At 38.6% G+C, this 72089-nt stretch overlaps 1 protein-coding gene and 1 pseudogene across 1 annotated transcript; both read left to right on the top strand.

The window, feature by feature from the left end:
* The first annotated feature begins 5183 nt into the window (after window positions 1-5183).
* Window positions 5184-6058, top strand: LOC123832666 (annotated as a pseudogene).
* A 7937-nt stretch (window positions 6059-13995) lies between these two features.
* LOC123832790 (transmembrane protein 47) lies at window positions 13996-43746 on the top strand. Its single transcript, XM_045860607.1, has 3 exons — window positions 13996-14367; window positions 30781-30921; window positions 40637-43746. Exons 1-3 carry the CDS (start codon window positions 14142-14144, stop codon window positions 40813-40815), a joined length of 546 nt encoding a protein of 181 aa, XP_045716563.1. The 5' UTR covers window positions 13996-14141; the 3' UTR covers window positions 40816-43746.
* Window positions 43747-72089: the final 28343 nt, after the last annotated feature.

The following is a 72089-nucleotide window of genomic DNA, read 5'->3' as shown; positions in this document are numbered from 1 at the left end:
GGGTTTGGACTGCATCCAGATTTTTGTGTGATTATTTCCCATTTTTTTACCATTGCTTTTCCTACATTTATTTGACAATTATCAGAATATGTTCAAGCACTTTAAACAGGTACCACAACAAACACAAATAGTTCTTGGTGGGACACGGAAGTAGGCCTATAGTTGAATAGCCTACTGGCCCTGAGTTGGCCTGCTTTATACACACAGTACAAAGTGTTAGTTAAATTGGTTAGTTGATTGAATTAACATAGGTTTCTTACATGAGATGATGATATGTTAAAATGACATATAAAATATGATGGTACAGCCCTGGCTGGTGTGGCTCAGTGGATTGAGCACCGGCCAGTGAACCAAAGGGTTGCCAGTTCAATTCCCAGTCAGGGGACATGTCTGGGTTGCGGGCCAGGTCCCCAGTGAGGGGTGAATGAGAGGCAACCACACATTGATGATTGTCTCCCTCTCTTGCTCCCTCCCTTCCCCTCTCTAAAAATAAATAAATAAAATATTTTAAAAATATGAGGGTACAAAGAAATCTGAACTAGGAGACAGAGGTGTCCGTATGTTTACTATCTTTCAGTTAAGATGCCTTCACTCATCCCTGGTTAATACAGTAGCCTTACAAATTTTTGGTTTGTATTACTATGTAGATTGTGCTCTACACAAAGTAAGCTTGGTGTTGGGGGGGGGGTTATAAATAATGCTTAGTCTGAAACACTAAGTCTCCAGGTGGAGAGAAAGGCAATTAGCAATGCAGGGGTGGTGTGAGGAATGGTGAATGGGGGATCAGTCCTGGGTTGAAGTCTACTAGGAGGAATAAAACAAAAGGCACTTAGCTGTGCTTGTCATCTGAGTATAACACAGCTTTAGACCCTCTTGTGAAAAACACATTAGTTGGCAACAATAAAATGATCTTGATGCTGTATCAGTTTCAGGTGGCATAAGACAGAAATCTCAGCCCTTTTACTTAATTGTGTGGCCTTAGGTAAGTGACTCAAACTTCACACAACTCAGTTACCTCACCTGGAAAGCAGTGCTGGCACCTACCTCTTTTGTGTGGTTGTATTCATTTAATAAATTTTAAAAGCATGTGTTAAACACTTAGGAACAGCTAGCAGTTGGTAGGCACTCAATAAATTATAACTAATAAAAACATGAAGAAAATTATGTGCAATAAAATTTGATTTAGAGCTACTTACATCTCCCTCACACTCGGTCATTAATACACGTGTTTCACAACAGTTAAGTCTCAGACAGGCCTTGACCAGTCATCTGAGTGATGGCCACAGGATTCTCTCTTTCCCAACCTTCTGGCCATACTTGATGGCACATTGTAACATGGTCTTATAACAAGAGTCCTTGTCTCAAATTTAAATAAAGTACCAAATTAGGACAGATATGGGGATGCTAGAGTGAGGGTGACAGAGTCTCCCTCTTCCAATTACTACATTTTTAAAGAATACAAAGTAGGACCAGTTCAGTATCTCTTGACCCCTCTGCCTGATCAACAACAGAAATAGAGACCTGCAATGGAAGCACTACCTTTAAAAAAAGAGCGATTTTATATGTCCAACCTGAATCAAGCCTGAGCTACAAAGAGGTTTTAATGCTAAGTGAAATTTGGAGATTTAATATATTGCATCCAGGCATTCTAATCGCTGAATTGAGCTTGTATTTGCCACCTAAAGTGACCATGGGAATGCCTATTACCTGAAAGTGAATGAACAGATACCCATGACCTCTGTAAGAGATTTCAGTGAAGAGTGGAGGAAGTTTACCCCCATACTAAAAATGATTAAAGGGACCCTGGGGGAAAGACAAAATATTAAGTGGTCTTTTCTTTCTTCCATTTTTATTGTGGTAAAATGCACATGAAATTTATCATTTTAACCATTTCTAAGTGAACGTTTCAGAGGAATTAAATGCCTTCGTAATACTGGCTACCATCACCCACTATCAATTACCAGAACTCTCTCATCTTGTAAAACTGAAACTCTAAACCTGTTAAACAGCAATTCTCCATTCCCCTCTTCCTCCAAGCTCCTGAAAATCACCATTCTACTTTCCATAAGTTGCCTTTTGAATACGTTATTTTTTTCAAATAGATAGATTACCCATAAATGGTGGCATCATTTCCAACTCTTCACTCTTTAGTATCCACACATCTTGGTTGTTTCCAAACAGGTTTTGCATTTTTTTCTATATAATGCTTTTTCCAAACTTTTTTCTTCTTACAAAGTCACTGTCAAATAAATTATTCAGAATGTAATCAACTCTAACTTAATCTAGACCAATTTCTCTACTTCTGATCTCTTTCAAGATCAAGCAAAAAAGGTGAAAAAATGAAGAGAAGGAACTGAGGGACGTGGACAGCAGCGTAGTAATTAAGAAGGGAGCAGGGAGTGGGTGGAGGTGGAAGAGGGTATGGGGAGATAAATGGTGATGGGAAAAATGAAATAAAATAACAAATAAACTACTATTAATGATTACCACCAAAGTATCCTCACTTATGTACATAATCTACTGTTTCTACATTTGTTCTGACACTTTGGAGAAGGGATGATCACAAGGCAAGAAACACCATACAAAATAAATATTGCAGCATTAGCAGATATACTGAGAAACTCAGACATGGTTGGAAAAGCCTTTTGGAAGAGTGAAAGAACAAAGCCACTTAAACACTTAGCTTCAATAGTAAAGAAGCCTGGCTGAGAACAGAGATCAAAGACAGAGGGAAAGGTTTTCACTACAGATTCAGGAATGTCATGTCTGAATTTTGCAGGACACTCCAGAGTTTTAATAATTGATCTAGTTGTTCCCTTAGTACACTAGGTTGGTCAGAAGTTGTGTCCTAAATTTGGGGTTGATGACATGCTGGTTGGCATGGACCTGGCTTGGTAATGGCAAAACCAACCTCACATTCAGTAAAATGACAGTGGGGACATTGTCTCAAAATATACAGAGACTTTTCGGTCTGGTGAAATTGCTCACATCCAGGGAAAAATATTTCCACATATTTCTTAAGGAGAGACCAGGATATTCATGAAGACTGTATGCTACACAAAAAATACAGTATGAGCTCCGCGTGTGTCTGTGTGTGTTTTCAGACAATTTGATCCACTGCTCGCTTATTCAAAAAAATAAAAAGTCAGAATGTGGATCATGTGAGAGAATGAATATGACAACAGCATAAAAGGAACAAAAATAGGATTTCTTTTAAAAATGGGCAAATGTATATACATACTTTAGAAATGCCTTTTAATTGTTTTTATCTCTGTCTGTCTCTGTTTCTCTCCCTGGAACTAGGGAACAGGAGTAAACATTGAAAATCATCAGGAATAGACCAAGACTTTAAAAGAATTTGATAAATGACAGTTGAGTTAAGAAGCATGGAATAACTGAAAGTATTTTGCAGCAGGTCTATCAATAATTAAAACCAAACCCTTTAAGATAATTTCTATTTTAATTTTGCTGATTGCAAAGCACAAATTTAATGTGTGTATTTTTCTTAATTATTTCATCCTGCACTCAGAAACTTGAGCAAAGAATGAAAACCATATTTAGTTTTTGTCCCGAAAAGGAAGCTTGTCTTTAAGAGAGAAACGTACTACAGGAAAAGGCATGAGCAACAGCAGTGCACATCCACTCAGGCAATGAAAAGTATATTAAGACCACAGAAAGACCCAAAGCACACAACATACACACAAAATATGTGCTCTCCACCATGGGTACACACAGAGTATTAAGATGCATGACCAAAGAAGTGTCCAGAGATCACAATGAAAGTGATAGTGAATGGTAATATGATTTGAAACATTTTGAGAAAATTGCAATATTAAATATAAGGCTCTGTTGGAAAAAAAGGTACTTCTCTGAATGTGTTTGGGAATCTGCTTTATCTGTCTTCCTTTATCAAAACTGGTGATTTCTTGTTAAGAAATAATAAAGAGTTTTCAGAAAACACAGCTTCACTCGGTGCACTGTAGGGCTATGGTGTCAAAACACAGAATGGTGGTGTCAGTCACCCTGATTCTATGCCAGCTATGAAAAATTGGGCACTGCAAGGGTGACAAGCATGTTCTTGGGTCTTAATTGTCAACTGTAGTAATCAATAACTTTTATTTATCTGTCATTTTTGTCCTGACCTGCCAAGTATTCATATATAATTGAGCTTTCATAATTTTAATTAAATATTTTATTCTATTACAGCTGTCCCAATTTTTCCCCTTTGTCCTCCTCTGCCCAGCCCCACCCCACTCCCACAGCCAATCCCCACACCATTGTCCATGTCTATGGGTCATTCATACATTTCCTTCTCATAATTTTAAAGTAAATTTTAGTTGTCTTCCTCTTTAGTTTTTTTCTTCATCATATGGAAGATTCTGCCTATACTTTGTCTATACATCATGTCCCTTGGATCAACTTTCTCAAATGCCATATTTAGCTGTCTTTTTGCTTCCACAGGCAGTTTCTGTTCTCAGCACTGTTCACTGGCACACCACTTGTTGGCTCAAGATAAGGAATTTGTAAAGAGTCCATAGAGTAAATGTCAAAGTGGCCAGAGTTTGAAACCACAATAATGCAGCTTCATCATCTTACTTTATCTAGAGATATCATTTCCAGGCGTGTGACTCTTGGTATTTAATGCTCTGTATCAGTGGGGATTCGCTGCCCTTTTGTGCTTTGCTCCATGGTGCTCTTTCAGATGGCTTGGATAATTAAACTTCTTTCTGCCTTTTACTTCTAGATCCCTAGTAGTTTATTTATGTATTCTGAAGCTGAATAAAATGTCTCAGAGTTAATTTTCGAGAAGCCAGGGGTCACTCTTAGTGTTCCTCAGTCTTAAAGGTTGGTTTATAAGGTGCACTTGGAGAGGCATCATCATTTACCTTCATCAGTCAATTAACACATTGTCAGAATCTTCATACTGCACTGAGATTCATAGCCCTCGTAGTGGAAGCCAAACAAAACAAGGTGATTTAGAACTATTGTGTCAAGAATATACCGATGCTGGTGAGGCCAGGCAGAGTGGAGCCAAGAGGTCCGGAGCAGTGTAAAGGTCATTGGAGTCACTTGCCCATATGCAGCTCCTTCTTTGTTAGAGCCGGCCCCACCCACCCCAGCATGCTCTTGCCCTCACCAGGTTGGCTCCCCTGTGCTCAGCTTCAGCACCTTGGCCCAGAACAATGCTAAAAGTAACTGGGCCCTGGGCTTCTGGAGTGATTGGGCAGCCCCTTTCACGTCTCCTGAAGAACAGCTCTATGGTGAGCCACCTGATCCTCTACGATATTGCTCATATACCCTGAGTGGCTACAGATCTGAGCCACGTTCAGACCAGAGTGACTGTGAAAGGCTATCCGAGACATGAGCAGCCACCAGACTTCCTGAAAGGTTGTGATTTGGTGGGTATCCCGACAAAACCAGGCAGGACACAGGATGACCTGCTCAACAGCAATGCCACAGTCGTGGCCACCCTGACTGCTGCTGAGTGCAGCATTGCTCTGAGACCATGATCTGCATCATTTCAAATCCTGTTAACTCCACCATCCTGATCACAGCTGAAGTTTTCAAGAAACATGACATCTACGACCCCAATAAGATCTCTGGGGTGACAACCCTGGACGTTGTCAGCATCAACACCATTGTCGCAGAACTGAAGGGTTTGGATGCAGCTGGAGTCAATGTTTCTGTCACTGGCAGCTGTGCTGGGAAGACCATCATTCCCCTGATTTCTCAGTGCACTCCCAACGTGGACTTTCCCCAGGATCCGATGGCAACCCTCCCTGGGGAAAACCAGGAGGCCAGCACAGAGGTGGTCAAGGCTAAAGCTGGAGAAGGCTCTGCCACCCTGTCCATGGCATATGCTAGGGCCCAGTTTGTCTTTTCCCTTGTGCAAGCAATCGACAGAAAGGAAGGAGTTGTTGAGTACTCCTTTAAGTCCCAAGAAATGGACTGTCCCTACTTCTCCACACCATTGCTGATGGAGGAAAGGGGCATCAAGAAGAATGTAGGCATTGGCAAATTGCCCCTTTCAGGCAAGATGATCGCTGAGGCCATTTAAGAGCTGAAAGCCTCAATCAAGAAAGAAGACTGTAAAAAGAACATGAAATGAGAAAGCAGTTACTGAGCAATCCTTTTCCTTAACTTACGAACACATCATGTCACTATCAAGTCATTTCAGATATGTTTGTATTTCAGTTTGCTTTGATGATGAGTGTTGTATTCACATTACCATCCCTTCCAAATCGTAGGTCAGTCTACCGGTGCCTCAATAAGAAACAGGCTTTGATATTCTTTAAAAAAAAAAAAGAATACGCTGATACCAGTTAAGGTAGACAATGCTGACTAATCATTGCTAATGGGACCAAAACTAGTGACAACTCGAGCCTGATGTGACAACTTGAGTGGACATGAAAGAAACACCATTTTCTTGGACACCATGTAATGTGCTTAAGGATAAGGAAGAAACTTGGGATTTTCAAAAATCTCTCAGCAGCTGCTTTGATACAGCTACTTGCAGTAGGGGTGAGTCCTGAGAGGCCTGAGAAGATGCAGATGCAATGCTTCCTCAACTTTAACTTATACATGAATCACTATGGGTCCATTAAATGAAGATTCTGATTCAATAGGTCTGGATGAGAGAGGCCAGTGGTCTGCACTTCTAGAGAACCCTCAGGTAAATCCAGTGCTGCTGGCATCCTTGGACCACACTTCGTGTAACAAGAATTGAGAGCACTAGGGGTGGAATCTACTGAATGGGCAGGTGGGGAGAGGAGGGAGGGATGGGGCTGGCAGAGAATAGGGGGTAAATATGGTTCTGATGAGGCAAGCAAGATCTGGAAGGCTTTACTCTTCATCGTGCTGCACCCCTTCCTCATGACTTCTCAAGTACTTAGAAAGTTTAGTAATCCAAACTATATAGTGCTATTTGATGTTTTTTTTTCCTGAAAATTGGTGAAGGGGCTGACATTTGTACCTAGGGTGTTTAAGGGTAGAATTGAGCATTTGACTTGTTGTGGAACCACTTAAAGAGAAGAACAGAAGAAGCAAGGGTTTGGGAAAGGAATTTAGACTCCGAAGAATCATGAAATTAGATTCAAATGAAGTTTACCTTAAACTCCCAGGGACGAGAAGGCCCTAGATGACATCTGCATTATAATGATATAATAATTATAATGAGTGCTTACCACATGCCAGACATTACACATTATATAAATTACCTCATTAATGCTCACAACTCGAAGATGTAGGTATCACCCCATTTTATAAAGAAAGGAATGGAGGCTAATGGCATGCCCAAATCCATACAGTCAGTAGGTTCCAGAGTGAGTATCTTAACCTTGGTCTGGCTGAACCGAAACCAATTCCTAACTTTGTTCACCAAAGAGTGCTTAACAACAAAACTTTCTCAAGTAATAAACCAGGCAAAACCAAGTATAACTTCTTTTAAGATCTTCATGATGATTTTCTTTCAATGTCCCCTAAGATTTTCAAGTTCTCTAGATTGATTTTTACAAAGGACATTTTAACTTGTGAGCAGATATAGTTTCTATTTTGTCCACATTTATAGAATTATTGTAATCTCCATGGGAGGGGCAGGGGATGTGAAACAGTAGGTTATGGAAAAGTTGAAAAAAAGATTCAGGGAATGACAAAAAGCACTGGTCTTCATATCATCCTGATAGTTCTACCTATATTTGTTTGGATCTGAATTAGCTGACATTTGAATTGTGACAGACTGCTGACAAATCATGCTGCACTACTAACTCACTTTACAGACACATTTTAGAGGTGAAATATAGAGGTGAGAGCTACACTGAAATACAATTCCTAAGAGGAACATTTCTCCACTAGCCCCAGTTCCCTAGCATTGCTGACATTTAAGACCTCCTTTTGGAAATTCCAGAGAGAAATCGCTTAACTGCACTCTTGTACTTGGAAGTGCAAGTATAAATTGCTCCACAGACCCTTTCTACTTAATCCTTTTTTAATTTCAGCCTTTCCTTCAATTAACTTTGAGCCACCACTATACTTGAGATGTATACATTTGGGGTTCACTCCTTTTCCCATTAATAATGTGAATCCTTCAGACCACAAAGGAGAGGAGGGACCCACACTTTCTAACGAAAACTGCCTTATACCACAGATATAGTCCCTATGAGGAGAGCACTTGAGAAGGGCTTCCAGCCACAACTCTGAGACTGTGAATACTACAAAACATGAACCCATGGGAGAGAATACAACAGTGCCAATCATCATGGATGAAACTGGTTTTCAGAAGAGAAACTGACCCTGTTGCTGTCTAATTTGGGAAGAGGGCGTGTTCTAGGCAGGCATTTCTTTGAATTTTTCTACCTAGTCACAAGTGTTTTCATTCAAATATCCAAGGATTAAAGATCTCATTGAAAACTCACCAAGGAGTGAGCACAGATGGCTATAGGGTAAAATCTAAAGTCACATAGGAGGCTTAGCTAATGAACTCCAAAGAGCAATGGAAAGGGTGAACGATTGCCCACTGTAATTCCTGATAATGATGATTTCATCTCTGCTCTAACTTCCCTTGGCTTGTGTTGAAGTCAAGGGCTAAGTGATGGTTCAACACTAATCCCCTACACGCTCCATCAAGCATAAGCTAAACCTGTTCATCCCACCAAAGTACTCAGCTATTTGGGGTAGCCATTTCTCAGGCTTCCAGCGGTCTATTTCAGTTCAGTCCTCAACCATGGTGCACACCAGGAGAGGTGGAGAAGTGATGTGTCAGGCTGATGGTGGCCAAGCATTATCGAAATGCTACCAGGATGATAATATGTTGGTAGGTGAGCACCTGCTTCAGAGTAACCAAAAACTTCAATTTATTGTTGTAGCAACAAGAAGACAAAAAAGTTTTAAAACGCAGTCGTGAGGTGCTTAAAGTGCTTATACCTGGTCATTTCTCCACAAAGCTGTGACTACAACAAATAAAATATAGATATGAAGGAAGATCTGTGCCGATAAGTGCTTGTTATTAAGGAAAGAGAGGCTTGAAAACATGGAGAAAACATTTAGATTTAGTCCCACTAGAAATGTTAGAATTTTCCCTGTATTCCTACCTCCTGGGCATCCAATTCACACTTCTTTCATTACAATAAACATATTTATTTAAAACTAATCACCCTTCAACTCCAGTGGCCTCCTGTGTTTCTGCTTTCAGGATTTATTTCCTTTCTTTGTGGGTGAGTAAATTATTATGGCCATAGTTACTACTGCAAAACAATTAACTTGAAATCAAAACATCAACGCATAGTGTGAGTGTGCTGTTACTGACTTAAATTAAACTGATTTAACAATATACATTTTCAATTGGAAAAGACATTAGAAAATGATGGAATTGCATTTTCTGAAGGTGGAATTTATGTTCTTATTTTTTTTAAAAAAGAATAGCAATTATTACTCACAATATTTGTGATAACTATAAGCCAAGAACAATGCAACAAGCAATCTCATAATGCAATACAGAACATACTATGACCTGGAATTCTCTTGGACATAATTAATTATCACAAATAACATGCAAGTCTCAGGATATAATGGTTTTATTCCCATCAGAATCCTAGCAAGGACCTCAAGGACAAAATATAGTATAGAGAGTAAACGACTGAAGTATTCTTTGTTTCTAATTTCTAATGTATTTTGCCAACATTATCTGTTATACTGAAAAAAAAAGTTGGTGGATATTTCTAATCTTTTTAATGATTGGTTCATTGTTTCCCCCTTCATTCTATTTCTTCCTTTCTGAGAGCAAACAGGTCTAACCAGTGCATGCCTGGATGTGATCCCAGTGCTGAAAGTCCACGGTGTAGTAAGACCTTTCTAGGATCTGGGAAGAAGAACACGACTCAAAGAGCTGAGCAAAACAGCTTGTTCCTGATGGGTGGAGCCTACTCCATTCGGATGGTGATCTGGATTCAGAATAACTGGAGGACACCTGTCCACTGCCTGCCTAAAGAAGGAGTAGAAGAGGCTGCTGTGACAATGACAAGACTGGTTGGTGACTTGAACCATGTATGACATTCTTGGGCTCATTTCTGAAAACAGTCAATTATTTCTGCTTAGTCCCTAATGGATTAAGTCCCCTCTGGTTTATCCCAAACCACGAACTTTAGTAGGTGGACATTTCAACTGCTAAGCAAATGTAGAGAGGGTGCCCTTGCTGACAGACTACGAACAGACAACATGACATTTACTCCTCTTTATTTTCTTAGGATACGTTCAAAGTCTGGAAAATGCTCCCCCTCCCCATCTCCTCCACACCCTCTACCTCCGGCCAGGATACATTTCTACTTTTCTGATGAATTTCCCAATCTATGCATCCAACCTCACCCCTCACACTGTTGCCCCATTTTTCTGGCCTGACTGATTCGAGCATGGGGCTGATCTCTTCCTTTACTTCAGGGTCTACAGAATGACTCCTTTCTGCCTTCCCCTGGCTGCACAGCTCAGACAGAGTCATGCATCAGAGTTCTGTGACTCCAATTTTCAACAAGCTCCTTTAAAAAAATGTCATCTCTTTATTTTTAGAGAGGGTAAGGGAGAGAGATAGAGAGGGAAAGAAACATCAGTGTGTGGTTGCCCCTTGAGCGCCCCCTACTGGGGACCTGGCCCACAGCCCAGGCATGTGCCCTGACTGGGAATTGAATCAGTGACCCTCTGGTTCTCAGGCTGGCACTCAATCCACTGAGTCACACCAGCCAGGGCAATTTTGATGGACCTCTTACACTGCAAGAGAGAGCTAAGGCCCTTAGACTTTGGCCCATTGAGGTCCAGGGATAAGGGTGACTATTGTGACATGGTGTCCTAGGTTAAGCTCACATGAAAGAGGGGGCATCTGGCCTTCGTGTGACACTATAGTGCAGGGTCAACAAAGTCAGTGCTTCTAAGAGGTCTCCAGCAAATTCTCTTGAGCTAAAGACTTTTTTTCATATACTTCTCAGATTCCACTTATTTATTATTTTACTCATACTTCACTTATTTCTCAGATAAGGTTCTATTTCAGTCCTTGTTTCTACCTTTCTCTCTCTCTCACACACACAGACACACACACACCCCTTAGTATCACCTCTGATTCCACTTCTACCCAGGTAACTTTTTTTGTAGGTTTCATTCCATGTTTACTAATTGCTGAAATCCCCCACTCTACTTTTTCCATCTTTAGGGTAAATGCAGGTCCACCATCTCTCATTTGAAACCTTTGGGGCTAGTTGTATTAAGGAATTCAGACTTGTCCAGATTTTCGAAGGATACTATGGTGCACATTCTGTGAACTAGACAATACCCAACAGGGAATGTGGCTACCTATCTATTCACACTAAGTGGGACAAATAAAAAATAAATAGCCTCAGATCAATTGGAAACTATGTTTCCAAACAAATAATTTTCCAACAAACTTACAAAAAAATAAAACCCTTTGTCTTGAGAGCTTTTCATTTTTTTGAAAGTCGAGATTAAGGATGGTTGATCTGTATTATGTAGTACACATTCTACAAATGATTAACAGAAAAAATGGAGCATTTTAGGAGAATTGGCTTTTTGTTGTTAAAATGGCTTATTTTCCTAATTTTGGAGACAGTGCAGAGACAAGTTTGTAGGTAGTACAAAGAAGGATGGAGTCACTCCAGTAAGCAGTTGAGAACAAGCCAGAAAAATTAAGCAAAAGGAGGGTGGGGGTGGCAAGAGTCAGGGTGGAGGAGGAAGAAAGCCAAATTTAGAAGGAGTAAAGATGAAGAAAAAATATCAGCTGACTAGAAATGGAACTTATTAAAGGGCAGGTGATAGAACTTGAAGAAAAAACATTTCTTTATAACTTCAAGGGCATGGTCAAGAAATTTTCTTAAATATTATTTTTAAAAGTACATTACAAGCCCATGAACATAAAACCAGGTAATAGAAATCTATCACAAGCCTGGCCGTCCCTATTAATCATCCTGGTTTTTAACTTTTCAGTGTTCCATTAGGAACCATTTTCAAGGAGAAGCACTTAGGCTTCTTCCTCCTTGGGAGGTTGGGAGGCCAAGAAGCCTGTTAGAGGTTAGAGGTTAAGGAGCTCAGAGGGCTCGAGGTATTCTTTATTAATGGCAATAAATACTGTAATTGAGGGGAAAGTTACCAGTTCTCTAATTTCCAAATACAAGAAAACTATCGTTTTAATGTCACATTGGATTGGTTCTTCTTCTCAAGTCATTTGGCACTAACTGATTGTTTCTTACATTCAAAATGCTGCCTGGGGCCCTGGCCAGGTGCCTGGGTTGGTTGGAACATGATCCTATACACCAAAAGGTTGTGGGTTCGATTCCACATACATAGGTTGCCAATTTAATCCCTGGTTAGGGCAGTCCAGGAGGTCACAATCTGTTTCTTTCTCACATGGATGTCTCTCTCTCTGTCTCTGTCTTTCTCAACCCCTCTCCTTTCTTTTCTCTCTAAAATCAATAAGCATATCCTCTGGCGAGGATTAAAAAAAATGTTGCTTGGGTCAAAATGTCCTCAGCCCCAAGGAAAGATGTGGTTAGAAAGAAAGAAATGGTTATTAACAAATCTATGAAATCCTGAAGTGTCAAGGACCATGCTTTCATTAAAAGAGAGGAGGCATTTCTTCCATTCTTCTGATCTTAACCACTACTTTGAGTTTCTCATCAAATTTTTCAGATGATCCACCAATCACAAGCTGACCTAGTTAATCAAAAAACTGCAAATTCAATTTCAAGGGGTGTTTATTTCCCAGGTATAGATTTTAAAAAATAGAGCGTCTCCTTAAGAACAGGAGCAAGGTCATATTTGGTTGAATCTTTAGCCCCCAGCGTACTATAGGTTTTCAATGCACATGTGTAGATTGATTACTTAAAGATATGCCACTTTTCCTATGCCAGGCCCTGGGCTAGGTCTTGCGGAGCACAGGAAGAGGTTAATGCCCACGGAGGAATTCAGATCCAACTTGGCATAAGGCAAAGCAAAAGAATAACGGTTTTAGTCAACACCCAATCAAAGAAGAGAGCAGCGGGGAAGCAAGTAAGGGTTACCTCACGTTTTGCAGGAGCTTTCAATACCATTTTAGCGCCTGCATTCCCCCGAGTAATCGCCTTTCGCAGGGGGCGTGAAAGGAGGCAAATCCAGAGAATAGAAGCAGTTTCAGAGGGAAAGTTAGGAAATAGGGAAAACTGAGGGATTCTTGGGTCCGAGACTGGGTCCATCCTGGGTTTGAAAAGAGAGGACAAAATACCTATTGTCACGTTTCTTCTCCTTTCTCCAAATCCGCCAGCGTAAGAAACTAACGGGGCGGTAGTGCGGGGCGGATGGTGTTACATCACTTCTTACTCCAATGGCTACAGCCCTGGAAACCTAGGAATCCACAGCTGACGCCTTCTAGACAAGGACCCACTCTAGCTTGCTAAGAAAACGAAACCCACGTGATGGCTGGGCGTGGGGATGGAAAGCCAGAAGACCCCAAGTCCGCGCTGCCAGGGGCGGGGTCGGGGACCCGGCAGTTTCGAGGAATTGCCCCGTGCGGCCGGTCCTGGGCGCAGGGCTTGCACTGGGTTCCTCGCGCGCGCGCTGAGCAACGGGGAAGAGGACTCGCTCTGCGCGCGGCGCGCGAGGGGCACAGAGTGAGACCTAAGTGGCGCGCACCGGACAGGGGCGGGGCGGGGCGGGGCGGGGCGGGGCGAGGTGGGGCGGGGCGGGCGCGAGCTTGGAGCGCTGGGAGTCGTGAGCTGAAGTCTGACGCCGCTTGGGCGGGGACCGCCGCCCCGCCCCTTTCGGCACGGCCTCCCGCTGCCCCGGGAGGGGTCGGGGCGGAGCGAGCCGGGCTGCGCTGGGGCGGAGCGGGCGCCGGCGCGGGCTGATCGCGGCGCGGGATCAGTGGCGAAGGTCCGTGGTGGGATCGGCAGCGCTGCGGCTACCGACGACCTCGCCCCGGCCGGATACCTCCCTCGCCCCGGCCGGATACCTCTGCAGACCAATTTTACAGCGGCGGGAGGCGCGGAGCCCGGAGGGAGCGATCCCCGCGTGCGGCGCCGCGGCTGCTTCCCTTCGAGGGAGGTCGGGCTCCCAGCTCTCCGGATTCGTCTGGCGTCCTCGCCTCCCGCGGGCCGGCCGACTGCGGCGCCCCGGGCATGGCTTCGGCGGGCAGCGGCATGGAGGAGGTGCGCGTGTCGGTGCTGACCCCGCTGAAGCTGGTCGGGCTGGTGTGCATCTTCCTGGCGCTGTGTCTGGACCTGGGTGCCGTGCTGAGCCCGGCTTGGGTCACGGCCGACCACCAGTACTACCTGTCCCTGTGGGAGTCCTGCCGGAAACCCGCCAGCTGGGACATCTGGCACTGCGAGTCCACGCTCAGCAGCGGTGAGGGCCCGGCGCGCCGCGACCCCTGCCTCCCGCCCGGGACTGCCCCGCGCCCCACTGTCAGGACCACCACTACCTCTTCCCCGAACCTTCTGTGTCCCCTACCCTTGTCTGCCCCGCTCCGTCCTGGCCTTTCGGGGATCCTCGGGCTCCAGCCACCTCCCTGATGCCCACCTCTCCCCTCTCCCCGGTTCTAGTCCCCAACCAAACCCAATGCGACGTCCCGCACCCTCCCCCCCCTCCTCCCGTGGCCTTTCCTCGGGCTCAAGAGTAACACGAATGCTCTTTGGGGGTAATTGTTATCATTTAAGGTGAGAACCATGTGGCTGTGTTAAAAATGCAACGGCTTCCCCATCTCCTTTAAAGGAGAAAGCAAAAACGCCCCAACTCCACCAGGATGCCAGGGGCTCTCGGTCTTCCGCGCCTTCTTCTCCCTCATCTCTCCGCGGGAATCCGCCCGAGTTTACCTCTTAGTGCCCGCGTTCCTGCCTCTTCTGCTCCACTTTACCTGGCTTCCCCCGCAATGAGTTTAGGCTCGGACTTTATTTTCTAACATTTTTGAGAGATATGGAGAGTTGGGAGAGGGACAGGCTTAATTTCTTTCCCCCTTTTTTGGTGACACCATCGTTGCTTGTGAGTTGCCTTTCTCTCCCAGCACAAGTACCTTCTCTGTCCTTCAGACCTTTCTCTTCACGAACTAACAGAAGCCTGGAACCTCGTACCTTTTTCAGCCAGCACTGAAAGCTGCAAATGGGTAGGGTGGGGGTGGAGAAGAAGGTAGTCACTGAGGCCACCAGATTGCCTTACTCTCCTTGAACCCCATTTGCTTTCCCCTGCGCCCGAGTTATGCCCATAGCAGAAATGCCTACTTCCGATTTCCTGCTGCAAAGCCTTGCTAATATTGATTCTTTAGCTGCTGTCAGTACAGAGAAAGGGGAATAAAGGGAGAGGAGCTACCCGTGATTTTACACACTTACACACACCCCTGAGAAACTCATTAAATTCCTTCGTGCAGTTTCGTGGCCTTGGGACTATTTATAAAGCTTTACCAGAATGTTTCCAATTCCAGGAAAGTTGAAATAGCATAAAATTCACAAGAGTCTAATTGACTTTTGTCTTTGGTTTCTTGTATAAGAGAGATTAGTTCACTTGCTTAAGTTTCTTCCATAAATTTGATTTTTCTGTTTACAAAAGGCTTTTTCTTTGATATTTCCTCAAAATTCCCATTGAAGGGTTTCGGCTTTGTTGCTTAATTCACTGTGGAGGGTACTGGTTGGCAGCAGGAGGTCAACATTTAGGTCTTTTAATTCTTTAAGGGTTGCTTGTTTACAACTAAAGATGAAATAAATTCGGTAAAATGCCTTTCTTCAGTAACCAGGGAATCCAAATAAACTTTGGGGAAAATATCTTTTCTTTCCCCCGTCCAATAGAAATGGAAATTTATGTAGGAATGCCAGCTTCAGCATGTCTCCTTAGCAACGTGAGTCTTTTGCCCCTTTCCCACTGCCTCCTGAAATAATAGCCCCTGATTGCATAAAGACTTTCCAGCTAGGTTAGAGAAACCAGCTTCAACTCCCAGTTTCTTTTCAGGCCTGGATCCTGTTCTCTTGGCCAGGAATGTGGGGTATGGGGATAAGCCAGCTTGGGTTTGTTGAGCAGTATGCAGCGCTTGCTAATCTCTCCTTAATTGCCTCCATACCCAATTATCTCGGCTCCCCCCCCCCCCCCCATCTTCTCTAGGCCAGGAAGTAGGGAGACACCGAGCTTAATGCAAAAGTGTTGGTAATGGGACTGGGCAAGGTACAAATCTGAGGCAAGCACAGTTGCTGATGTTTCCCTCAACCTGTTATTCTGCCCTCTTGCTGAAACTCGTACCCCTGCATTGACTTCTATTTGGGTTCTTGAAAATCAGCTTTAGTTTCCTTTTGCTTCCAAAATAGTTTATATGCTAGAAAAAGTATACTTCATAAACACATGGGGGTGGGGTGGGGAGTAGACATGGTATTTTTTAGGGTATCTGGGACAAGTTGTTGGCTTTCTTAATGTAGCAGCAGTTCACTTTTGCCTCCCCAGGGTGGTATGTGGTGGGGTTGGGAGGGGAACGCTATGGGAAATTGCTAACGCTCCCCACTTTCAAAATCAGTTTTCTTCAAATGCTCTGTGGACTTGAGGCTTCTGGCCACCAGTGTTTTGAAACGAAAGGGTCAGCTTGAATTGAAAACAAGTGGTGCTTTTCTAGCCTGTTCCAAAGGGCCAGCAGCTTTTCTCAGTCTGTTTGCTGTGTGTAGTAGCAGAAAGCAGGGAAAGAAATGTATTCTTGCAGATTTTAAGAGACCCACTTCATTGTTTCTCAAAACAAATTATCTCTGGAGGAACCAGCAAGGACAGTTTTACAGAAGGCCATTCACCAGGATTTTCAGGGCTTAATTAAAAACCTTTGTCTTAATTAGAATTAAACTGCCCAGAAGCGGCCAGCTTGTATTTACAGAAAGGAAATTTCAGGAATGTTTCTACTGATGCGGACGACAGTCTGTCCTACTTAGGCCCAGTTCCTACAGAAACTTTCCCCATAGCCATTATTTTTAAAGCTGCATTTTAATGTTGGTAGCACACATGCATCGTGCGCTGCTTATAACCTGCTTTATGCTTCTAAACCAAAGCAGAACCATGGCTTTTGTGTCCTGGTGCACTGAAGGTTGCGTCAGCACTTCTAGTAGGAACCAGTAATCCGGGTGTCAGTCAGCCTTAATGCTTTCTCCCATGTCCCAATTCAGTATATGCAGGGGCGGGCAGTCCAGGCATTTATCTTAAAATTTTAGTTTTCCAAATGAGACAAATGAGAAAATGACTGACTGACTGCCATTTGCAGTGGAAACAAACAAACAAAAACTAAGAATATGCTTGTTAGGAAGTTTAGAAGCCATACTACTTGTATGGCTGCTGGCCATAGATTTTCTAAGGATAGTTTTCCCCACTACTGACTCTGGCTTTTAATAAATCCTTTTAATTCATGTTCAGTCTTATTTTTTAAATGATAGTAATGTTTTAGACTTCTGCTTAGTGACATTTAGTTGTGATAACTTTTTAAAAGAATATGTTTGTTAGGGTTTCACGGCCATAGCAATTACAGGAGAACCCTTTGTGCAAATAGGATTATTCAAGTGTATACAGTCTGCTGCCCTGAACTTGACATCAAATGTGCTGTATAACCTCTAGGGTGATTTTACATTTATTCTTTAAGATTTATAAATATGGAGCTATTTCATATAAAACAGATTGCTTTTTTAATGTTTGTGTGACTTATTGACTAAGCAGAAAGCAAGGGCATGCAGATGGCCAAATGAAACAAATTTTACTGAGTAATTTTGGGTTGGGATGTAACAAGTGTGTTTTATCCAGTTTTCCATCCACAAAATACTTGATCAAGTAGTTAGTGCCTTTTCAAGGAATATTGTTAACATCATCCCTGCACTGTCCTAAAAATAGCTGCATTTGTAACATGAGTCACTGGCAGTTTTGAAATGGCAGTGTGCCGTATGCTAATAACAGGTGAATATTATTATTTTCAGTTGACAAGAGATTATTTTAAGAGTGATTTATATGTAGCTCCTTTTTTAAGTGGTAGTATAAAAATCCACTTTAAGAGGCATTATAAGAAAACCTGTCTTGGGTGGTAGTTTAAAATAAACCTAACTGCCTAAACACCTGAAAATCTTAGGAAATCTGAGATACAGTACTTCTGAGTTCATCTGTGCATATTTTAAACCCATACCTTAATTGAGAAATGGCATTTAATTGGGAAAGCTCACAGCGCAATTTGCTCCAGGGACGGTTCAGCTTGTTGCTTAAAATGAGTTGATACTGATGCAAGTTTACAAATAGCTCAGCAAGCCTGGAAGTCACAACACTTATACCCTCTTCTGGCTTCCTGTGAAAGAACACAAGTAGAACAAATGCTGTATGTGTTTTTTTAACCTACACAGTTTAGATGGGTGGGAAAATTACACAAAGAGTAGCACTTAGCACCAAAACTTTCTCAAGTAATAAACCAGAGAAAACCAAGTATAACTTAGTTCAAGATCTTCATGATGATTTTCTTTTCACAGCTTCTTAGATTGTCAGGTTCCCTAAAATGACTTTTACAAAGGATATTTTAATTTGTGGGCAGATAGGATTCCTCTTTAGCTCCCATTTATAGAATGATTGTAATCTCCAGGGCGCCATTTAGATCAATCTTTGTCAGCTAAGGGATTTGAAGGGTGTGTGAGAAGCCGGGCCTTTCGTAAAACATTTCAAAACAAACAAAAACATGTCTTAAGCAACAGATTTTGCCTGCTGTCAGGAATACATTTTAGGAATTTCTTTCAAGTTTCTGTTTAACAGTAAGGCCACTTAGCAAGACCGTAGATACACATCTGGTGCTACTAGATATATAAGTGAAAAGGATTATCGTGCTTCAAAATAAATCCCTGGAGTACATTACCTAAACAGCGCAGTAAACTTCTTTGTGAACTATGCTAAATTATAACATATAGTCCTCTAGGAGGGTAGAGGAGTCTTGTAAATGCATCAGGCTTTGGATTCAAAATGCCCTGAAACTGGCCACTTATACCAATCATGTGAGCTCACACAACTTAACTCTTCAAATGGTTTCTTTTTTTTTTTTAGATTTTATTTATCTTTTAGAGAGGGAAGGGAGGGAGAAAGAGAAACATCAATTCCAAATGGTTTCTTATGAAGATTAAATATACAAAAGTACATGCTCATTAAGGTTGTATCTCTTCCTCATTATATATTCAGAAAACAAACCCAAAGTAATTTTTTTTTCAATAAATGAGGACTCTTTCCCCCTTAAATGGCACACTTTCTTTGCATTGTACACTGTTAGTTTCAAATTCAACTTTTGATATGCGTTACTTAGCATTTAACAGTGCTCTTGGCATTGACAGATCATGACCACAGATAAAAGCTACCTGTTATTCACTACTGTATGGGCCAGGCATGTCGAGTATTCCCAATGTCACAATAAAGTTGCGAAGTAGCAACTGTTATCCCTACATACTTTGGAAGAGACCAGGGGTTTTTATAAGTTTACTAAGATCTTGATCAGTGGTAAAGACAGGATTTATCCAACAGTTCCGGTTATTAATGCTGGGAAACAAACCACCGCAAAAGTTAGTAGCATAAAATAACCATTATTTCATTGTGCTCATGTCTTCTGTGGGTCAGGAATTCAGAGAGGGCATAAGGGCTTGTCTCTGCTCCAGGACTTGTGGGGCCATAGCCAAGGGTGACTTGAATGTCTAGCAACTGGAACATCTGGAAGTACAGGCTCCTCTTCCAAATGGTTTGACTGGGTTTGGCACCTTGGTAGGAATGGCTGGGAGACTGGATAAGCTGGGACTGGCCCTTCTAGCATGGTGGTCTCAGGGTAGTTGGATTTCTTACAGGATGAGTGGTTTTGTCCAGAGCCAGGGTCCTAAGAGAAACAGGCTGTGTCTGAACTAGCCTGGAAAATCACAGAGGAGCCGTATAGCCAACCCTGATTCCAGAGGACAGACAGTTGGACTCCACCTCTTGATGGATCAGTGACACTGCCACATTGTAGATGAGCATGCATGATAGGAGATGCTTTTGGGCCACGTTTACAGCATATATTTTGACACTGGAACCTCACTGCAAGTCTGCTTTCTTACCCTGTTGCCTCCAAAGAACAAAGACAACTAACTACATAGCTTCTTTCTTTAAGGGCTTTGAATAGATTATATAAATAATGTTTGGCTAGGGCAAAAACTACCCTCAGCCAACACATGGCTTTGATGATTGCTCACTTATAAGCAGTTACTTTGGATTTGGAATCAAATAAACTCAAAAATCTAACCTGTCCACAAATAACTTTCTTCTCATCCTTGACTGACAGACTCAAATGACCAAGGACCAAACTGATTAAGAATCTGGACTGTAATCTGCTGCTTCATATTGCCTGATAAAATTTTAGTATTTTTTTAAAGTTTTGTGAGCCTGGTGAGATGCTTTGTACACAAATACTGAAACATTAAAATTCTAGATAGGAGCCAAGTCTTGTAGCTCTAGAGAGAATTGGAGTTACAGAGTAGTTTTTTGTTCTCTTAAAAAAAAAAAACATAATTCTTCACCTGATAACTGCCCATATGCTGAATTGCAGACGCATAGCACATTTGGAATAGGAAAGATTTTAAAAATCAGCCTGCCCTATCTAATTTGTTGCATGGATTAAGAAAACTGAGGCAAGGCACAATGTTGGTAGATTGTATTTAGCCACAGTATTTTTGCAGGGCAGGTTTTCAAAAATTTCCTGTAATATTTCAGAAAATTATCTCTTAGTGTTTGAAGGATTGTTGAATACTGTCATATATGCAATTTTAGATAAAGAGGTTAAGGCCTACACATGAAATAGATGTCCACTTTTTATAACATTATCATCCAAAATTTGACTTCACATACAATTGTGAGTCTTCAAATAGACTCATATGTGGATAAGCTAGTTAAATTTTAGATGTTTATTATCATCAAATATACCTTGTTACCATCGCTGGTCCTTAAAAGTCAGCAAAGATTTTTTTTCTTTAGGTTTCTCCATGGTAGAGTATTCAAAGCAACTACTTAATTTTAAGTTGAAAAATAATCCCAAAAGTATGTGGGAGCCAGCCATGTAAGCTTCTCACATGGATTAAATGAATATAAGTTTCACTAGGTCAACTTATTACTGCATTTTGGTTTTATTTTTAAAAAGATATTTATCAAAAGAGACTGATTTTTCCCTAAGCAGAATTTCATCCTCACATGTCAAAACCACTGACATTTAAATCTTGACCAGTCTTGACAAAGTACTGGATCATCTCCCGTGAGTATTAGACAAGGACACTTTTTCTTACCTCTATTGTTCCTATATTTGTGTGGGATTTTGAAATACTTGTAGATGATCAAATTTTTCTTCTATTACAATCTTGCCTTTGGCACCAAAGACTCCCGTTAAGAAAACAAAACAAAACATCCTACAAAAATGTGGCATCATGGTTCCCACAGAACAAGGGAAATTACCCAGAAGACTATTTTTGTTTCTACCAGGTTATTAACTTATGAGGTTTAAAATGATCGTTTAATGAGCCATGTTTCAAGATGATGTCACAAATACTGATTCTGTCTTTTCAAAATATATGTTTTTTAGGAAAAAAATGTTAAAAATGAAGTTGGGGCCTCTGGGTCCTATCTATGCACAGAAAGGAACACCCAGAAAAGAACTTAAATTTCCATCAAAGAAGATGTTATTGCTATCATGTTTTAAGGTCCCTAAACCAAATGTTCATCAAAATGCTGCCATGCTGCATTGTGAATGCAACCTGGAGTCTATTCCTAGCACCATTAGGTGACTTACAGAGAGGTAGAAATGACCTCTGTCCTCTTACCTGTCTTCTCACATGTACCCAAGGAGTTAACTTCACTGAAACATACTCATTGGTTTCCTAGTAGTGAGTAGGCATGAAACTGGTCCAAAATCGGACAGTCAGTCAGTATGCCAGGCACTGGGCTCCTAGATGGTGAGGGTAAAGTGATGAATGAAATAATTTCTTTGAAACAAATTGATGAAACAATCAAAATGTGCCAAGTTCTGTAAAGGAGGAAATGTAAGCTGGACTTCTGCGGGGGGATAGAAGAAGGGATCTCATTTAAAGAAGCTTGCTAACACAGAACTGGTGGGCGGGCACCAGATTGTCAGTTGTCTCTCTCCACATTTATTTACTAAGGGGATGTTTTAATACTGATCACGGGTGACTGCCTGGCTGATCTTCTCTTTGATTATTATTAGCTCCCATAAACCCATGAAAAACTTTTTAGTTGCTTAGAGAAAAGTCACCCCAGTTAGTCCTGGTGTGAGTTTTCTTCCTGCTTTTTCAAGTAGCCAAGTTTTTCAAATTGTAACATTCTCAGGTTTTACCCAAAGAATGGAGAAGGAACAATGTTCAGTGTAACAAACTCATCACAACTTTACAGAAGTCCTATAGTTAGAGATTACTATTGAGAAATACCTATGCGCATTAGATATATTGGTTATCATCAAATGCTAATGAAAGCTTTTTAAAACAGTACATGGTAAGAAACTGCAGTTAGTAGCAGTGATGTTGTCTTTCCATTTTTCTAAAAACTGAAACATGCTTTAGTAGCAATGCTGTTTGCTAAGCACTGTATACAATGGTTTTATTTTTGTTGAAAAGAAACACCATATTTTATAGTATTTAGATGATAAATTGCATTTCCACCAAATTTCTAAGATACAATTCAGTGAAGCAGCTAAAATGCCCTTTGATTTGTTAATGAAAAAAGGATGCATATTCTTCTAACATCAACACCAAGGAACTCAAAAGACTTGAATGAAACTGTCGTGGATTGAAAATTAGTAACCTGTCTGATACTTACAGGCAACCAGAATTTTCCAAAATTTTGGCCAAATTGATCTGCACTTTGGTCATTAGAGTTTGTTGCATCACTAATGTGGATGGTTACCTTGGGTCATTTATGTGCTTAAAATCAGGCTGGTACTGTACTTTTTTAATCCATAAATAGCCTAAAGAGTAGGGCTCTAAGTTGTACTGCTTCCAGCCCTGGCTGGTGTGGCTCAGTGGGCTGAGTGCTGGCCTGCGAACCGAAAGGTCACCAGTTCATTTCCCAGTCAGGGCACATGCCTGGGTTTCGGGCAGGTCCCCAGTTGGAGGTGTTGAGAGAGGCAATGATCATATTTCTCTCCCTCTCCTTTCCCCTCCCTTCCCCTCTCTCTAGAAACGAATAAGTAAAATCTGTAAAAATTTTTGTATTATTTCCAATTTGATTACGATGGGTATGTACAATAGGTGCTTCTCTCACACAGCACTTTGTGGTGCACAGTGCACAACTGTGTATACTGGTGTTTATCTTATAAAAGACAGTACTGCTTGCCTTAAATATTTGTTTGCCCATGAAGAATGTTAGTTTTGCTATTAGTTGTCTGAAAAAGAGGTAGTCATTTTTGTGATTGAAATTAGACTCTAAATATTTTCTTCTGCCTTTGTTTGTGTCTCCATCTCATGGAGTAGTGGAAAACTCATCCCACACTGACGGATTTAGGTCAAAATGCAACGGAGCCAAGAAAACACTTTCAACTCCCTCAATAATGGTTTCAGTGACCCAGTTCGTTTGCCACATGCAGACTAACTCTAAGAAGTTAAATATATCATTTGATACCTCCGGAAATGTTTTGGTGTTGATCCTGCACAAAATAACAGCACCATTTTGGGTCATTCTCCATATACAAGGACATGGCCTTACTCTCCAAACTCAGAAGTATGCAGTATTAACCTCAAAATAAATTCTTACATTACACTTGATGAAAGTAATTGAATGCCATAATTTCTGACAATAGAAGCTAGCTGGGAAAAAGACACAGTTTTTGGTGACGAGATGGATATCTTGGGGAATGTGGGTTTGAAGTACTATTCTGTAACTGAGCTTGTTTTCCTTAACCAAAGGTAAGCCTTCCCAGTACTTCCAATTTCTGACAACAAAATAGAATCAGCAATACGCTGAATTCGCTTTCTGAGTTCTCACCAATACAGCTAAAATAAATTCATATGTTTTGCTAAAATGGTCATCCCTATGAATACAGGTATTTAGAACTCAGTGCTTGCTGGGCAGTGAGTGAAGTGACCAGGCTCATGTGGGTGAATTAGGGAGAACCTGTGGGTGACCTGTGAGGTGGTGTCAGGAGGATGGGTAGCATAGTCAATGAGTTTGGTTTTGTTCTTTAAATAGGGATGGCAGAGCCTTTTAAATTTTTTTAAAATGTATTTTTAGAGAGAGGGGAAAGGATAGAGAAAGAAATACCCATCTGTGAGAGAGAAACATTGATTGGTTATCTCTCCCACACCCCTAACTGGGGACCTGGCTGCAACCCAGGCACAGGCACGTGCCCTGACTGAGAATCGAACTAGTAACCTTTCTGTTCGCAGGCCAGCGCTCAATCCACTGAGCCACACCAGCCAGAGCTAGCGAATGAGTTTGATTGATTGAAATCATGGATGTCATTTTGGTTCATGCAATTTTCTTTTGCAGAATTCAGAAGTGAAAATATAAGTGTCTGGCAAATTTGAATGTAATTACAAACATTTTTAAAAATCAGTATTTTAATTTGTGCTGAGAATTACAGTAAAGTGAGAATCATGCATTAAGACATTAGAGTACATTTAGGGAAATATTACCCCTCCTCAACTGGGAGTTGAATTTTAAGGTTAAAAATCTGTTTCTTTATTGCTTTTTAATTGTGCCTAATTTCCTAGAAGTAGGAGTTGTGTGATTAGGGATTTACATACAGTAGAACTAATCTCATCTTATAAACAATACCTACAGAGATAAATGTTAGCCAGCTTTTGACAAGTTAAAGGTTTTGAAATGAGGTGGATTGAGGAAAACCTGAGGTACTGGCGTGGTACATCGACCTTGGCTCAAAAGTGTGGAAAACGTATTATCATTAAGATTTTGCCTTTCCTGAAAGTCAGAAGTAAGTTTTCACCATGAATTCCCTAAGGGAATGGGAATTCTCTGATTCGGCAGTTACAGTGTGGCCCATGGAATTTTCATAACGCGGAGGCAATTTCAGAACTGTGTCGTGTCAGACTGTAAAATAAGTCAGCACAATTCTGCAGAATACTAAAGCACTTCGAGACATTGGAAGCTCTGGAGCCAGCTCATCAAAATACCTTCAAAGAGGACTTGAATTTAGTTCCTGTGTTGCATATTAATTTTGGACTTGATGTCACTGTGGCATGTGAGAGAGGCTGCAAATCGAAATTTCCCCCTTTTCCCTTCTTGATTCTTCAGGCTGGCATAAGAATTAAATAGCTATGAGACAGATTAACCGGAGAAAATAACCAAATTCATTACCTATGTACTATGGGGTTCCATAAGAATATGGGGCCCTGGGACAAACGGGGCAGGCGGTTGAGGTGCACATGCCATCCTGGAGGGAAGGAAAAAGGAGAGTAGTGGTGAGACATCAAAGTGTAGAAGGCAGTTCACAAGAAGATGGAAAGCAAATGCTTGGTAAACAAATGCTTGCCGGGCCAACTGTGACAATGGGACACAGAGAGGACTTTGATCAACAAAGGGCCTTGCTAGGTTCCTCCCTGTCTGTCACAACTGGTTTGTGTCAAACTATAGCTGTCTGTGATGATAGCTCACTTCCTGGGGCAGGGCCTCCCTCTAACTTCTTGTAGGCACTTAGGGGGAACATCAGCATGTCTTGCTCAGTCTTTTGTTTCTTAAAAATAACCAGCTTAAAATAATCACTATCCCCAAAAGTGTGCTTGTGTGGTGGCAGACTCTGCTCCCCCGCATTATGACACAAGGACTGCCCAGTTTTCTGTGACTGCAGGGCAAAGGATAACGTTATATATTTATGTTTATATACATTCAGAATAAAGTAAATACATATTCATTCCTGCTCTTTTTTCCCTTTTTTTCTGTTAGAGAAAGCACTAGTGGAGAAGTACACACTTAACTTGGGCGTTGGCTTCCGTAGGTACAGTTCTCATGGGCCTCCATGTGTCACTGGTTCATGTAGCTAAAATTCTGTGAAGTGGAGCCTGACATACATACACTATGACAGCCTCTTTTCCAGTTTGATTTCCAGATCCAAAGCATTCCTCCCAGCCCCCCTGAGCCCTCACAGGTTTATGGAACAAAGATGATATACATTACTTTCTCAAAACTAATTGCCACTTGTTTGCTCGGGTCTTAGAAACCAGACTCAGATTTCAGATCAGCTGGCCTGGCATTGAACAATGACCAGCTTTAATTGTGCAGAGCAATGCAATTTGTAAAACACCACCACGGCCATTGATGCTCTGCAGAGCTGCTTTCTGTTCACTGCTCCACTTCACCATCAGTATATCATTTATACAAAAGTGTAAAATTAATGCAGAGTAATAGATCTCTCTAAGGACTTTGAACACTTCATCTGACTAAATATGAGGGCTATAAAATTAGGGAACTAACATTGATATAGCAATTCACCAATTATGAAAACTTAAAATAGTCGATTTTTTGAAGAAATGGCTTTGAAAATTAAGAATTTTATGACACTTTAATTTGTTTTGCAAACACTGAATATGGGATAACAAGTATTTCTGGCATGCAGACCTTTTAATGGAAAACCTATTAGTGTAGAGACACGTTTTCTGGGTTTTATTACATTACTATAAATTGCCCATCCTATATTTTATATGTATACTTTCAAATCTGTATTTGCTAAATAAGTAAATATGTGCGTAAACATAAAGCCCAGCCTATTATTTTAATGGCCATTAGTAGGTATCTGTTAAAGTATTTTTCAGTTTTTTTAAATTTCCCATATTCTAATGTTCAGTAAGAAAGATGGAAATGTGTTGAAAGAAGAGGAGGGGACTAGACAAAGAACCTGTATGGATGACCCCCCCACGGACATGGACAAAAGTGTGGGGATGGACTCTGTGTGGGGGTGCGGGGGGGGGGATGAGCAGAGGAGAGCAAAGAGGGAAACCTTGGGACAGCTGTAATAGAATAACAAAAAATCTTTTAAAAAAAGGAAAAACTATAAAAACATGCAAAAATATGGATGACTCTCAAAACAATATGTTGGCTAATTATTGTATTTACAGGAGGTTGAATAGGCAACAAAATGTATATACAGCGGTTGTCTGGAAAAGGAGGATTTGATTCAAAGAGGGGCACGTAGAAATTTGCAAGAATGATCAAAATGTTTTGTATCTCAATTTGAACGATAATAACCCCAGTGTGTATATTTATCAGGAGTCGTTGAACTTAAGATCTATTTTACTGTATGTAAATTGTTCCTCAATAAAGAAGAAAAGTTTGAGTTAAAAAAAAGGAGGGAAATGTTATCAGGCCAATCTGCATAGTCCTGGACTTCATCTGACCTGCAAGGCAGGCCCTAGTACTTGGACAATGGATTCTAGCTGTTTACTGAAAGAGGCACAACATCATAAGCATGTTCTCAGCTCCAGAATGCATAGTGCTGAACGTTGAAAAGTGCCCCGGGCTTCTTTGACTGTGGTAGCCTTATTGAACCATTCTTTCAGCTTCCTGATTGATGCTCGACTGGTCAGCGAGTTACAGCTTTGGTTCTGGGCAGCCTGCCTGAGTGAATCATTGCAAGTGGATACCATGACAACAATCCCCAAACTTGGCACCATGCACCAGAGATAAAGGCTCAATACTTCAGTCTGAGCCCCAGCCTCTGGCCAGGACAGTAGCAGACATGGCCCAATTCTAGTCTCTTTTGGAAAACAAAATGGCTTTTCTGTTTGAGCAGGCATATCTGTGCTTGTGGACCAAAGGGAAGGGTAGCAATATCACAAGAATGGTGGTGCTGGTGATGGGCCTTTTTGGCTTAATGTCTAGAGTGACTTTCTCATTAGCCACAACCCTCGATACTAAAGATAAATAGAGGACATTTGGAAGAAAATCAGAACTGGTTGTATTCATTTACGTTTTAGAATGATTTCCTATGTTGTAAGAAGTTCCCTTCCTAATTAAGTTCTGGACCCTTTTAATAACTTAGTCTCCTGGTGGCTTCTATTACATTTCATATAGTGTTCCATATGGAATAAAGTATTGCTATTGTAAGGAATTTCAACATTATGTAAGATTAGGACTTTTTACAGTTTTCTATTGCTAAATTGGATGACCATCATTTTGTACTCCTGTATCACTTACTTATCAAATTGACTTCATTATGAATTTATCATTGTCTGAGAGGCCTTTACTTAGAAAAAAGTTCAACATTTAAAATGGTACATAAAGTCTACACCAGGGGTCAGCAATTGCATCCAGAGGGCCAAATCCAATCCACCACCTGTTTTTGTATATAAAGTTTTATTGGGACATTGCCATGCTCATTCATTTATGTATTGTCTATGGCTCTTTTCACACTATATAGCACAACTGAGCAGTTGCAACAGAAGTCATGACCCCCAGGAAGGGAAAGATATTTACTGTCTGGCCCTTTATAGAGAAAGTTTGCCAGTTTTTTTCTTAGTCTGTCTTTACAAAATACAAGCAAATATATGTATTTTAGCTATTCTTTGAGAAGATTTAAAGTAGAAGAAGTGATCAAAATTAATTCCTGGTTCATTTTGGGTTGAAAATGAAAATAGTCACATAGTATTTTATGCATATTGGACTATGTGATGAAAGGGCTTATCATAAAAAAGCATTGTATTATAATTTTAAGATTTTAAATGAGTAAATATTTAGTTGTATCTTGATTTAAATAAAATAGATACTTTAAAATCCTTGTTTATTGAAAATAATTTGTAGGAAGTTGTTGAAAGTAATAATCATTTGATAAAAGTAATAGTACAGCTAGAAAGTGTTCAGCATGGGCGCTCTTAAACAAAGTCTCCAGGAAACTGGATGGATGGATGAATGGATTTCATTATTTTCTTTGTACCCCACTTTGATATAATGAAAATTTGATTTATTATTCAGAAGTTTCAGCTTAAAAGTTTTTAGAAGTATTCCTGTTATGTTAAAGTGCAGTATAATTGTGCTATGTATAAACTTTTTCAAAGCCATTTAGAGACTTCCAAAAGTAAAGATTATTCTTTTGGTTTTTTTAATTCAAAGCTACATGCTGTTATGAAATAAAAAGCCATAGTATGGGTATCCTTTTAAACTCTGGTTGAAAGCCAGGTAACACTTTTGTTTGAAGTTATATGGCTTTGTTACAAATAGAAGGCAGGAAAAAAATGTTCTCCACTTTCTTGTAATTCACCTTTATATTTTAAGAACCATGGATTTCTTCAAATTTTCCCCTTGTTTGTTTGTTTCCTAAATGCAGTGTGAGTTCTAGTTCAGTGCCAGCTATATATTTAGAATTGATTAGGAGAGGGTACACAAGAGGACCAGTGAGGCAGGGATAAACAAATATAAATAAAAGAAAAAAAATACAGGGTATTGTATGTTCCCCCACTCATCTCTTATCCTCTTGCTGCAGAGAGTGCACTTTGGAAGGTTTCTAGAGAGATAATTTCAGTGTGCAGCACCCACATATCATGAGTTCTTGACTTTGGATAGACTACATTGCAGTTTAATCATGGATTAAGTCTGTTTTCATTTCCTGCACATACATTAAAGTGAGAGCCAGAAGAGGCATCCTGGGACTTCCAAGTAACCCACTGCTGAAGAATGTTCTCCCTAGTATCATTTTATGTGATGCTTTCTGAGAAGCTGGATAGTGCTTTCATATATTCACTTTGCTTGTTGTTGGAGAACATGTTGCTCTTCTTGTGGAATGGAAAATGGGCCAATTTTCTGTCATGCTATTTCTACATCTTTATTTTGAAAGGAATCACAAACGCATTTCAGTGAGGTTTATGTTTCACTCAGGGAGTGGGAGACTCTTAAAGTATCCGTGTACAGAGGCCTGCAGCTAGGAAGGGGTCAGTCTACGCTTACTGCCTTCATGCATAAATGAAGAAAGGCACTAATCAGCTAGAGTTTATTTGGGCTCCCTGTGCTGGTGAATGTAATAGTACGGTTAGAATGAAGTGAAAGGGGGGAGGAAAACGAAGGAACAACAAATACCCCCATGCTAATTTAGTAAAGGGGAGGAGGGGGAAAAGGCAAATAAGAACTTAGTGGGAGGTTTTTTGTTTTTGCTTTTGTTGTGTGTGTGTGTGTGTGTGTGTGCACACACATGTACTCACAGAAGGACCGCTTTCCAAGAAAGGATGGCAGTTAAAAAAAATACTGTTGCCACAAGCAACAACATGGATGAATATGAGAAACATAAAAGCCAGGCACAAAAGAGTTCAAAACATTTACATATAGTTTAAGAACAGGAGAAATGACTCCATGTGATAGATGCCCATCAGTAGCCTATGATGGAAATATTGTGTACCTTAATTTGGATGGTAGTTATTTAAGGCATATGCTATATATTAAAATTCCTCAAGTTCTCTACTTGCTAAACTTCACACACAGATCTGTACTTAAGATTTGTGAACTTTATATACTGTAGCTCAATTGCAAATTAAATAATAATAATAAAATAGGTCATGGAGGGGGGATCAAATTGAACGTGAATGCTTAAAAGAATGTCCTTGGAAGAAAAGCATAGCACGCTCCTGGTTTAAAAACTGCTGAGTTTAACATAGGAAATTTATGAATGAGGACATTGATAGTAATTTTTGTTGCAAAACATCTCAAGCCCCAAAGGATGCTTAGCATGCAGTAAATTCACATCCCATTTAGCAGCAGCAAGGTGAAGGCTGCTGATCATAGTTCTCTAGATTCCTTGAGGACTTACTGCTTAAAAGCAACATCTTTCTTTTTTCTTTCTAGATTGGCAGATTGCTACTCTGGCTTTACTCTTGGGCGGTGCTGCCATCATTCTCATTGCATTCCTGGTGGGTTTGATTTCAATCTGCGTGGGATCACGAAGGCGCTTTTACAGACCTGTTGCTGTCATGCTTTTTGCAGCAGGTAAATAGATTCATTACTTTCAAACTGGCATTAAAGTTGCATGAACTGTTCTATCCTCATGCAGAAGCAGTATGTAGTTGCTGCATTACATACAAATTGAGAGGCATTTATTGTATTTGAAAGTAAATTGGCTAAAGGTTTATGATAGTATCAGTTTTTAATGTGTTAAGCATTTTTCAGAGCACAGTGGTAATTTCTAACTTCTAAAAGGTGAATAAATAATAGTTCTTGACAGGGACGTTGCCTTGGGAATTACAGCAGATGTATTTACCAAGTCTTTTCTCACATCCAGTATCCCCTCACTCCTTTGAGTGACCCCTAGGTGATCTTAAGGTAACATTATTGTTTCTGACATGAAACTGAAAGAAAATTTCAGCATATGTACCCTTAAAGATATAAATCTATTTGGACATAAACATGGTTATACTGAAAAATCATAATGTATAACTTAATCCATCAGACAATTGAGTTGTATGAGGTCAGTGGCATACTCAGTAATTTAACAACCATCATCTTATGAAGCATTCTATGATTAAAATATCAACCAAGGTAAAAGGGACATTCAACTAAAAGTCAGGGAGCTATTTTTTAAAAGGGGCTAATAAGACTAAATGCCCAGTGCATTATTTTGTGTGTTTCAATTTCCATTTATAAGGATAACCTTGAATGTGTTTTCCTTTTTGACTCACACCAAAATATTCTTGAAGTGCCTTCAATGTACCCTGTCAGTCATATCTGATTTGAAGACTGCAAAATAAGCCCCTGTGACTGTCAATAATGAAGACACTGACAAAACCTTCTAGGCTATTAGGTGGATGTTTTAAAAGCTGTTTAAAGATGGGAGTAGATGAGATGTCTAAGGATTTGAAGGGTAGTTTAAGCTAAAAATATAAAGTCAGAAGTGTTCTGCTGCCCCCTGCTGTTTGTGTTTATTTTCTTATACCCATCCAGGCAGACTCATCAGAATGTGTCTAAAAATGAAGGTCCGTAGGGCTGAGGGAACGTGGAAGTAGGACTAATTCAAATCTCTTCAGTGATTTGCTCAAAATCACGTATTAGTTATACTGGTGGATCTAGTGGTTTATCACTGCTAACTCCCTCATTCTTTCAACTGTTGGGTGCCTATTCCGGACCCAGTAAAACACCATTACAAAAAAAAATATTTTAAAGGCTTAGGTGGTGACCATAGTATCAATATTTTGTTGATCTCCTATGTAGTAGAAGGTCTCTATTGTGAACCATATAGTACAACATGAAGATTCTTCTAAAGATTCCATCACTATTCTCTAGTTTAGTTCTTGCTTCATGGATTTACCATGGCTCTTTTTCTATTTTCTCAATTAAATAATTTATATATTTTAATTGCAGTATAAGTTTATCTTTGCAGCTAGGATCTATTAGCATAGTGATTAATCCATTGTAATAGAATTCCTTGATAAATTGTTCAGAAATGATATGCCGTTCTTTAAAACTGGAATTATGTTCCGAATAATTTTTAGAATACTCAGGTATTTCTGATTTTAGGACAACATAGAGATGTTAGAAGCATTCTCATATAAATATCTAATATTATTGTGCTACCAGTTAACTATTCCATTTAGCCTTTAATTTACCACATAATAGCATATGCAAACTCTATAAAAACAGTTATTGTTTATAGCATCTATTTCAAACATGCTTACAAAAGTAACTGGACATTTCCAATTTTGTGGTGTTGTTTTTCTCCCCCCAAAATTCTGTACACTTTCCTAAGTATAGCAAAGTTTATGAAAATGTAAAAATAACTACTGGTTGTGACAGAAAAAGTACTTTAAATGAAAATAAGTCAAAGGTATTGGATTTGTTCAAAACAAAGAGTTTGATTGAGCCCTATCTATCACAAATATTAGCAAATTATAAAATAATGAAAGGAATTCCTACAGCAATATCCATGTAGTGTTATTCTATCCATTGAGACCTAAAATGAGCACTGTACTGCCACATTTGAAAAATGTCAATGAAATATGTGGTAAGATTTACTTTGGCTTATTCTCTTTTGAAATTGTGTGTATTGAAGCTTTTTTTAAAAAAAAATAACCATTAGTTTAGTGTTCACTTTGTATATAAGCAAAGTAAAACTTGCTGGTTATTTGAAACATGTCATGAAAAGGTTTCTCTCTTCCATTTACAAAAGCCATTAAGAAGTTACCTGCAGCTGATTTCTGGAAAAGATATTCATTACACATAATAACCCATTATTGATTTGGGCCTAAGATTCACAAAGTTGGAAAATCTGCCTACTCAAAATAATGATAGCTTAACATCATGGCCATTTATGTTACTTGCTTCTTAGTAAACATACTTATTCTAGTGGTTGACTCATCTCACTTGTAATTCAGCTTAGTGATTCTTTGTAAATATGTATTTGGGGCCATTTCCCTTTTGTATTCATTGTAAACTGCTTTAAAGTGGTCTGCATTTCTCCTCTTTCCTCAAGATGTTTTCTTCTGCAAATAATACCAAGCCTTATCATGGTGCTAACACACATAGAGTGGTATCTTTCTCAGCAAAGAAATATTGTTTTTCTTCTGCTGAGACATGCAGCACATAAAATCAAAAGAGATGTAGCACTACCACTTGGAAAGATCTCTGCACAAGACTGCAATATTTACTTCATTAATTCAGTACCATGTGTTGTGCTCAGTATCTGAGTCACTCAAGAAATGGTTGAATGAATGATGGAAAGATGACTAAGTTACGTGGCTTGTAATCTGATAGGGTAAAAAAAGGCATGTAAATAGCTAGCTAACTGTAATTCTCTTTTTTTTAACCCATTTCTCTCTTTGCAATTTATGAAGCAGCAAGTTTCATGGGATCACAAAGCTAAGACCAACATAGCTCAAAAAATAATAGTTATAAAACTGATTTTTTTTCAGTTTTGCATGTTTTCATTCATTAACATATATATGTTGGGTACCTACAGTATGTAACTATACTTGGTGTTAGAAAACATACTGTAAGGGGTTTTTTTTTAAGATTTTATTTATTTATTTATTTTTAGAGAGGGAAGGGAGGGAGAAAGAGAGAGAGAAACATCAATGTGCAGTTGCTGGGGGTCATGGCCTGCAACCCAGGCATGTACCCTGACTGGGAATCGAACCTGCGACACTTTGGTTCGCAGCCCGTGCTCAATCCACTGAGCTACGCCAGCCAGGGCTCAGGGTTTTTATTAAAAGCTGATGATTAAGTATTATAAAGCCAGCCAAAGAGCTTTTAGGGTTTTTTTTTAAATCTTCTCTTTTTCTTTGAGGTCCTTAATTTAGGGTGGGCTTGTTAACCTGCTTAAATAGTTGCTGGGAGGGCTAAGAGTCCATCTAAAATATTGTCCCATGTTCCATATGTCTCTCAGTCAGTGATCCTAGAAGTCTAGACTTCAGAATGAGCTGTTATCCATAATGTTGATAATAGTTAACTCAGCACCTACCATAGGTCACACTGCTAATGCTTAGCATACCCAATCTCTGATAATAACAATCTTAAGATTAGGCGTTTCTTTCCCTCTATTTTCAGTGAAGAAATAGGTTCAGAAAGGTTGAGTACTTTCCCCAGGGTTATCCCACTGGTAAGAGATGCAGAGTCAGGGTTTCAATGCAGGGCACCTATCTTCCTTAACCCAAGTGAGGATTCACAAGTCATCTTTACTTGGGTACACATAACATTTAGAGAAAGGAGCAGAGCCAGTCTTGAGTTTTGAATTCAGCTGCCGGTTGTGTGCTGCAGTTGGAATCCATCCTGTAACTCCAATTACTCCATCTCTTGGGAGCAACACCTGAAGGAAGTTAGCAGCTTGAGACGTCATAAAGACCACAAACTGATCAATGCAGCATGATTGAACTGCAGCACATGGTAAAAGCTGTGCACATTTCCAGTAGAGTTGACCACACCATATTTCTTACGGTGTGACTGATGATAGATAATATATGATAAGATTCTGATAACTGGCATCTTGTTCTCACGTAAGACTCCGTGAAATTAGAGGGGTGTCTTTCTGAGTCTTTTATTGTCTGGCTTTGCAGATCTTTTTATGTCCTGCTGGGAGTTAGGATTATTTTTTTTCTTTTTTTCGTAAGGCCTTTAATACAAATGGCAGAAAATCTCCAGTCTTTCATAACTCAGATTTTAAATAACAGAATTCCTGCTGATTGTATCATTAATGATGTTTCTTTTCTTATAGCTGCAAATAGCCACCTGTGAATGACTTCATGTGAAATGACAATTTTTTTTTCAGCATCCTGCAACCCCTTTGTATCTGTCAGCTATCTCTGATTAGATGCTTGTGTTTTGCAGTCTCCTCACCATCCTGTAACAAAGTGAGATGGCTAGAGGTATTGTGAGTATAGATTTCGGCAGGAAAATTAGTGTCCAGCTTAAATTTCAAACTAAAGAGGTGTTCTTTCATTCACAGAACCTTATCAACTTCAAACTACCCTTTGGCAAGAACAATTGACAGTATCTCTGCCAAGAATTAATTTCACATGCGTGATGACTTTCAACAGTTACAGAATAAATTTTATAAAGAAAAAGAAGTTGATAACTTCATATTACCCTTCACGGGCACATGTTTTTATCCTCCAAATTATTATTTCCTTCATGTACACGGTGTATTTAGGGATCAGCTACTAAGTTCTATCAATTCTCTCTTTAAATTATCTTGTAAATCTGTGGCCTCTCATATACCACCATTACTGCCTTAATTGAGGACATAACTGTTCATGAAGTGGATAATCTCAGTCCTGAGATTTTCACTTCCCCTACTTTGTTTTCTTTGTCTGTGATAACATCTGACTTAAAATTCTATGTGACTCCTTTCTTTCCCTCTCCTAGAATCCAGTCATTTCTTTACATTCCTGGATCTTTCTTTCTCACTGACATCACCTTAGTCATCACTGCACATGGGTATCCATTCATTGCCTAACCTCCTAGGGGCCTGTCCTTCTCCAGTCCCGTCCGCGTATAGTCTAGTCTGTCTCACACACGAACCGGTGAAGGATAGTTCTAAAATACAAACCTGCTCTTGTCCCATGTCCCCTGGGTTTCCCAGAGAGGGAACCTGAGACAAGGAATCAAGTGCAAGTACTTTATCTGGAAGGTAAAAGAAGGGACATTGAAACTGAGAAAGGGAAGGGAAGGCAGCCAATAAAGAGTATATTATCAAGCCAGTTGTCGGTGTAAGCAGCTGGAGCTTAATCTTCCTGGAAAAAAAATCTGAAAACCACTGAACACACACTTCAGGGTTATCTCACTGGAAGGACTAGGGGAGTGGAAGGGCATTTGTAAACCAAGTTCTGAGAATCATTGGGAGGGGCTGTTGGTGATGAGCGGGAGATAGCAGTGTTAATTTCCCAGAATGCCAAGCCTGCCCAATGGTCAGGCAAAGAAGCACAGGCACTGACAAGTGCAAGTCAGGTTGACATATGCTGGAGTGACAATGATGAGACTATATGGACAGAGCACCAACAGCATCTGCAATTAAACTAACTTGTAAGATGCCTTCCTATAGAAACCAGTTTATTATTTTTATGACACATTAAGCCTTTTGTAGCTTGAGCCAAACATCTCCATACGAATGTACCCTTCATTCCACCGATGTGAATTTTCCATAGGCACACCTTCTTATACCTCTCAGCTGCATACAAACTACTTCTTCTTCTTAAAAGTCATCTCTATCTCATAGAGAGAGGGACTGTCTGTCCTTCAAGAACCAGTTGAACTGATGCTTCATCTGTAAAGCCTTCCCTCCTGTCCCCAGGCACAAGTGGTGCTTAGAATATTGTTAAAAGTCAGTAAACATGTGATGAGTGGCTTATAAGTGTGAACATACATGCAGCGAGAAATATCAAAGGACCAGCCCCATGGCCAATCTCACTTACTCCCTTCCCCTCAAACAGAGTGGGCATCCAATCAATGTTTGTTGAAACATTGAACTATCTCCTTTAATACTGAACATCCCCGTTCCAATATGGAATATTTGAGGTATTTCAGTATTGAAAACATTGAAGAACATCCCCATAAAGAAAACTAGCCATTGCAAAGGAATTAGTACCTGTAAGTTCTGCTCATGCTTCTATCAACACAATTTCATGGTTAGTAGTTTTGCTGCCTCTTTTTTAAAAAGTGAGGAGGGGGGATTAAAATGAACCTCAAATTCCCTTCACATTCTAAAATCCTATAAAACTTCACATTTGTGGTCTCTGAATTTACAGCGTAGAGATCACCACAGCCAGAGCCTATTGATTGGTGGTAAAGTAAAACAGGGTGGTAGTATGGTGGTATTTTATTGAGTTCTCAGCCTTTTAGGTGTGTTTCCTTTGCAGCATCTCCAAAAGACAGGGAGGCATTTTTGCTTGCATAGATGTATTTTATTAGATGGAGAAATTTATTTGCAAGTGCAGGATTATATATATTTGTTCTCAATTTTGCTATTGCATGCATTTCTCTCAGTGATTCCAAAGAGAGTAAAATAATTCACAGCCATAAAGCATTTTAGGATAATTTTCATCTGGCTACAACACAATAAAGTTTTATCTTTGAGAAAGCTGCTTGGGAGAGTATGCCCGTGGAGCCTAATGGAGTTATATTTCTACTTTTCCACTAGAGGAATATTAAGTTATTATATTATACCATGGAGGCCAAATAGTTGCTAAATAAAACACACTGAAATGAATATTAAAAGCAGTCTAGCTAAACATCTCACTCCAGGGACTGGTAGGTTCACCAAAGAAACCTTATAATCCTTTTAGAATATATCTCAGATCAGTTACTACTTCACTACTCAAACTCCTCTAGCAGCTGCCCATCACACTTAGGATAAAATCCAGACCCCTGACCATAATTCACAGGTCCATTCCAGGCTGTCTTTTCCATCATCTCATGCTGCTCACTCCCTTCCTTGCTCTCTGTACTGCAACCACAGCATCCTTACTGAGGTTTCACTTCATCCAGTGTGCTCCTGTGGCAGGAGCTTTGCACTGCCTCTGCCTTCCCCCCATTTTGCTCATTCCTCACTATTGACCTGCACCCCCTACTTCATTCAGGTCTGAGCTCTAATGTCTCCTCACCAGGGAGATCTTCAACTCTCTGTCTAAAAGAGTATAGCATCCTGTCTTGTTTACTTATTTTCTTGTACTTTTATGTCCCTGCACAATACCTGCCATATTCTATATTTAGTTACAACAGACTGCCTACCCATGAGGGTAGTACTTTTGTTACCAATGTCTGAAACTGTATCACTTTAGAAACATTCAAATATGTATTGAATGAACGAACTTATTGAATGAGTAGATGCATTGCTATTCTTAACTCACATTAATATTTCAGTCCTGTCCTGCTAGGATCAGTCACAATTTGACTACTGACCAGAGTACAGAAACCTTAAGGAGAAATATGTTTTTGTTTTTGTTTTGTTTTGTTTTTTCAAGTTTACTTAGTAACTTTGGAATTTTTTCTTCTATAGCTCACAGTTGATAGTAATTGACTTCTTGTGACTATTAAGACATTGAAAACGTGAAGACACCCTTTCACATAGGCACAGAGCCAGCTGAATTTTTTAAATTTATACACATTTAGCAGTTACTGGATGAAAATATTATGGATTATATAATATGCTATCAGTTGTCCTAACAATGACTTAACCCTTTTTTCTGAGATTTTTAAGCTACCAACAAGGTGTGATTTCTAGTTTAGATGCTGAGAGACTTTCCTTTTTTTTATGGACCTATTTACCCATTCACTTTGAATAGTAATGAGGAACTACTGACCTGCATGGCAAAAATGTCTAGATTTCTTATATCAGGTTCTAGAAAGGTCATCGATTCTTAGTTAGAGCTTCATAGAAAGTAATTATTTTGAGGAATCAGGCCCTCATCAATTTTCTGTACTTCATCAGTTTTATATCAGAGATAGATGACTGTTACACAGACTTTCTAGGAACATTAATCATATAGATAATACTGATCTTTTACAGGTAGTGAGAACAGATGAGAGTAAGTTTTAAAGCACAAAATTCCAGTTTAATTAAGCATACTATCCACCTTACTGCTCTTTTTAAAAATGCAATAAACTGTATCTTGTGTATTTTATCAAAGTTTTATTCTTCTACTTCTTAATTGTTTACATTTTCATTGTTGCACTTTTGGAATTTAACAGTACTTTTAGGGTGAGTTAAATAATAATCATTTGAGCCACAAATTTACTTTCTATATCAGGGGTTGGCAAACTTTTTAAAATTAAGGGCCAGATAGTAACTATTTCAGGCTTTGTGGGCCACATGGTTTCTACTGCAGTTCCTCGAGTACATGAATGAGTGTGCCTAGCTGTGTTTCAATAAAACTTTTTTCAAAACCAAACAGCAGACCCAATTTGGTAGTTTGCCAACTCCCATCACATAGCACTGTGTCTCAGATATTTCAGGGAGGAGATTGTCTGTTTCATATAGTAGAGAATGAGGCAGATGCATCCCCTAAATTCTGTTGCAGTTAGTAAATTAATTTATAAAATGGAAATGATATAATAGTTGACTCAAAAGGAAGTTATGATTTCAAATGGAAGACATCATCTCTTGTGTAATCAATCCCATGCCTCATATAAAAATATCCACAGAACAAATACCACTTTATTTAGATATTTTTAAATCCCTCCTTCCTGATTAATAGGCTCATTTTATTTTATTATCTATGACTCATCACATTTCCTCTTTAGCCCTGACTGAGAATGAACTAAGAATTGAGGGCTACATTTTGTGCTCTATAGTAGTAACCATTTTTAGCTTAAGTTTTCCAGTGCCATTATTTCCCCTGCCTTCATGACTTAATTCTTTTTTGAAAATGACTAAGGATTAAATATATAAATGCTATCTATTGTATGTAATAGAAAGGGTATAACTGATTGTGGCTTCTTGACAAAGATGACTCTTGGACCCCCTTTTAAAGATGAGGAACGTGGACTGCGTGAGAGGAAAAGAATGAAAATAGTTTCATCAAAATAGGACTCACTGCAATATCAGGCTGAGGTAGATGATATTGAGAAGTAACAATAACAAAAGCACATCTTGAATCACAAGTTGACCAGTTTCATAAGTACAAATGAATTCAAACTCCCCAGTTCCTCAAGCATAAATAAATAATAAGAGGTTTAGCCCATACTTAGGGTCACTATCCTAGGGGACCTATTTATAGGTTTTACGTAAGTGAACACTTAAACTTAACTAGCATCCCACTTGCTATAATGCTAATAATTATATATATTAGTGTACAAAAGTAGGTTTACAGTTGTGAGTACATGAATCACAAGTATTATTTTTATATTATTTATTATTATGTTATTTATTTGCACAACTGTAAACCTACGTTTGCCCACCCCTGTATGTGTTTGTGATGGGAGAATTACTACTTTGTGTGCCCATATAAATTACTATATTGCAGTAATTCTTTTGTCAAAAACTATTATGGTGATTTACTAATTATTAATAGAGTAATTCTTAGTATGGTGTGAAAATAGTGTTAAACAAAGAAAAATTGTTACTATTTTAAAGTATATGCCATCTAGAATAAACAATGCTTCAAATGTTTTGCCTTTTATGTTTATTTGGTTAAAAATAATTCTCATACCTATGTGTGGTTATATGTTATATTATTTCCTGTAAATGCATTTTTCTAATTCTGATTTGCTTTTCTTTCAGTTGTTTTACAGGTTTGCAGCCTGGTCCTTTACCCCATCAAGTTCATTGAAACTGTGAGCTTGAAAATTTACCATGAGTTCAATTGGGGTTACGGCCTGGCGTGGGGTGCAACTATATTCTCGTTTGGGGGTGCCATCCTTTATTGCCTGAACCCTAAGAACTACGAAGACTACTACTAGAACCAATAGTCTCAAAGTGGGGGAAAAACATCCAACAAGGATTACATCTGCATCTTTTCTAACTCACTATTTTCTAAAACACTTGTGGAGTGTGAAGCAGTTTGCTAAGTTGATTTTAATATCTTTTGCCTTTTGGCTGTCAACATCATAACCAGCTTTTACATCCATTTTAGGGACCTGCACAAATTAAGAGAGCTGATTATACATAGGCAAATGCTGCAAACTTCCAATATGTTCATGTCATTTTTCTTGACAAGCAAAGGGTATATATGGCAGCAACCATTGTGAGAAACTAGTTGGAAAGAGAAATGCCTGAATCTCCTATTGCCTGCAGGGGAGCAGCTGGCATAAGCAACATTTAGAAGCCCCTTTGCGCTGACAAGGATTCTACTGTAAGAGTCCTTATCATCTGCTTTTCCCACCCGGTGACTACATTGCCATTGGTTTTTTGCTTGAGTGAGCTCTTGAATAGTGAACTGCCCATCAGCATCTAATGGGAGTTCTGAATGTAAGTGGTTAACGGTACATATTCCATCTTTAAGAGTACTCATTTTAATGGGAGGTTATGCTTTGGCAATCAGCATTTCCCTGGGAAGGGAGTCAAGACTTGGAGACAATGTGCTTTTCATTATGTGGTTAGAAATTGTACCTCAGCCATATCTAGGATGAGGAAAATTGGGAGTCTCTGCTTTCCCTGGGGCAACTAGAAAGAAACATGCATGAGTTGCTTTTGTCCTAAGTACCCGTTAAATCACTCACCAAACATTACAGCAAATAATTGTGCATATGTAACAAGCTTAAATACTTTTATAGATGGGCCATAAATGGTAATAAGTTGTTCCCTAGTCCTACACTTGCATTTGCCTATCACACATAAGATTAATATTTGCTCTAGTGGCGTGATTTGAACACTAACCTTGTACACGTTGTTAAGAGGCTTAGATCGGTATGCACACTTATTTACCGTACAAAAGTACACATTAAAGCTTTTGCTCTATGTTCTCTACTGTTTCACTGGAAAGTTTCAATAGAATTGTATAAGAAGAAAAATTGAAATGGTGTTAATCTGAAAGTTAATGATTCTTCTGTAAGCACCGTAGTTCAAAAGAGAGTAGCAATTAGGATGATCACTTTGTTTAAAATAGAAGGCTGATTTTTTTCAAGTATTTTCAGTGTCTTTATTAAAAAGTACAGGAGTAGTGATAGATTATATAAATGTCTAAATGTCTCAGTAGAGGAGTGGAATTCATCTGGTTATCACCTGGTCCTCTGATGTTAAATAATGGGCTAACTGATTTGTGCACACAATTCTGATGGGTTTATGTTAAGAGAATCATTTGTTGACTGTTCAAATGGAAGGAAATACCAATAATAGGGGATAAGCGTGCAACTAATCTCACACTGCAAACTTGTCCATCCTGTTTAGTATACAAATTTGGATAGTTTAATTATAAACGTATTTTTATATCAAATATACAGTTCTAATATAAAAATTATAAATAATTATTTTTGTTAACAAAGACACTACAACAGTATGTCCTGGTTTTGGCCCTCTCGCAGAAAGAAGCATTGGAAAAGTCATTTAAAACATACCTATGTTCTCTTCTATTGCAAAATTTGTTAAGAGCAGTACCACATCAATAGTATTTAATAATTTACTTTACCTCCCAAGGCAGAGGTCCGTTTTCAGCTTGTCTTAAAAATTGTTGCCAAAACAACAGAAAAAAATGCCATATTTTATTATTCAAATGCTTAAAAAATCTCTTATCTTCTGACTTTTCTATAGAATCACAAAGTAAATATGAAGTACCAGGCTTATTCTTATTTTAGCATTGACAGGAAAAAATGATTAAATACATTCTAGAGAGAAACCTTTATAAAAATGTATGTTTCTATGTAGAATGCTAAGAAACTATGAGTGAAAATTTTCCAGAAAGATTTAGTATTACAGAACCTTTTAAAGCAATTTTCTTGAGAAATATACATAGTAAAATCTGGGCCAGACTGTCTCACAGTTAATTACATATTGTCAGAGCAGCATGAGAAATACGATATTCGTTGGAAAGGGATTTTGGCTACTAAGCCCTCTCTATTGTGAGAGAACCTCTTTATTCCTGAAGAATGAAAGAACAGTACTTTGGTGCTGACATCAATGAGGCACTTTTCTTAGTCCTAGTAGAGGATGCAGTGTGCTGTTGGAATATCACATCTCAAGTCTTCTTTCTCAAGTTTCCATTCTCTGTCAATATGGCAAGACTATGTTATTGGCTAAGGCACACATATTTGCAGTTTACTGAAAAGTTGATTTCTAATATAACTTTTCCCTTTTCCAGTGGAGAGCCCTATGCTATATTTCTAATTTCTACCATCACTAATGTTTGGAAGTGTTTCGTTACTAACAAGCTCAGTACAACATGAGTTGTCGTTGCTCATCTGAAATACTGTTTTGTCTTTCAGAGTAAACACAAGTGAATTTTCACCTGCATTAACACTGTCTTTGCAGCTTTAGGTTTGTTTGATGTTGTCTTACAAGCAAAACTGTTAACTATAAACCCATTGTTTATCTTAGAGAGATACACGTATAGCAAAAAGTACTCAGCAGGGCTAGTTATTTGGATTTCTTGCACAACTATTTAGCTTTTTGTAAGTTCAACATGTAAATTTTAAAAACAAATATAGAGAGACCTATGTGTTTGAAATATAAATGATATATATGGATTAGCATGTACCTGTATATTAAACATGCAGATGAACTGACTGGTAAGTGACGTCTAATTGTATGGCTAGCAATGTAATTTATTCAGACTGTATTTTTGTACAGAGCAGCGCACACTAACCTATGCCTCTGTGTCCTCTTTAATGCCTAAAACTGTGCCTAGAAATTTCATCTGTCTTAAAAATAAAAAATACTTCATGCTGTTTATGCGATTAGTTTCTCTACTGCTGTTCTATATTTATTATTTTAAAGTATATGACATGTTTACGACTTAAATATGAATTCATGATATACCAGTTATTTTTTCTAACAGTCCTCTGGGGTACCCTGTTTATCACTCCAGTGGTTTTGAGTTTGCAGTTTCAGGATCAGTTCTTCATTTCATGATTTTTGTAGCTAACACAAAGTTATCTATGTGGAAAAAATAAAAATAAAAGTGGTTTCACTGAAGTGGTTTGATTCTGTGTCTTCTCTACTGTGTGGACCCTCTTAACAGTTTCCCACATTACATGTGTTCAGTTCATTTTGTCCTTTATGTATCATTTTGAAAACACAGCTTAATACAACATGCTCATTTTGTGTCTGACTCCTTTGAAACTACATTTCATTTCCAATTCTCAAGATTCTGTCCTCTGCACCTGAGTCACGTGAACAATAAAAAAGGAGATGCCTTTTTAAACTTTCCATTTTAAGAGGAAGGAGATAGCGTGCGCTATCATTTTTCCTACTCTCTCATCACACAATTAGAAACAACAGTAGTGAAAGAGTCTTTGTTTAGTTTACAGTGTTTGCAAGGTATGTTAAAGCAGGCTTTCCTACATCATGTCTATGTTTTAGAGAGGCACTCTAAATTTGCAGTACACACATGCATGTGTGTTCGTGTATACGTGAATAAATTCATAAATTTAAAGTAAAAATTTCCCACCACCCTTTCTGTATATAAAATGGTGAGCATACTTGGAAAGAAACTTAAGTTAGACAATGAAATTCACTTGTGTGATTGTCAGAAAATCTTCTTAAGGTTATATAATAAGACCACATATGATTGAGCTACTTTTCTGTCAGTAAATCAGTTTGAACATGAAATACATTTTTTGTCACAAAGGTATCTATCCATTTATGTCTCATAAACCCTCGAATTTTAAAAGGTTCACAGTATATTTTTCTGCTAAAAATTAGTGTAAATTATCTGCAAGTCTATAGTATATTTAATATCAAACTTTCAAAAGTATACTTAAAAGTTAAAAATTTGCAAATTTTTGCGAATTTTCTATCATTTTCATAATTTTCCATTTCAATGACCTTATTCTAATTTGGTGGAGTAGCATGTCATTCACTTGATGTATATTTCCAGCATAAAATACTTTCATTTTTATACAGAATTCTCATGAGTGAAACACCTTTACAAACATGTCCTGCCTGGTAATTATCCATGACCCAGTTTCCCCAAATTTGGAAGACATGGAGACATAACTTCACTAGGATTTGACAAAGGAAAATCCTTTGCCCTCAGAGATTTCATTGTGAACATGAAACAGGAAAGCATTTTCAATTTGCTTTGTCATAATGGCAATGTAGCCTGTTAGCAGTTTGTGTTATTAAGTTAGGCCCATATTATGTCAACGTAGTGTTCCATTGTGATGGTTTCTAAGTAACTTTGGTTAGAAAATAACTTGATAGTGAAATTATTTTGTATTCTGTAGCATGAGCCACTGAATACCTGTATTTATAATTTATCAAATTTTCATGTTATGACCTGTTAATAGCTTTTCAGAAGTGCAAACTGAAAAAGAACAAATAAAGATTAGAATTAAGTACTTAGTATTTTCACAGGAAGCACTGATTTATTTGAATAATTTAACTTCTATTCAAGTATTAGAACATGGTCTCGTAGCTACTAATGTCAGGGTTACAATGAGACTAACAAGACTCCATGTAATAAAATGCCAATGATTTTTTACTATATAAGACAGGTTTTCAGACTGGGAAGTCCTCACATTTATTTTTAACAACCACTGAATGTTGCCATGAGCAGAAGGTTCATGTATCTATACATGGACAATTTTCGAAGAGTCACCAGCTAGGTGACTCACATTTATATTCCAGTGGTAAGCCTAATGGTCCCAAAGTATAACTAAGAGAACAGGAGCCGAACTGTTCAAGTGGAAAGGATAATGTGTGGTGTTTCTAAGCCAAGATTAACAGCACACAAAGAATGGTGTTCTTTGTAAAACTAAAGCTGTGTTGAGTGGTTCACCAGAGAAACTCAGTTTTGGCAAGCAATTATTTCCAAGTTGAATGACTTCATACGAATAATGAGTATAAAAGAAGCTTGGAACAAGTACTGGAAAATCATGTCATCAAAGCAGCAAAAATCTCGAGTACTTCAATTCTGCATGTGACAAAGATTAATGAAAAAATACTATCTAACCAATTTATATTACACACTGATTTTGGCATGTGTGGGGATGTGTCTGGATGACCCAAAGGCATTTCTCATACTACAGAAGAGACAGGCATGGAGTTAAACTGAAAACATTACATGTATGTGATAATGGTTCTGAAGACTGCCCGTGGTTGCTTTGAATTTATCCTTACAAAGGTAAGATAAGAAATGAATGTCATACAGCCCATTTAAAAATTTTTCTGGCTCTAAAGACTGCCGTTTTTATTATATTTCACTGCTTCCATGTATACACTGCCCACTCCCCCAAGAAAATAACAAAGGAACTTAAATTTACAGATTCACAGTCACTGGGTAACAATTACTGATAGAAACCTTTTTACTTGGGAGGGGCCCTGTTGGAGAGAGAGAAGAGTTTTGATAGGTAAACAGAAGGAGCATATACAGCCTATTTAATTTTTTAATGAAAATAGTTCACAAGGAAGAGTTCAAAGAAATTGTTTTATACATGCACAGAAGACATTAAAAAATATGCATGAGACTGAAAGCTTAAATGGAGGAGAAACACTCCTTTGCTGTGCTTTAACTGAAAAGACAGATAGGCAACCTCTCCCAGGCAAACTTCTGTATCAAACTGGCTTTGGAGAGTAAGGCCTCCTTTGTGGCCATATCACTGCTCAGTAGCAATGTAACAACTAACATCAAGAACACATTTTAGAATTTTTAACTTTTAGGTGATTCTTCTAGCTATTATGGTTGTGTTAATTATTTGAATAGTGGTGAGTCTGAAACAATAAATTATAATAAAACATTTAATACTTATGATCATGAGAAGTATGTTTTCCATGCAACTCCAAGCAGTGAGTGCTGTTCACCGTTGGAGGAAGTTTGGCATAAATTGGACATACAAATCCTCATGGGGGCATAATATGTCATGTAAAATTCCCAGTTATATTTTTGATAACCTTGGTATTTCTAAGTGTTTCTTAATGAAGCAGAATTTTAGAAAAATCCATTTCCAGAATATGTCCTTGCAAACCTCAATATTTAGCACATTTCTTTCCAGCCAGCTTTCAGGACATGGAATTCTTTGACTTATTGTCCCTCATCTTTCCAATCATTGATAAAATTATTTTCCCCTAACTGTATCAGAAAGCTGATGAACAGTACATATTTAGCCAGACATTTGAGCTTTAGGAAGTTCAAGTATGATCCTAAACACATTTACCCCCTGCTGATGATTGCATATCTTTGAACCAGAAATGCTCTAAAAGTTGAGGCAACAATTAAGACTTATGTCCATTCAAATCAGAAGCACTGTTTGGCTTCAGTTAGGCTTATTTTAATATTATACTATTTCAATGGGTGGGGGGGACGCATGTAATATGCTGTTTTTCTAAAGTTAGGCTGGTTTTGATTTATTGGTATAAATATGCAAATTCCATGCATTTATATACTTTGAATGCTTTGCATATTTATCTACATTGCAACAGCCGAATTTTTAGAATTATTTACAATGTATGGAAATACAAAGTTAAACTCAGTAAGGACTGAGGGGAATACCTACAAGGAAAAGGAGATTAAACAGTTTGAATCTCTCAAGTTTTACCATTTAGTCATAACTGGTATAAAACTGCAGGTATGCGAGTAGAAACCTGACAGGTTGATGTGATTGATTAGCTTTGGAATCTGCTCCACACTAGTGATTTTTCTGACAACAATAGAGGACTTGGCAGACAACCATATTATTGCACCACAGGACCCTGCACCCCTGGTCAGAGGTGTTTACAGTGAGATGGTTCCTGCCTTAGGCTAGCTTCCTCTGTTTCTCTTGCCCACTAATTTGGAATTGGTCTCTGCATGTAGTAATAAAATGCATAAACTATGGGGTCTGGAGGGGGGTGTGCAGGGATACAAAGGAAAACCACAGAGAATAAAGAAATAGGTGTTCAGAGAAAAGACGTCAAGAGTGTAAGGCCCAAAGGGAATGTAAGAGTGGGTGGTCCTAGAACCTACTAAGGTCAAGCTGCCTTGTGTTCTATGAAACACTCATGTGTCCTTCCAATATTTCCTGTTCTGATTATCCAGCTTTAGTTGGAACCAATAGAACCTTTTGTTAGACAAAGCACCCTTCATTAAAGGGTTCAATATTCAGATTGTGCTAACTCTCTAAAATAGGATTGGGAAGGCCGTGAAGATTTCTTGACACATTTCCCATCTCACCCCAGGGTGCTCAACACTCCATTTCCTTGACAAAAATTCCTTCCAGTTGTCTCATTCACAGCAAAAGGGAACTAAGCAAAAATACTCTCGTGTAAACTCTCCCTTCTGTGTGTATATTTTTTTCAAGATCTAAATCATATGCTAAGAGGAAAAGATCAGTAATGATCAGATGGGATGAAAGCTGCCCTGGAATCTCTGAAGTCATTCCTGGTAATCTCTCCCCATCTAATATCTAGACTCCACTGGCAATTTACATTAGCCCATAAGAGCTGTTGTTCTGCACGGCTCTAGAGAGGGCCACTTGCATGTGTTTGTCAAAAATGTTAGTGCTGCTGACGTTGCCCATTTCTTTGTATTTATGGCTTCTCTTGAGTTCAGAGTAATGCCTCTCACACACAATGCCTTCACTCTAATGTTGCTTTGGACTTGGGTAAATCAAGCCCAAGTTGAACAAAGCATGTCAGAGCAGACCTGTTAATTGTATTTCAGAAAACAGTCTACTCATCCAACTGATAGAGGACTCAAAACTTGGAAAATTTTAGCTTAAGGTAAAAAGATGTAAATCTAGCAAGTAATGTGTAAAGCTTTTGCTTCAGAAACTACAGATAAAGCCCATCCTGGCTCCTGAGAAAAGCAGTCAACCTCCTGGGGCTAGAAGATTACTGCCTGGGGACAAGTTGGAGGCTTCCGGGCCTTTTGTGTGACCCGCCCCCTCCTTGGGAACAGCTAACTGCGGGAGACCAGGAATGGCTCACCTAATCCTCCCTGAATTTCAAAGCCCTCACCGCACCCTGTTTGTCCTCCCCCACCCCCTTATAAAAAAACTGGCCCGGAAAGAGAAAGGAAGATGGTTTGTTAGGGTATGAACCCGCCATCTTCTTGGATCACTGGCCATCTGAATAAAGGGCCCATAAAAGATTTAATCACTGTCACTGCTTATTGGATTTAGTAGTGACCAGCAGCCCAAACGCTGGTGTCTCTTCCAGTTACACAACTTGGAGACTGATCTGCATGCATGCTCAGGCAAGTCAGTCTAACAGTTATAGTTTTTCTTGGATCACAAGAATACACAAGCACAAACAACTGAAGCCAAGGTCAAGGATGTAGTCTCCATGACCTTTATGCTCCAAACTCAACCCAGGATTAAATAAGGGATGGGAAGTCACCCCTCCCCTTCTTTCTACTGTGTCCTCTTCGAGGCAAATGTATATGTGTGTGTGTTTGAAGTAAAAATCATTACTTGTTCATGATAATCCAATGATGTATTTTAATATCAGATACACTGTGACATAAACACCTTCAAGAGAAGGATTGGGTTTTTTTCTTGCAATGAGACTAAAAATATTTATGTGTTTAAATGACATGCAAGGATGATTTTTTAAGTTTTTAGTGAAAAGTATTGTACATTCAAATCATCTATCATCTCCACAGCTTTCATCTAGGGTCTAAGTCATCCACTCTAAAAGGTTTACTGAGCTTTTATTCCTATTTAATTTAAAAATAAAGTTCTATTGATTGGTGTGAATTTCAACTTTGACTGTCATTTTTCTGTGATTCTATATGACAGCTCATGGCCTCAAGCCCTTAAGAAAAACTGATTTATCACCAGAAGCATCCACTGGTACAAATGATCCCTGCTTTTTGTGAACAATATCTTCAAATTGCCCAGAGAAGCCACATACTCACAGAACATGAAACAGAGAGTGGTTCTGACAACTTGTACTACTGAAAGAAGGGTCCATTAAGACTTAATTTATGGAAGACTCCAGGGATATGGTGGTACTTCCTCTAGACCATATTAGGTGTATCAGTATTTGATATCATGAATACTTTATGTTATCATTTTTACATTTTTAAGCTTCTCAGGCCGTCAAAAAATCCTTGAAGACGTTTAACAAAAAGTCCAGTTCTTAGCACATCCTCTTTTCCTGTGGCCCGAGCAGCAATAGCCATTTGTTTTGAAATATCAGGCCACTGTCACATTTCCTGGGTCAAGGGAAAATGCATGCCTTGTTATTTTCCATTCTAATTTGGATCTAACAAGGCAAGGAAAATAATTTTGAATTCCTTCCTCCTTCATCAGGAAAATGACATAAGAATCCACATCACAAACATAGCACGAGGCATTTAGGAGTGCTGTATTGTATACACTACAGTTAAATGCTGCAGGAATAAGAATAGCATCTTAAAAAATACATCCGGTCAGGACTTGCTTCCTCCTTTCCAGTCTTTAAATGCAAACACATGCATACTGACAGATCTCAGAAAAATAACCCTAATAAGAATTTCTCCCTTTCCCCAGGGGTGCCGTCTGCCACCATCTATTTAAGGAATAATAGTGGGCTCCTTACTTCATTCTCACATCATATGTTTAAAAGAGCAATTTCCATTTTTGAGGTATTGCTGAAAGGAAAGAAGTCATCTTTTATCACAGTCAGGAAAGGTCAGGAAGTCAGTAATCCCCCATTCACTTCCTGACAGAAATATCTTCTTTCCTTCCACAGGAGACCAGAAAAGTGATTTATTTGTGATGGGCATTAATACATAAAATGGTCAATGCACCTAGCTATGCCTGGGCAATCCCTTACATGGTCCAGAGGTTTCTTTTATTACCTGCTAAGGCTGTGAATGGAATCTGTTAGAGCAAGCATTTGTAGATAGGGTTTCCAGTCCCCTCCCAACCACTCTTCCATAATATCTAATCCTGGCAAGGTCAAAATATGTTCATAATAAAGACCAACCAAGAAACTCTCTTTGCCTCTGTGCCCAGATATTGACCTTTCCTTTGCATTCCAGTTCTCTGTCTGTCTGTCTCTCTCCCTGGAAACTTTGTTTCTTGCAAACCTCATATGCTTGTTTATCAACCCTCCAAACATTCACTAAGTTTTATTGCATCTTTAATATGGGCCCAATACTGTACAAGGCTATATGGGACATTACTAAAGGTATAATCTGAGATTTCATGGGTTTTATATTTCAAGTATAAAACACAAAGCATGCATATAGAAACAAGAATTCTGCCTTATGTTATAGAATGACTTACAGTTCTCAAAGGAAATTCACTAATTTTATTTTCACCTGATACTTTTACTAACAATGTAGAGTATGTAGCAAGATTTTTACCAAAATTAATATAGTTAAACAAGGTGGTACATGTAAGAATCAGTCTGAGTTTTCCTAATTGTAGGTAAATATTTTCTTTTGAAAAAAGAGCAAATGTCTACCTGTGTCCTGTATTTTGTATAACAGAACGCACCACTGACTGATTTTATGTACTACTAAGGAAGGAAAAATACAACCAAGATTGAGAAGAGGGGTGTTCTAACAGGAGTCCTCTGAATACAACTGGGTCACCAAAGGCTACAGCTTCAGTGTAGAACTCAGTGACTCAATAGAGTGGCTACAGAGAAAGGCACAGCAAGGGAACCTTAATGTCTAAACCTTGGCACTAGGTAGAGAATTTGAACTAGTCAGTACTCATGCAGGTCTAAGGTCTGAATTCACACTTCCAGTGTGGTCCAAAAAGCTCAAGCAGAGAATTTAATTTAAAATGGTCTCAGTTGGGTAGTGCCTGAAGTTGGCTGGGAAAAGCAAATGAAAATTCTTTCTGCAAAACCTTAACTTCAATCCATGGCTGACAAAGATTGAGGGTGCAGTTGATTATAAGCTGCACCCTGATTTCATAGATGTGAGAAAATATTTTTCAGGATTAATTAAATATGTTATTACCTCTTTGTAAGTGATTAAAAGACCACCTCCGAATGACCTCTTGGTTACAATGAAAATATTTTAGATTTAAGAAGAGTTCATTGTTATATATCTTAGTCATTATCTTCCAGTGTCTTTAACTTTAGGAGACTGATCTATTATTATCTTCTGAAGTATGCGTCCAGCCTAGCAATTCTAAGCTAATGTTACTTATTCCCAAAATAATAATGGTGATAGATATAAGACTTTAAGTAGTTTATTTGAAATGTTTGCTCTATATAAAAACAACCATTTAAGAAAGTATGATGCTTAACAGCAGCTTAGGCTAAGGAATATTGATGAACCTGAAGATAATCTTGTATGGGTGCTTCCACATATGATTTTTTAATTAGTATCACTTGTTTTTAATCTTATTATGAAATAAAATATACACAAAAGCACACAAATACCTAAGAACCCAATAATTTATCACAAAGCAAACATCTATATAACCATAACCGAGATCAAGAAACAAAAATTGTTAGCCCTCCAGAGATCTTTCATGCCATTCCCATCATTATCCCTGCTTCCCCTCCATAGAGATAATAATTGCCTTTTCTTTTTTTTTTAAGATTTTATTTATTTATTTTTAGAGAGGGAAGGGAGGGAGATAGAAACATCAGTGTGCGGTTGCTGGGGGTTGTGGCCTGCAACCCAGGTATGTACCCTGACTGGGAATCGAACCTGAGACACTTTGGTTCGCAGCCCGTGCTCAATCCACTGAGCTACGCCAGCCAGGGCTGCCTTATTTTCTTGTAAAAACTAGCTTGACTATATAATTATTCATCCCTATACATTCTAGTTTTATTTAGTGTGTTTTTGAACTCAGAAAATTAGTTTATACAGTATTTTGGGGGCTTCTGTCTTACTTTGATCAACTTTATGTTCTTGAGAGTTATACATATTTGCTGCCTATAAACTATAGTTCATTCATTCTAAGTGCTATGTGGTATTTTATTATATGAAGATGTCAAACTTTGTGTATTCCACAAGAGCTGGACATACAGTTCACTCCCAGTTCAGATTATTATAGTTATTGATGGCATGATTATTCTTGTATAAACCCCTTGATTAAAATGAGGCACAGTTGTATTGTGTGTTTGTAACTTGGAATATAATTGATGGGTTATAGGGAATTCACATGTTCAGTTTATAAGTATTTCCAAGCAGTTTTCCAAAGCAATGATATCCATTTGCATGCCCAGGAGTCACGTAATTGAGTACCGATATGTTTTGTTGTTGCTATTGTTTTAGTCATTTGGCCTGTGGAAACTTTTTTCAATAACTTTTAAAAATACCTAAAGTTTTGCAAATAGCGTTGTAGGATTATACTGTCAGGATTCAAAACTACTGATAGGCAAGGACAATAAAGCAATAACAGTAAGGTGAAATTCAGCAGGAATTATCCAAACTTATATCATTTGACCAAGTACAGTATGCGGAAACTAAGTATCCCAGAATTTCACATGAAAAAGATGGTGGGATGTTACTAAGGTATAGCTGTCAGGAAAAATAAGTGCTATCCAAATCTACAACAGTTTTCTCTAAGCATAAATTATGTATGCCAACCCCCTAAGGAGGAGTTATCATTTCACTCAGTAGATGTTTGTTAATGAATGAGTGAATGAATGAATGGTTGAATAGTTTGTGTTCAAAGATGAATACTAGAGGAAGTAAAGACATTCAAAAGCAAAACTCATCTGAGTGTTTTCTCTTTCCCTCTAAATTTCCTTTTTAGTCAAAAGACAGAGAAAATTAGCTGACAATTATCAAAGAGAAAACAAGTGAATAAACTAAGAGCCAGTTAAATCAAACCTAGCATTTTGGGAGTTGTTTATACAACAATAGGTTTTGTATAAATCATTTAAGTCTTAGTTATGCTTTCCAAAGCAGAAGTCTATTTTCTGAATCTGTTTAATCCATTTCTTCTGGGTTCCTTTTCATTTTTTTATTCTAACTTCATCTTTTTCTTTCTATTTTTTTAAAGTGTTATTTCTGCATTTTACTAAAAAACAAAAACAAAAACAGACTCCTGCAGACAAAATCCTCTCAAATCAAGAAGCCTGTCTTCTGGTCACACCTTGCTCAGTATGAGTGCCCACTTCCACAGAGTGCTATTTCCCTCCAGTTCTACCCATCATTCATTTCACCCAGTGCAGCATTTGTTTTATTTTTTGAAAAAGATAATAACTTTTGAGGGAGGGGTTCAATATATGTAAAAATGCAAAACCAAATGGAATTTAAAAAATTCATGCCCATAGAGAATATGCCATGTAAATAAAGTCACACCTCATGAACTAAATGCCTGTTAACATCTCCAGACTTTCCTTTTTTAAGTTTATTCCAATTTCCAGGCATAAGCAGCACCTTGTTTTGCAACATTTGTATTTGCATGTTTCCTCAAAGCTGAGGAATAAACACCCTGTTTCACTGCTATTCCCCTAGGTTATTTTGGTTCAGTGGTCTGGTGTGTGCAAGGCTTCATAAAATTAAGAAATATCTTATTAATGCCTTCATTTCCCCTTCAGGGTTTTTTTTTGTGCCTGTATGATCAATGCTACAGATTACATGTACTATAAACTTAATCTATTTTTAATGACACTTGCCAAGAAAACCATGGCTTTATTTTTCTGTTTACTCCTTAGTTGCCTAGCAAATAGCAGCAGTCTATCACCAATTCAGAAGGAAGATGGCATGTGAAATTTCACCATTTATCAGTTTTCCCTGTGTAACTGGTATATCAAAGAATGGTGCATTTTAAATCATCTTGTGTTTGCCTGGGGTTTCTTTTTTATGAGACAAAGAAAAAAACTTAGCTGGAATTTTACAGCATCTTTGGAAAGGAATTGCAGCTTCATAATAATGACATATTTTTAGTGTGCTTTAACATTGACAAAGCACTTTCAAGAAAAATCTCATTTCATCTTCATAAGAACAAAGCTGTGTAGTGTACTGGATAGCACATGGCCTCTGGAACCAAGCTTCCCAATTCGAAACCCTTCCTCTGTCATTGACTGTCTGTTATTATGACCCAGGGTGATTTACTGAACTCTTCCCTGGGTCACAGTGTCTTCTTTTGTCCAGTGAAGATGATAGTGTCTGTAAATTTGTTATGTGAATGAAATGAAATAACCACTTGTATCTGTCAGTTGCCACAATAACACATGTACTGATGTAAATCTTCAGTGGTTTACAACAAAAAAAGCTGGAGGTTATAGTGGTTATAGCTAGAGGTTGTCTTACACCAATTATATCTTGTCTGAATAAGTCTGAGAGTTGGCTGGATGACATTTGATCTAAGAGGGCCCAGGCTAGGATGACTAAATCTCCTTGATGCTGTTCCACAGATGTATCTCATTCTCTAGCAGTCTATTTCATGCTACAAGAGGGCAAGACCCGTTGCTGAAGATTACTTCAAGCCTCTGTGCTTGCTCACCCATGCTAACATCCCACTGACAAAAGATAAGTCAAGTTGGTGAGCCGAGACTCAAGGGACAAGGTAGGTCACTCCACTTGTGATTGGAAGACACTAAAGAAATACATTGCAAATGGCACAGATATAGGGAAGATAAAATTTGAAGTCATCACTGTAATCATAACATGTAAAACATAGACAAAAGATTCAATAAATGTATAGCAATTATGATAAGGTTGATCCAAATGAAATGATCATTTTTGTGAATAAAAAAGATCAAATATCAGCAATTTTATATGATTCAACCTCAAATCACTATCACAACATCCTGTATAAAAGAACTATCATCTAATTTTCAGTGAAAGAAACTGAAGCCTATATTAATTTTCAAGGTTACTCAGATACTAACACTTAGCTTTCTATTTTAATGTAGTCTTCTGACTCTAAATCTAGTTGTCTTTTCTTATATTACAGCTACATTTTGAAATTGTTTGGTGATAGATGATTGTGTGATATGACTTTATATATACACAGAGAGATAATTTCCCAACCCTTTATCCTCATACAACTCATGCACCGCCAGTGACTACTGACATCTGAAACACCATGTCTTTTGCCAAAAATAACCCTGTAGCATTCCATCTCCTGGTTACTAGCTCCTAGAAAGAGAATTGAAGCTAGTAGTAGCTAAATGCTCTATCACTATTCCCAGAAGAGCCATGTCAAAAGCATTTGAGAATTTTTGAGTTATAAACACAATATTTCATGCTTCTGTCACTTGTGTTTTTCTAAGCATAGTGGCTATGGTATTTTTAACGTTTTTGTTTATATATTTTAGCCAGTTAAACAAATCCACTAAATATAAATATGTATTTGGATTATTTTCACATGCATGCATGATATGTATTTAGCACTAAACTATGCATCATAATATTTCTAGAGATGTCCTATGTATTGTTTTGTCTTTCGGATGTCCTCTCCTGAACAGATTAACTAGATTGGTAAATAGCTGTATAGTTACAATTGGCTTCTCTATGTGTAGATTCAGATGAGTCAATTCAATGAATATCCAAATCAAATTATTCTTCTAATTAGTAATTTTTTGTTTTTTTACTTTATTTTTTAGAAATGTTTTATATAACTCAGGAGAATATTTATAAAAAGCAATAAACAATTGAATCTCATTATCATATTTGCTGCTAAATTGAATTTCTTTATCCCTATCCCATCAGTTAGTACCTAATTGACAATAGACCCAATGTCATTTCCCACTTCCTACACCCACTAAGGTCAGGAACATCAAAGGATTCTTACTTTGCTAACAAACTGGTAATTTCAAGACAGCAGAACTCCTGTTACTTAACGCTTTTTAAATTGGATGATTGCACTGATTGATTTTGTTGGCACTGTCAAATCAAGAAAGACCTGCATATTACTAGTGTAAAAAACCATAATGCCTTACCAGCACTAGATTAAGGACTCACTTTTTTTTTTTAAATGGAGTCATTTGTCCTGAGGATAGCAAACCAAGTCGTTTTTTTTTTTTAAAGATTTTATTTATTTATTTTTAGAGAGGGAAAGGAGGGGGAGAGAGAGAGAGAGAGAGAGAGAGACAGAGACAGAGACAGAGACAGAGACATCAATGTGTGGTTGCTGGGGGTTCTGGCCTGCAACCCAGGAATGTACCCTGGCTGGGAATCGAACCTGGGACACTTTGGTTCCCAGCCCGCGCTCAATCCACTGAGCTACGCCAGCCAGGGCAAACCAAGTCTTTAATATTAAAGACCTATATTTATTTAAACCTTTAATATATATTTATTTATTTTTAGAGAGGGAAGGGAGGGAGAAAGAGAGAAACATCAATGTGCGGTTGCTAGGGGTCATGGCCTACAACCCAGGCATGTACCCTGACTGGGAATCAAACCTGCTACACTTTGGTTCACAGCCCGCACTCAATCCACTGAGCTATGTCAGCCAGGGCAGGACTCACTTCTTAAGTGCCCTATTTTCTGCTCTGAACCTCAAAGCTGTGTGTTCATGAAACACCTGCCATATACCATCTAAAGGAAGTATGAGGAGAAAGGGACATGACATCACAGGGTCCATAGTTGATTCCTATTTCTGTCACCTACTAGTTGGATAACTTTGCAAAAGATATTTCAGCTCAATGTTGTCTCTAATATTTGTATAAGCCCTAGCTCACAGTGTCACTTGGCATCGAATGAGATCTTGTGTATACCTAAGCACCACACGGTTGTTGGTCAAGCTCTGACTTGCAGAATCTGGAAAGTCATCTGAGAGATACCTGCTTATATATCCAGCAAAAGAGAAAATGAAAAATAGTCCACACAGCCTCTAAAGCTGAGGATGTTACCAGTCAAATCTTCCAGCTATGGTATTTTATTTCAAGGGTTTTCTTTTTTGTACATTATAATTGCCACCAATTATTTGATTCAAATGAGTAGTCTGCGGTATTTTTCAAGCTTTTTTTTTTACTGTGATATAGTAAGAAAGGCATTTTTTAGATCACTATGCATATCTGCACACATACACATACATCTGAAAGAAAAGTTTCATGAACTAGCACTACCTGTGTTGTCATGTAGTATTTTCTACTCTGCCTTCTGTTGCAGTTTATTCCAAAACAAAAACAAAGAAACCATTGGTCAATATCCTAACAGCAATTTGCCACAATGTAGTTTAAAATATTTTTGAAATGACAGATCATAATTTAAATTCCAAATCATCCACTGATTAGTATAGTGCCTGTGAACAAATTGTTTCCTCATTTGTGAAATGAGAATTATAATAGAAATAAACCTTATTTCAGAGAGACATAGGGAAGATTGTATCAGATAATATAAAGCACAAAGGATAGTAACACTCACTACTTGGAGGTTTCAAATCACTACCTTTAGTTGCATTAGAGATAAGTTTAAAAATATATTTGACTGTATCCTATCAAATTAAGAAAAGTTAGACAATAATCCAGACAATTTAGATTCTTAAATTGATTTCTCCTCTGATTATTTTATGTAGAGACAAAGTAAAGATTATTTTAGGACATTTAATGATGATTGACCAAGCTGACATCCCAACACTGCTGACCTAGTTTGGTGGGAAAGGCCATGAATGCTTTGGAAGCATCATTCTAGACTTTGACAACTGCCTCACTGTACAAAGCCACTCAGGGCACTGACCTGGTAAAATTTAACTCTGTCCCCGGAAGCTCTAAATCCAGGTCAACATGTATAAATAAGCACCAACACACAACTGATTACAATGTCACCTTGTACTTTTTCCTCTTCACCCTACTTCATTTCCCCAACTTGACCCAAAGTTTTATATTTATCTGAACCTTCAAAGCATGTCCAAGAAAATTGTATCATTGTTAGTCACTTCCCTTTGGGCTTAGAATACTTAGTCAAAATCAAATCTCTTATTTCAAACCAGATCTCTGTTTACCACTAGTGTGAGAAGCAGTTCAACTTAGCTCAATTTGTATTTTCTCCCTAATTTAGTAATGTAAATTATATTTTACATTAGACACTACAATGAAAATGCAAATAGCCTATTGGCTAGCGACCCAGAAAAATGAGAGTAGATGTTTACAAGGAAGCAAATGAATGCTTACTTAAAATTAATTTCTAATGGCAATAAAATTTCTTTTCAAATTGCAATCTACAGGTGTTTGTTAAGAGCTTTTCTGTCATTACTGTTTTTCTTCTCAACCCTGTTGCCCTGATCAGTAAATATTGTTTACAATGGGTTTCAAAACATTATGCTGTTACATTTCTATGTCCTGTGGACTGCTTATCACACCCTCTTGATATTGTCATTATGTCTTTTTTGTTTTTAAAGATTTTATTTTTAGAGATGGGAAGGGAAAAAGAAACATCAATGTGTGGTTGCCTCTCATATACCCCTACTGGGGACCTGGGCTGCACCCAGGCAAGTGCCCTGACTGGGAATCCAATTGCAGGTGCTCAATCCACTGAGCCACACCAGCCAGAGGTGGAACACAATGTTTTTAGAAGGAAACTGGATTACTTAATTGCAGTGTTTCACTGGATGTGCTACTGAATTAAACTAATATGGTCTCCAGAATAAAGTTCCCTAGCTAAGCTAAAAACCTGATCTTCATGCCCCATTCAGCAGGTGAATCTAGCCAAAAAAAAAAAAAAAAAAACCCTCCTCCTGAATGGAAATGTCTTATGCCTAGTCTCTGATGGAAAGTTTATTTTAATCTAACCTATTTCAGTCACTTCCATTAAGAAATCTTTAAAAATATTTGTGACCTATAAAATGTTCAGGCAGTGTTAAAAATGGAGTAACTTTAAGCTAGCAGGAAATTTCATTAATAAAATCACTTATATGCTCTGCATTAAACTGCAAGCCCTTTGGGGGAAAAATGCCACTGTGCACTGAGATATACTCAGCAATTTTAATGATATAGACTTTAGGATTTGAAATCGTTATAAATTGAAACTCAGGGAGAAAAAGGGAAAAATTAATCATTCATAAAGTTGTGTCTTCATTGAGGATAGGCATTCTGTATTTTTTACAAATTATCTTATTGCATCTTTGTACCTTTATAAAAAGTGCCTAGCTCCAGCGAATCTGGGTCATAAAGAACTGCGTCTGCTAAAGTCCACTGCATATTCTATCAGGTAAACTTATAGGTCTCTCATTTCAATGAGAATACGAATATGCTATTTATATGTATGTGTAATCTTAGGATGTTCCCAGTTTGCCCAAATACAAGGGCAAGTCACATAAGGAGTAAGGACTAGAATTTGGACCAAAGAAAAGCAGCAGCCCTAAATGGGTGAAAGGTATCTTAACCAGAGTAATAAACTCAAATACATATGTGCCTAGAGATAACATAAATAAATGAAACTGGTTGGATGCAATATACATTAGAGAGTAGTTGTGTATATGTCCAGCTTACATGGAAGGATTTGGTGCAAAGCCCAACTGCTAGGCTTATGTGAAAATGTGGGTTCAGTGTTTCCAGGTCTTCACATTTTCTATAAGTCAAAAACACAGATTTCTACATTGAAAATGATAGCAGCTATTTAGAAAATGACCCAAACATTAACTTATAACTTTTGTTAGTGTTTTACCTTGTAGTTCTCATTCCTCCAATTTTTACATGAGATAAATTATGTAGATTTAAATATATAATTTAGCCCTGGCTGGTGTGACTCAGTGGATTAAGTGCCAGCCTGCAGACCAGAGTCACCAGTTTGATTCCCAGTCAAGGCACATGCCTGGGTTGCAGGCCAGGTCCCCAGTAGGGGGCATTCAAGAGGCAACCACACATTGAAGTTTCCCTCTTTCTCCCTTCCTTCTACTCTCTCTAGAATATATATAATCTTTAAAAAAATAAATGTATAACAAATTTTGATTAATGTACACATTCATAGACTCTTCACTGCAAATTATAGAATGTTTCCTTTACCCCCAAAATGTCCCTTATCCTCAGTTCCAGTCAATTACCTATCCCCAGAGGCCTTTTCTAGAACTTAGTATAAATGGAATGACACAGACAATTTGGGCTTGGTTCATTTTGCTCAATATAACATTGTTGACATCAATCCATGTTGTTACATTCTTCAGTCATTTGTTAGTTTGCATTGCTCAGTGGAATTATATTCAATTTATTATAAAGTATGTGTGGCCCAACTCTTAAGTTAGACTTGGCCTGCAGGAAAATGATTATCTCTGGATGACAGTAAAGATAAGAGGCGACAGCAAAGCATCTTAAATACAGGAAGGATAGAATGATGATCATGTTGCTGGGAGAGTGTTAAAAGAAAACATGTAAAATAGTGGAAATAAGAACTGGAAGGCAAAGGAAAGAGAAGGCATCCCTAAGTAGGTTGCCCACAGCTGTCAGCATTCCAGGCAGGTGTGGCCCTGTGGTGTGGAGCCAATCATCTCCAAGCTCTTCTGGACCCCATCACAAATCCTTATTTGGGGCCCCATCTTGGTTGTACCTTGTTACAAATCCCTCTTTTCAGATATACAACCCTTTTATAATCATATAAAGGACAATGGACAAAGGTCTCATCTTGTAACTACTTCTGGCTGGACATAGACATTGTCCTCCCTACCCTTGGGTTAGGTGTGCCCTGAAAGGGGAGGGGGTGTGCATCCTGGAAGGAGTCCTTCCTGGAAGGGGAAGGACCTTACAGAATTCAGGTCAGTTGGCTGTCATCAGGAAGCTGCAGGCTCGATGTCCAAAGGCTAGCATTACTGGACAGCTGGCATCCTTGTTATATTCTGGAGGTAAAGAATGGCCTATCTGGAGGAAGGTGTGCAACGCATGCTACACCTATCCAAAATCCTTGTGGCCCCACTATACTGAACTCGGGCTGAGGGGAATATATTAGGATTTCCCTCCTTTCAGATTTCTGGGCCCTTTCTGCCCAAGCCTTTGGGACAGTAAAGGGAAAATCAGTTCTGAAGTGAAGCCCACAGACCGCTCCAACCCAACCACTTAGTTCAATCAAACCGTTGAGTCTCAGAGGGTGACGATGAGGATGGGCTCCTTAAGTGATGCCTATATTGCAACCAATCACTCAGGTAACAAGGTTCTACGCATAGGCCCTATGAAAACAGAAGAAAGAACACATGTTAATTTACACAAAAATCCCCAAGCCAGTCTCTGTGCCTGTAAGACTGTCTTTTGGGAAGCAAGGCCCTTGCTTCAATGACATCTAATAGTGGCAATTTGACAGGTCCTTCGTGCCTGTAAATGAACATTTTTGGTGATATTACAAACCCAATTTTAACTTTTAAATGAAAAACAAATTTTCAAGACAGCTGCGCCATTCTGATGTCTAATACTGTGCATTGTGATTTTCCTTAAACCACGATTTTTCTCCCTACGATCACCCTTATTGTTATTAAAGGGACTACATTGAGTCCAGCTTTTAATTTTGCCTACTTGTTTGCATAAGCACACTAAGATCACCTACAATCTTTAATTCTGCTTTGCTGGAACTCACACAGGGAACCCTTAGATTGACTTCTGAGTCCGCCCCTCGGGGCACAGAAGCATAGCTACACATCTGCCATCTGGCTTTGCCTGTACCAGTTGTTTCACTCAAATCCTTGAGGCTTTCATTGTGCCTACAGGTTTCTTTTTAGCCATCTTTCAGGAAAGCAACCTTTGTTACTTCTCTGGAAAGACTTCCACAAACCACACAACCAACCAAGGTACCAGGCTTTTACTCGTGGGCTTTCAGTAGCTTCACAAGTCAATCCCAGTCCCTCAGGGCTTTCTGGTAACAACCAGAACCCAGACGTGCCTCCTTCAGGCGTGACATTCCAGTCAAAATCTTGGTTAACAAAACCGCCATTGATGATTGGTCTTAATGGATTTATGCAAAGAAACCTTATGTCATCACTCACTCCTTCCGAATGCCAAATTCTGGAGGGATCAGGTAGGGAGAAAAATACAAAGTGTGAAGGAAAATCCTTTTCCTTCTGATATCCTTTTATGTACCTTTTTCATTTACATATCTTACACTTTCCCTTGTCTATTTTCCTACAGGGTGTGAAGTTTTAACCTTCCCTGGAATCCTCAATTTCCTTTTCAGAGCAGATACAGAGCAAAATAGAACAGGACACAGGTAGAGGCATTCTCTTGTACCAGTGTGTCCACCCGTGCCTCTGCAGAGACATGCTCCTTCAGGCCCGGTCTCAATGGCAGAGATGTGCTCCTTTGCCTCAGGCTGAAACACTCACCAGGAAGGGTCACCTAAATGACCCTTCCTGGGTCCTGAGATGCAAAGGCATTCTCCCCAACTGGTTACAGGCGACCTTTCCTAGGTCTTCAGGTACAGAGGATTTCTGATCAGAAACAGAACCAAATTGAAACCACATTCCCATAAAACCAGAAAACGAGTAGTTGAGGTTTCCTCTCCTCCAGTTTCAAAACTTTCACAACCTTTCCTACATAGTTTTACCCATCCAGATTTAACCATCATTCACTTTTAATCACTGTTCCTTTCCCACATAAGGTAGGACTATACTTAAGCTCAGTACTTAAACTCAGCATGTGGCAGCTAAAAGTCCCTAGCACTACAGGTACCTTCCACTAAAAGTCCCTAGATTCACAGGAATGTTCTGCAGCTTTCTGAAGCCTAGACCTTGCAAACAGCCTATAAATCAGATGACCACCCTTGGACCCCAGTTCACAACCTTCAGAACCAGAGCCATCCCTATCAGAACCATTTGCACAGAGAACCTGACTGGCGCAGTGCCCACACAGCAGAAGCACAGCCCGTAATCTGAAGAGAACCCTCAGCCCACCACCTTGACCAGTTGCAAGATGGCAGAACCCTCACGTGACCCATCATCCAAGATGGCAGCGCCCAAACACACTGGGTTGTCCAAGATGGTGACACGCAAGCATGACCTGTCCTCCATGGTGGGGCACTCACGTGGCTCATCCTCCATTTTGCCCAAAATGGCTGCTCACCCACATGACTTGCTGTCCGATCCCCAACATACATGCAGGGTCGGCTACAGAGCCTAGGGGTTTGCTTTCTCCCCAAACCCGCGTACAGGTCCCCTTACTGCCACCTGGGCTCACTGAAACTGTAAGTGAGCAGACAGGGGCCACCTGGGAGCAGCATACTAACCAAACCATTCTCCATAACTCCATTATTCCAAAACGGTGTTCGGAAACCAGTTTTCAACCAAACCATTTTCACGTCTCTGCTCCCTCCCCGTTTCATTTCCTTTCCACCTTTCCAGGCGTGAGAGGCGGCCGATGCCCTCAGGAGGAGTGCAGAGGAATTCTCGAGACGGGGAAACTCCCAGTTTCCCAGTTTGCCTCACTCTCTCACACCTGAGGGGGTCGGTCTGCCATGGACAATTATCGTCCCGGCGGAGTCGCCGAAAACTGTTACAGAACAGACCCGGGGGCATATAAAGGACCCCCTATTTTTCTCCTGGGGTTCTTCTGCCCATACTAGGTTCGCTTTACCCTCTGCCAGAGGAAAGGCATCTCTCAATGCCAGAGACTGGTGAAAAGGAGAGGAATCGTTATTTATTTAAAAGTTATACAGACTAAAGTCCTTTAGAATACCCACAAATGCACACAGTCCTTCCTTCTCCCTCTGCCCTAGTCCAGGGTACCGTATCTCAGGAAAGAAGTAGAAGTCCACAATTCAGGCTCCCAGCACCATCCACGTGGCAAAAAGGGGGCACTTCCAAAGCCGCGTGGTCCCGGAAACACACCAAATGGCTGCCGCACCTGGGTTTAAATCCCAGCGCCAATCTTCCTCTGTAGCCTCATTTCCGGCTCCTCCCACAACTGGCCACACCTGCCAGAATTCCAGGCAGATGAGGTCCTGTGGTGTGGAGCCTATCATCTCCAAGCTCTTCTGGACCCTGTTACAAATCCATATTTGGGCCCCCCCTCTTGGCTGCACCCGTTACACTACTGAGCTAGCATTCATCAGGGTTCTCCATTGTGAAGTCCATGGAAAAACTGGGAGATGGACGTTTTTTGCCTGCTCCCTCTGTGCTACACACAGGTATATAGCTGTGGGAGGCCGGTTTCCCTCCTCCCATTAATAACTGTGTCTTTATTTGCTACAGTTCTCTGGAACTCATGAACAGAAGTCCCATTGGCTATCAGAGCCAGGTGATGTAGGAGTCTGTTCCTCGGGAAGCAGACACAAAAACTTGGTACCAGATGTGTACAAGCTATTTGCAAGGAGATATTGGTGACTTGTAGTTGGCTTTAGTGAAGGATCGCAGCCAGCCACTAGCGTGTACTAAATAAGAAGGCCAACCCTCTTCAGGGAGCAGTTGTTAAAGTATGCAAATAGGCCTCTTACAGGGAAAGACTTGGAAACAGGCATTTTTTTTGCTGACTCCCTCTGTGCTGAGCCCTGAAGAATGGTAAGTCCTCAGAAACCTCTCAAGAACTGTCTTTGTTTGCTGTAGCATTGTGGGTCTTGTGTATGTAAGCCCCATTGTATTTCAGAGCTCACTGTTTTGGATACCCATTTCACAGGAGGGAGTCTTGAAAGTTGTGGTGCTGGATGTGGGATCCACAGCCTTGGATTTGGAAGAAGCTGGGAGGTCCCTCCAGATTGTAGGGCTCTGTGCAGAGGGAGGGGTTTATTGTGAGAAGGTGTCAGCCTTTCCTACCCATTTCCATGTGGGCGATGTGGGTATTTTCTCGTTCACCCCAAGTGTAGGAGTTGCTCAGGAAGTTTCTGAATTTCAGTCACAGAGAATTTTTTTGTGTGTAGTTGTTGATTCAGTGTGTCAATGGGAAGAGGTGACTTCATGAGCTTCCTATGTTACCATCTTGTACTAGAACCCTTCTTACGGCTTTAACAGTAACAGTGATATTCTGCTACATGGATCACAAAGATTGTGCTTGTCTTTTTTCAGAATTTTGTTTCTTTCCCATTTTTTCTTCTGATTATCTCATAGGACTCTGAGTCCTTTACTATTTAATAATGATTGATTTTCATTTTCCTGACTTGTGAAGGTTAAGTTCACATTGTAAAATTATCTCTGTATGGGTGATAGTTTAAGCACAGGTCATATATTTCCTACCTCTCACGCTTAAGAGAAATAATCTTCATCCTGCTTTTCATCAGTATCTTATGCTCTGCAATAAAATTGAATCACAATTCCCTAACAGTACAGAAAGCTTCAATAAGGCCATTGTCATTTATGACAATTCAATAGTCAGAGAGCAGATAGAACAGAAATTACTTCTCCTTGAATATCAATATTCTAAAATCATTATACATCAGTCCAATACTGTTGGGTTTCATTCATTATTGTTTGTCTCTGTGTTTCTATACTTGAGGCTGTTTTTTTAGTCCTTAGGTTTTCCATAATTTAGAGTATTTTGGAGTCTCTCAGCTACCAACAATGCTATCTGCTGGTATTCCTGGAGATAGTCTGGTAAACTCCTTCAGAACTGTATTGCAGCCTATGAACCAAAACATATTCACTTATTTTCTGTTGTTTGCATTATAGACAAGTACCATGAACTATCATGAGTATCTTATTTTAGCCTAAAACTCAGTCCAACAGTAAAATGTTTTACTATGAATCAAGGCCTGAATATAGATAATGACATGCCTCCATATGGCTTAGAAAATAATTTTTAGTAAGAAAAAACTAAATTAAACTTTCCTAGACAATAAGGAAATGCATTTCCTTGCATACCAGGAAGACTGGAAGTAGTACAGGGTCAAATATAGGAACATCAGTGATTGAGTGATTCAGTGACATATGCATCTCTCTCTACTTGGCTCTCCTTAACAATAACTTCTTCTCAAGAGAATGCCAATCACAACTAGGGGTGCTTAACTTCTTGGTCACTAAGACAAAATAGAGTAACTTCTCCTCAAAACATAGAATAAAACTCATTCTCTTTAGACCAATTTAGGCCACACAACCTATGTGGAGCAAAAAGAATAGCCAAGAGAATTCTATGCTCTTATTCCACTGGCAAATAGGAAAACTCTCTGTGGAAGTGGAAATAGAGTAGATATACCTAGACATAATTAAGGTTCTGTTAAAAAAGAGAAAGTGTGGCTTCAGCTGTTTTGCATTCTGTTTTATTTTATACTCTAACATCTCTGAAATCTTAGTTACAACACATGAGCATTTCATAGCAGTTCATGTCATTTAACATGTGAGCAGGCAAGCACTGAAAATACATTGGCATCTAAGTGCAAAGTGCTTTGTAAAATGCAGACACAGAATTTTTATATTGAAGAAACTATCCATAACTTTCAGAAATAAAAAGTCCTTCCAAATTGTTTATTTTAATTGGATTTGTTTCCTGGCTACAGAAATAAATAAAAACTCCTTTTAAACTTATGCAATATGCCTTCAAACACCACAGATGTGCTGAGTCACTGATAAATAATTCACTTAGTCTGGAAAGAGATGAACCAATTTCTGAAAGTTGTAGACATCTGAATTTCCCCATACCTTTCCTTGTGGATATTAGCTAGAATAGATGAATGATGGCATGCTAATCAGGACAAAAAAGGCCGCCCCCTTTAAATTTTCAGCAACCTGCCATCCTGAATTATTGATGTTATGCTAGTTATATTATTTGTGTCAAGAATCCTCTCATCTGCTGCATCTAAGTGCTGCAAATAGTTGTGAATAGTTGATATTTCCTTCAGGAAAAGCCAGATTTGCAAATTATCATATTTCCTTTAGGACATGTAATGTAGGGGAATGTGGTAATTCTGTGCCAAGTAGTTTAAAAGTAAGTTTGAATTCATTTTACTCAAATCACTAATGGAGTTCAAGAATTTCTCTCTGATATTTATCCAACACTGCAGATTACAAGGTATCTTAGGGAACTTATTAAATAATCTTCCTGGTCTATTCTTTAATATTTCTAAGTAAAAGAAAGAATTCCTCACTGCAAAAAAAAAACACCAATAACTTAGATTCACAGGAATAATAGTAATTACATGGTTTATGTATCTTTTATTTTTTAAAAGATTTTATTTCTTTTTAGAGAGAGGGGAAGTGAGACAGAAAGGGAGGGAGAGAAACATCAATGTGTGGTTGCCTCTCACGTGCCCCCCACTGGGGACCTGGCCCACAACCCAGGCATGTGCCCTGACTGGGAATCAAACTGGCAACCCTTTGCTTTGCAGGCTGGCACTCAATCCACTGAGCTACACCAGCCAGGACAGTTATGTATATTTTAGGTAAAAGCTAATGTTGAGTATGAAATCAATAAATTTGTTTTGGTGACTTTGAATAACTTTTAAGAATATAGCTGCAGAACACAAAGCTGTTTTCACCAAGGTTTCACAAACACATATCATAAAATATTTGTAGGTCAAACAAATTAGATAACAGAAGAAAAACGATTACTTGGATGCTGAAAAAAGTTCCCCAAGTATTATTCAGCCTAAACATCTTATCTCAAAGAGTTAACTTGAAAACTTTTTATTCCTGAGGTTAAACTTAAATATAGTGAAGTAAACAATATTTGAAGTATACAGTCCAATGATATTTTATTGTATACACACATACTCATGTGTAATATACATACATGTAATCTACAGCCACTCAAGATGAAAATCAAAAGACCCTGATGGCTTCCTTATTCTAATCACATCCCAACCCTCATTATGCAATCAGTGTTCTGATTTATGTAGCCATGGGCTAGGTTGGTATGTTCTAGCACTTCATCTAACTGAAATCAAAATATGGAATGCTTTGAGTCTGTTATCTTTTAGGCAACATTATGTCTGAGATTCATACATGTTGGTGTGTATATCAACAACTCATTATTTTTCATTGCTAAATATTATTTCTTTACATGAATAGACCACAGCTTACTATCTCTTGATAAACTTTTGGGTTATTTCCAGTTTTGGATTATTGTAAATAAAACTACTATAAACATTCACATACAAATCTTTGTGTGGACAAAAGTTTTAATTTCATTTAAGTAAATACCAAGGAAAAGATCATTAGATCTAAGTAAGGGTGATATATATTTAACTGTTTAAGAAATCACTAACCAGTTTCCCACGTGGTTGTACCACTGTGGTTTTAATTTTTATTTTCCTGATGCCTAATGACATTGAGAATCTTTACATGTACTTACTATTTACATATCATCCTTCATGTAATATTTGTTCATGTATTTTGTGCATTTTTTATTAGTCAGTTTTCAGAGATCTTTATATATTCTGGGCACAAGTTCTTTGTTAGATATGTGTGTTGCTAATATTTTCAACCTCTGTATGGCCTACATTTTTAATTTCATAAAGATGATTATTGAAAAACAGAATTCTTGTTTCAAAGTCCAATTTATCATTTTTCCATAAGTTCAATTTTTCTGGCTGCTCTAGGAAGTCTTTGAGCACTTCACGTTCACAATGATATTCTACAATGGTTTAAAAAGTTTTACAGTTTTAACCTTTACATTTACATCTTAAACCATCTCAAACTGATTTTTATGTACCATGAAGAAAGAAGTCAAGGCTATTTTTTCCATATGTTTATGAAGTTACTTTAGCTCAATTTGTTGAAGATATTTTCTTCTTTGTATTGCATTGAGCTCTTTTTTGAAAATCAATTGATTATATAAGTGTGAGCCTTTTTTTGAATGATGTGTTCTCTTCATTTGAGGTATTTGTGTATGTATATTACCATTATATCTCAAATACTTCAGCATTACATTAATAGAAAGTCTTGAAATTAAGCAGTTTACATCATTTAAAATGGAAACTTAGTCATCGATTTTAAATCTTACTTATTTCTGAAATAAGCATGCAAAGGTATAAATTTCCCTCTACATATTGCTTTGGTAGCATCTCACAAATTTTGGCATGTTATTGTTTTTATTAGAATTCAGTTCAATATTCTGCTCATTTCCTTTGCCATGTATTCTTTGACCTGTGGGCTAGTTTGAAAAGTTTAATTAATTTCCAAAGTTTGGAGCACCTTCTAAATATCTTACTATTATTGATTTCAAATTTAATTCTGTTCAAAGAATGCATTCTGTGAGTATTTACCCTTTTCAGATTTATTGGTACATTTTATTGCCTAGAATGTGATCTATCTTGAGGGAGATTCCATGTGCACATGAAAAATATGTTCAGTAATTGTTGATGTGATCTATAAATGTGAATAAAGTTAAGTTTGTTGATGATGTTGTTCACATATTCTATAGCCTTATTTATGCTATTTTGTCTACTTGTTTTATCAATTACTGAGATGGGGTAATGAAATCACCAAGTATGACTGTGGCCTTTTGTGTTTCTTATTTTAGTTCTGTTGTTTTTTACTTCATGTATTTTGTAGCTCTGTTATTTGGTGCATTTACTTTCAGGATTGTGTTATCTTCCTAATGAATTGACTGTTTTTTGATTAGGTTTAATTTAGGTCTATCTTCTAAGCTATTTGTTTTCTATTTGTCCCATATATTGCTTTTTTTGTTTTCCTTTACTGTTTTTTGTTACTTGCATTTTTATCTTTTATTATATATTATCTATTGGATTTTAATTGATACCTATTTATCCTACTTTTACTACATTTTGTTGGGATTATAATGTGTATCCCTACTTTATCACAGTTTACTTAGAATTAGTATTACATCATTTCATATATAATTCAAAACATTTAAGAGAGTATAATTTTATTTTCCCTCCTATACATTGTGCTATTTTGTCATACATTTAAGTTCTATATCTGTTAAAAATCCCACAACAAAATGTTATCATTTTTCTTTAAAAATCAGTTTTCTCTTAAAGAAATATAGAAGCTAAAAGAAAAAATGACAGCCTTTACATTTGCTCACATGTCTACCATTTTTATTACTTTTCACTTTTTGTTGTAGATTTCAGTGTGTGTGTGTGTGTGTGTGTGTGTGTGTGTTTGAGAGAGGTAGAGAGAGACTAAGAGAGAGGAACTGGGGGTTTGGGAGGATAAAAACTTGTTTTCTATTTTTGTGGTAAAGTGGTAAAGGTACACTACCTGGCCCTTTGGTTTAAAAAATATATAGGAGACCCCAACTTAACTCACTTAATTAAGAGAAAAACTGTGGGCTGGACACAAAACCTTAACAAAACTTCTTCAGGTCAACATTTGAACCTGTATTGATCAGGACAGTTGCTCTGAGATTCTGTAGCCAAAAGTTATGAATCTCTTTGCCAGCTGGATACTGTCTGTCGTTGGACGTGGGAGCTTTTCCATCTCATGGTGGCAAACAATGGATTGAAATTGTCTGACTTAGGCCCGGATGTGGCCAAGTGCCAACCAGCCAGCAACATGCTGTGGGTGGTGCCTTTTGTTAAGGAATTCACAATTTGGAGTAAGACTGGCGAAGCAGCCTGAGCTACAGTTGACAGGTGCTTTGAGACCAGAAAAATCCAAGGCAAGGGTAGTATCCAGGCAGCAAGGCAAGGTTTGAGGCAGAAACTCCGGCAGGTTTTCAATGAGGGGTCCTTATTGAGCATGACATTAAGGGAGGCTGGAGGCCTGATGTGTCAGTAGCAAAGGGAAGGACAGTCAGGTGGTTGAATGGGACTTATACAATATTGTCAGCGTATATGTCAGATTTTGTAGCTTATAAAATGATTGTGTCCACAGGGAAAACCTCTAGTCCCCACAGCTATGTTGTAGTTTTAACCGAAGCAAGCAGTCTATTCTGAGAGAGAAAAGACAAGTTCTATAAAAAAATTCAACTTGCTTCTCAGAAGAGTGACCCATGCTAAGATAGGAAGGCAATGCAAGGCCACAGATTTTCAGTGCACGTTGTATTGTATCTTTGGGGGCTTAAAGAAAAACACTTCATTTCTGAAATTACTGGATAAAGTAATCTGTGAAATGAAAATCCTTGCAAACACCAAGTGCACTCAGAGAGCACTTGAAGTACTTGGCAATCATTCTGAAGCTCTTTATTAAAACCCCAAAGTTCAATAAACCCGGCACTCTACCATGAAAGAAAAAAGACATTTTGAATTACTCGTGGAGGGTACAGGGATAGCTTCAGTTGACACTTTTAAAATTTTCTTCTCTTCTGCACTTCATTAATGACTATAATTAACAAGGACTATTGCTCATAGCTCTGAATAAATGACTTGGTTTTAGCAAAATATTTCTGCTAAAGTTCTCTCATAAAATGTGTGAAGTTCTCATATATGTGAGCAAAGATTTTTGCTATCTCTTCAAGCTTCAATGTCCTTCACATGTAAAGTGAGAATGTGGGATGAAAATTCAGAAGT

This window comes from Phyllostomus hastatus, unplaced genomic scaffold, assembly GCF_019186645.2.
Source record: "Phyllostomus hastatus isolate PE091 unplaced genomic scaffold, TTU_PhHast_1.1 phas_scaffold_200, whole genome shotgun sequence".
NCBI lineage: Eukaryota > Metazoa > Chordata > Mammalia > Chiroptera > Phyllostomidae > Phyllostomus > Phyllostomus hastatus.
This window is presented reverse-complemented; position numbering and strand designations above follow the sequence as displayed.

Excerpts from the sequence above, each read along its gene's own strand:
- LOC123832790 (XM_045860607.1), top strand. The coding sequence starts at position 14,142 with ATGGCTTCGGCGGGCAGCGGCATGGAGGAGGTGCGCGTGTCGGTGCTG. Across the intron at positions 14,368-30,780 it reads CGAGTCCACGCTCAGCAGCG|ATTGGCAGATTGCTACTCTG; the intron begins GTGAGGGCCCGG and ends TTTTCTTTCTAG. Across the intron at positions 30,922-40,636 it reads TGTCATGCTTTTTGCAGCAG|TTGTTTTACAGGTTTGCAGC; the intron begins GTAAATAGATTC and ends CTTTTCTTTCAG.